Genomic DNA, 72,089 nt, shown 5'->3' with positions numbered 1-72,089 from the left:
CTGTACCATGCATAGTAACGTATTGTATTGTGAGTAGTACTTCAGGCTGTCGTGGCCTTCCTATTGCTCCTACAGGAACAGTAGGCCCTGTACCATGTATTGCAGTGTATTGTACGTAGTACTTTCCACTGTCGTGGTCTTCACTTTCTTCCAACATGAAACAGTAGGCCCTGTATCATGCATAGTGACACTGTTTTGTATCGCATGTAGTACTGTTGGCGGCCATGGCCTTACTACTGGAACAGTAGGAACAGCAGGCCCTGTAACATGTATAGTAATGCACTGCATTGCATTGCATTATATTACTTTGCATTGCATTGCATAGCATTGCATTGTGTTGTATTGCATTGTATTGCATTGTATTGCATTAGCTGTCCTGTCTTCTATACTATGTGTCTGTATTGCACTGCACTGCATGGGATTGCACTGTACTGTATTGCATTGTATTGTATGTAGCACTGGCAGCTGTCTTTTATACTCTGTGTGTGTGTGTGTGTGTGTGTGTGTACGTGTATGTTTCTCTGTGTGTGTGCGCGCATGTGCGTGCATGCATGTGTGTCTGTCTGTATGCTTGCCTGTCTGAGTCTTCATCTGTGTCTCCGCAACTGAGTGCGCCACAGTGTGTATACGCACATGCGTACACACAGAGCAGCTTCCGACCCAAACCAGCACAGTTCAGTTACTCAAGGAGGCGTCACTGCGCTCGGACAAATCCATATACGCTACACCACATCTGCTAAGCAGATGCCTGACCAGCAGCGTAACCCATCACGCTTGTCAGGCCTTGAGCGCATGCTTATATGTTTGTGTACCTATCAGAGTGGATTTTTTTTTTTTTTTTACATAATTTTGCCAGAGGACAACACTCTCGTTGCCATGGGTTCTTTTTCAGTGCACCAAGTGCGTGCTGCATACAGGATCTCGGTTTATTGTCTCATCCGAAAGACTAGACGCTCAGTTTGATATTCCAGTCAAAAATTGGGAGAAAGGGAGACAGAGCGGGAATTCGAACCCACACCCTCACGGACTCTCTGTATTGGCAGCTGAGCGTCTTAACCACTCTGCCAACTTCCTCCTCAACACACACAGAGCCGAGCCGAGCCAAACCGGCGCAGGTGCCCCACACCTCACCTGCAGCAGTCCCAGAACGCCCACCAGGTGGGCTGCAGGTCTCTGGGCCAGGGAGCGGAAGTGGGAATAGCGGCAGACGGAGTGAGCTGAGGCCAGCGTCCACCCCAGGGAGAGACTCAGCAACATCAGCAGCATGGTGAACTGGGACAACACGTTGAACACTGCAACATCGTCGTCAGCAACATCGTTATCAGCAACATTGTCATCAGCAACATCGCTATCAGCAACATCGTTATCAGCAACATTATCAGCAACATCGTTATCAGCAACATCGTTATCAGCAACATCGTTATCAGCAACATCGTCGTTATCAGCAACATCATCATAATCAGCAACATCATCATAATCAGCAACATCATTATCAGCAACATCGTCATAATCAGCAACATCATCAGCAACAGCATCTTCATCTGCAACAGCATCATCAACATCATCTTCATCAGCAACATCGTCATCATCATCAACTTCATCATCAGCAACATCATGAGGTCAGCAACATCGTCATAATCAGCAACATCAGCAGCAGCAGCATCTTCATCTGCAACACCGCCATCATCATCATCTTCATCAGCAACATCATCAGGTCAGCAACATCATCAGGTCAGCAACATCATCATCATCTTCATCAGCAACATCATGAGGTCAGCAACATCGTTATCAGCAACATCGTCATAATCAGCAACATCATCAGCAACATCATCAGGTCAGCAACATTGTCATAATCAGCAACATCAGCAGCAGCAGCAGCAGCAACATCATCATCACCATCATCATCATCATCACCAACATCATCAGCACTGTGAAATGGAACAACATCTTGAACACCTCCACTCGACCTTAAGTGCTGGTCTGTCCACAAGTCATTCGGATGTGATGATAAACGGAGGTCCATGCAGCATGCACTTAGCGCACGTAAAAGAACCCACAGCAGCAAAAGTGTTGTCCCTATTGAAAAATCCTCTTTGACAGGAAAACAAATAATATTACAGGCAGAAAAAAATACAAAAAAAAAGGGGGTAGCGCTCTAAGTGTAGCTACACACTCTCCCTGGGGAGAGCATCCTGAATTTCACACACAAAAAATCAGTTCTGACAAAACAGCAGCACAATACAATACAATGGTCACCAATGCATGTCTCCACATACACACACCAGATACTCACATTCTGATACAAGTTCCAGAGCTGGGGACCCAGTGCCGTCCTTGGAATACCTGACACAGACAACAATCCACTTTCAGAACACCCCCCGAAAACGGAGTATGGCTGCCTACAAGGCTGGGGTAAAAACGGTCATAAACTAACAGCCCACTGGTGTATGCAAGTGAACGTGGACGTCGCAGCCCACGAACAAAGAAGTAAAATGTAATGAAGATAACAGATGAAAAAAGACAGACAGAACAACACTTTGAACGGAATGAAAGGAGGAGTAGGAAGGAGAAAGACTGACTAACACTTTGAACGGAATGAAAGGAGGAATCAAGGAGAAATACACTCTGAACGGATTGAAAAGAGAAGAAAGGAGAAAGACTGACCAACACTTTGAACGGAATGAAAAGAGGAGAAGGAAGGAGAAAGACAAACATTTCGAACGGAATGAAAGGAGGAGAGAGAAGGAGAAAGACTAACACTTTGAACGGAATGAAAGGAGGAATAAGGAGAAATACACTCTGAACGGAATGAAATAAGAAGGAAGGAGAAAGACTAACACTTTGAATGGAATGAAAGGAGGAGAGGGAAGGAGAAAGACTAACACTTTGAACGGAATGAAAGGAGGAGAAGGAAGGAGAAAGACAAACATTTCGAACGGAATGAAAGGACGAATCAAGGAGAAATACACTCTGAACGGAATGAAATAAGAAGGAAGGAGAAAGACAACACTTTGAACAGAATGAAAGGAGGAGTAGGAAGGAGAAAGACTGACTAACACTCTGAACGGAATGAAAGAATGAAGTAAGCAGAAAGACTAACACTTTGAACGGAATGAAAGAATGAAGTATGAAGAAAGACTGACTAACACTTTAAACGGAATGAAAGAATGAAGTATGCAGAAAGACTGACTAACACTTTGAACAGAATTAAAGAATGGAGTATGCAGAAAGACTGACTAACACTTTAAACGGAATGAAAGAATGAAGTATGAAGAAAGACTGACTAACACTTTAAACGGAATGAAAGAATGAAGTATGAAGAAAGACTGACTAACACTTTAAACGGAATGAAAGAATGAAGTATGAAGAAAGACTGACTAACACTTTGAACGGAATGAAAGAATGGAGTATGCAGAAAGACTGACTAACACTTTGAACGGAATGAAAGAATGAAGTATGCAGAAAGACTGACTAACACTTTGAACGGAATGAAAGAAGGAATCAAGAAGAAATACACTCTGAACGAAATGAAAAGAGAAGAAAGGAGAAAGACTGACCAACACTTTTAATGGAATGAAAGGAGGAATCAAGGAGAAATACACTCTGAACGGAATGAAAAAAGAAGGAAGAAGAAAGACTAACACTCTGAACGGAATGAAAGGAGAAGAGAGAAGTAGAAACTGAACAGAATGAAAGAAGAATGTGCGTACCTGCTGAGGTGTATGACCATGAGGACAGGTGCGTACCTGCAGAAGTGTATAATCATGACAGGTACGTACCTGCTGAGGTGTATGACCATGAGGACAGGTGCGTACCTGCAGAAGTGTATAATCATGACAGGTACATACCTGCTGAGGTGTATGACCATGAGGACAGGTGCGTACCTGCAGAAGTGTATAATCATGACAGGTACGTACCTGCTGAGGTGTATGACCATGAGGAGAGGTGTGTACCTGCAGAAGTGTATAATCAGGACAGGTGCGTACCTGCTGAGGTGTATGACCATGAGGACAGGTGCGTACCTGCAGAAGTGTATAATCATGACAGGTGCGTACCTGCTGAGGTGTATGACCATGAGGACAGGTGCGTACCTGCAGAAGTGTATAATCATGACAGGTGCGTACCTGCTGAGGTGTATGACCATGAGCAGAGCGCCCAAGGCCTGCAGTCCCACGGACAGAGTCAGAAGCTGGATCACCAGCTGCATCGGACCCCCTTTGCTCAGCGTCTGGTGCAGCCGAGGGGCGAAGGCACACGCCACCACGAAGTACGCCACAGTCAACAGCTGGTAGAACTTCAGCAGACCTAGGCAGAAATCACACACACGGTGATTTTTTTTTTTTTTTTTTTTTTTTTTTTGCTGCCCCATCATCTTCACCGTTTCAGTGGCATTACTCCCACGCCGCTCATTTAGATTTCCCCATACACAGCCACACCCAGGTTCATCCGTCGCAGTTCCAGCGTCGGCAGTCCACAGGGAACCATTGATGTTAGGTCGCCAGGAGGCCACACACCAGAGGAGACCCTGCACTGCTGCTGAGTCACTTCGGTGGTGTTCAGTGGTGCCTGTTCTGATTTAACGTACTTAGGACACCACCTACTAAGCCCCCTACTAACGACAATAATGGCTTAGTCGCGGAGCCAGACTGAGTGAGCGTCCCTCCCAGAGTGGAGACCACCACCACATCCTACACAGGGTGAATTTAGCTTCTGTTTTTTAACTCACTCTGAATGATGAAACGCTATAGCGTTCCTGACGTAAAGTAGCGTTCCAGACGACGGAACGCTATAGCGGTTTCGACAATTAACATTTTTTCCACATTTTCCTCATGGGGCAGCATAAAAATTGCAGCTACACCGTGAATGTGTCAAGGGTCGAATGGTAAGTTTCTTCATGCAATTCCGTAACAACACACTCCACAGCGAGCCAGAGAGTTCACGACCCCACACGACAAACTAATCTGCATACGTATTGAAAATGGCATCGCAGGCGATACAAGTGGAAATTTTTGGTGCAAACTAGATCACGACAGTAGCTATTACCGCTGCTGAAGCGATTGAAATGCTTCAAACTGAAGGTTTCGACATCGACGAGGATGATGAAGACGTTGAATAAAGTATCTGCAGTGAAGAAAGCAACCATCAAGAAGGTACTGAAAGTGACTCAGCTTCTGAGAGCAGTGAAAAGGGAGGGTGGTGGGCGTTCACATGACATGAGGAGAGGGGTCAGTGGGTCAAATACAGTGAGTTTCATTCAGTTACTTTAAGTTTTGTATTTTTTGTGATTTTTTTTCCTAACCCTAACAAATGGGTCGTCTGTAGGGAAAAGCAAGGGAGAGAACTAATCGTCCAGAGTGAGTTAAGCCTTTCACTTCTGACTGCGGATATCTCCGCAGTTTAGGGGTAACTGTTTGATCAAACATCCAGCCAGTCGTTTAGTTACGCTTACTTCCTTGTAAATGGCAAATGCTCTGAAGTATGTAAAAGGAATTTTTTTTCTTGAAGGAAAATAAATGGAGAATATAATTATGATTAGTTCAATGTTGACAGGATGAGATAACTCCTAATCAGAGGAAGATAATTCTGAGTTTTAGGGAAAAAAAAAACAACAACAACAGAAAAACACAAAATATTTTGAAAAAAGAAAAGAAAGAAAGTTGTATGACAACAATAACAGTCTTACCTGCATTCTATGACAAACCAAACAGTGGTACCTGTCTCCTCATCCAAGGGGGCTGCCCTGTATTCTATAACAACAATAACAGTTCTACCCATGTTCTATGACAACTCTAACATTGCCACCTGTGTACTCTAACACTGGTACTTCACTGTGTTCTAGGACAGTGGTAACTGTGTTCGATGATAACAATAACAGCGCTACCTGTGTTCTATAACAACCCTAACAGCAGTACCTGTCTCATTCGTTCGTTCGTTCTTTAGATTAACGTCTTTTCACTATAAGTGATATTAGACAAGGGTAGGAAAAAAAAATCGAGGGAGGGAAAAGAAAGTACGGTGAACTTCTTCTTCTTCTTCTGCGTTCGTGGGCTGCAACTCCCACGTTCACTCGTATGTACACGAGTGGGCTTTTACGTGTATGACTGTTTTTACCCCGCCATGTAGGCAGCCATACTCCGTTTTCGGGGGTGTGCATGCTGGGTATGTTTTTGTTTCCATAACCCACCGAACGCTGACATGGATTACAGGATCTTTAACGTGCGTATTTGATCTTCTGCTTGCATTTTCACACGAAGGGGGTTCAGGCACTAAGCAGGTCTGCACATATGTTGAACTGGGAGATCATAAAAAAAATCTCCACCCTTTACCCACCAGGCACCGTCACCGTGATTCGAACCCGGGACCCTCAGATTGACAGAGTACTGTGAATGCATGCCAGTATGTGAATGTGTGTGCGCGCGTGCGTGCATGGGTGTGTGTACCTGTTTCCTCGTCCCCGAAGTGCTCGAGGGGGTTCCCCAGGGCGTCAGGGTTCAGCATCACCAGCCGGTACCGGAGACACTCCGGCGTCATCGCCATCAGCCCCGTCAGCACGTCCTGCTCCCCCTCCACGCAAGTGAACTCGTCCGCATAGATAATGTGCCAGATGCGGGGGTAGGACGAGTGCGGCACGCTCACCTGGCTCTCGTTGCTGTTCAGCAGGTCTGAAACACGCACACAGTAGCTGTGTTGTGAGTTGTGCTGTGTTGTGTTGTGCTGTGCTGTGCTGTGCTGTGCTGTGCTGTGCTGTGTTGTGCTGTGCTGTGGTGTGGTGTGTTGCAAGTTGTGTTGTGTTTTATTGTGTTGTGCTGTGCTGTACTGTGTTGTGTGCTGTGTTCTGTTGTGTTTTGTTGTGTTGTGTTATGTTATGTTGTGCTGTGTTGTGCTGTGTTTTACTGTGTTTTATTGTGTTGTGTTGTGCTGTGTTGTGTTGTGTTGTGTTGTGCTGTGTTGTGCTGTGCTGTGCTGTGCTGTGCTGTTTTATTGTGTTGTGCTGAGCTGTGTTGTGCTGTGCTGTGTTGTGTTGTATTGTGTTGTGTTGTGTTGTGTTGTGCTGTGCTAAGTTGTGATGTGTTGTGCTGTGCTGTGCTGTGTTGTGAGCTGAGCTGTCCTGAATATGACAGCACTTACAAATCAACCTTGCTTCTCCCAGATAACTAAAAAAAAAATCAAGTCTCTTCCATGAAAAACAAGAAGAAAATTACCGTCACCAGAAAGCGAAAACAAGACAGACAGGCAATCAAAATGTCCCTGAATATGAAGGCACTTACAAACCAGCCTTGCTTTCCCCAGTCGACGTGCACAGTCCCAATCCTCTGAGGCGTCTCTCCAGTCCTCCATGTGGTACAGCAACAGACGACCACGCGACAGTGACGTGGCGTTCAGCGTCACGTTCACCACCGCCTCACCTGATGCAGTCAAAATAGTCCTTTACATATGCAGCCGTGTACCCGAGTGGTTTATAATGATTTACTGTATTAAAGGATAGACAAGAATCCCCACGCACAGGCCAGGAACATTTTATAGAGGCTAGTCACAAAAGGGTTTTCCTATTGTTTTATTTACAATAGTTATTTAGAAGTTGAGAAGAAGAAAAGAAAAAGAAAAAGACCCCTGTGGACTGCCGATGCTGGAACTGCGACAGACGAACCCGGGTGTGGCTGTATATGGGGGGAATCTAAATGAGCGGCGTGGGAGTAATGCCACTGAAACGGTGCAGATGATGGGGCAGAAAAAAAAGAAAAAAAAAAAAAAGAAAAGAAAAAGAGATAAAACAGTGCAGCCATACGTAGCAAAATGTCAGCCTCTGGGACAACACACACACACACACACACACACACACACACTGCTTGTGACACAGCAAGAGAAGCAGTATCTGAAAGCTAAGAGCGCTATCTGAAGCTAAGCGCTTGGCTACACATAGTCAATACCTCACCTGTTGTGGTAAGTTAATGTACAGTCAATACCTTACCTGACAAAGTCAAATAGTCCATGATTCCATCCACAATCAATATACCACCTGAACAAGTCAAATACTCCATGCACAGTTCATACCTCATCTGATCATAGACGCTGATCTATCATCTGATAGTGTTTGGGGTGTAATTTGTGTCTATGATGAGATGTGGTCAAATAGTTTATGCACAGTCAATACTTCAACATGTCGCAGTCAAATAGTCCTTCCACTACCAATAACTCACCTGTTACAGTCCATGCATATTCAATACCTCACCTGTTACAGGTAAATAGTCCATGCATAGTCAATACTTCACCTGTTACAGTCCATACAGAGTCAATACCTCATGTGATCCAGTCAATTAGTCCATCCACAGTCAATACCTCACCTGTTCCAGGTAAATAGTCCATGCATAGTCAATACCTCACTTGAAGCAGTCAAATAGTCCATACACAATTTACACATCACCCGTTGCAGTCAAATAGTCCATACACAATCTATACCTCACATGTTGCAGTCACATAGTCCATACACAGTCTATAACTCAACTGACGCAGTCAAACTGTCCAGCCAGAGTCAATATATCACCTGTTGTAGTCAAATATTCCATCCACAGTCAACACCGCACCTAACGTAGTCAGTCAATGTACTGTCAATGCCACCTCACCTGATGTCGTCAAATACTCCATACACAGTCAATACTTCACCTGATGCAGTCAAATTGTCCATGCACAGTCAAAACCGCACTTGTTGCAGACAGTCAATGTGGAGCCAATATATCACCTGTTGCAGTCAAATACTCCATCCATAGTCAATACATCACCTGTTGTAGTCAAATATTCCATGCACAGTCAATACTTCACCTGAGGCAGTTAAATTGTCAATGCACAGTCAGTTGGTTTTCATATATTGCCCAGCCTGACGGGCGCAATAGCCAAGTGGTTTAAGCGTTGTTCTTTCAATCTGAGGGTCTCTGGTTCGAATCACGGTAACGGCGCCTGGTGGGTAAAGGGTGGAGATTTTTCCAATCTCCCAGGTCAAAATATGTACAGACCTGCTAGTGCCTGAACCCCCTTCGTGTGTATACGCACGCAGAAGATCAAATACGCACGTTAAAGATCCTGTAACCCATGTCAGCGTTCGATGGGTTATGGAGACCCGAAAATACCCAACATGCATGAACCACGACAGAGTCATCGGCAAGTCGATATTGGTTGTGTAACGGAAAGAAGAAGAAGAAGAAGAACATAAAAAAAGCAACCATAACATTAATAATAACAACACTAAGTCCACATGCACAATAATAATAAGGGCAACAGTGATTATACTGACAATCACCATGGATGTGATTATAATGATGGTGGTGGGGGTGGGGGTGAGGGGCGTTGTGATGGAAATTAATGGTGATGGGCATGTATGGTCATGGTGATGAAGGTGGCCATAATGAAGAACACACACACACATACTCTCTCTCTCTCTCTCTCTCTCTCTCTCTCTCTCTCACTCACTCACTCTCACACACACACACACTCTCTCTCTCTCTCTCTCTCTCTCACACACACACACACACACACACATTCTTCTATTTTCTTTAAACATCCACCATCATCATTAAAAATATTTTTGATGACTCTCTCTCTCTCTCTCTCTCTCACACACACACACACACACACACACACACACACACAAAACAACAACAACAAAAAACAACAAAACACCACTGTCCACGGTCCCAGAAGCTCACCATGAAAGGCGAAGGAGGACAGGTACTGGCCTTTCTCCGATCTGGCCACCACAGAACTCAGTACACCTTGCACGGTTCGGCACTCACACACACTGCACACACTGAACAGCCATAGCAGCAACACCCAAACACTCGCCGAAGCCTCCATACTTCTTTTCGGTTCTCTTTTTCAGCCTGAAAGGCGACAGCTGCTGTGATCAGCTACGCACAGGTTAACGCATTTCAACTGCTCGAAAACAGCAGTCAGCACACATCAAAAACTGACGACGTTCACCACCATCGTTAAAATTTTCCCTTCGCTGTTCTTCAATTTGTTGCTGATATTTTGTCTCGTAAATCAGCCTGGATACTTGAGCAACCCTAGTTTAATTTTTATGTGGTGTTAATAAACTGAGGATAGCAATGCTCGTCTGTTAAAAGCTGCTGAGTTCGTTGAGATCTATGAAACGAAACGAGACCATGCCGAGAGCTCTACGTGTACATGCCGTAAAAAAAGGAAATATCTTCATAACAAATTACAATATTTTTAATCATCAGAAAATAGTTTAAAGACGTACATCAAGTGATGCAGTTACGCTCATAACACTAAGTCAAACAATGTTGAAACTCAAAGAGCCTTACGTCAATCAGTTTACGTTCGTTTTACGCGACTGCTTTTTGGTTTCAGGTGAGTGGCGTCCCCTGACAACAATGGCGGTGGAGTGAAAGGAAAGACATGTCAACAAACGTCATCTTCATTCGTCTTCGCTGTCCTGCACAAATAACCCTCAGTTTAATCCATTAAAATGCCTATTTTCGCTAAATGTATAGACAGAACAAATTCCACAGAAAGTGTTCGAAAACTACCTTAACAAAAGAGTGTAAATATATGTGAACCTTTTCAAAACGAAAGTTAGTGCGTTTCTCTTTTCGTCATTGCAGAAGACTTGGTAAAAGACGCAATGTCACAAACTCTAAACCGCGGAGATCACATCACGATAGACTGCGAGATTGTCTTACCTCGTGACTTTGTGCGTGAGTGGTTAGTTCTGACAACCAAACAACAATGGACGGCTGAGGTGAAGAAATGTGACAAGCTGTTCAGCAGACTAGGATCAGACTGTTGTTGCTGTTCGCTACCAGCGCCATACAGTGAAGGCGTGTCAGCTCCTCTAGAAACAGACACGCGCGTCGTCGCAGACGGGGGAGGGGGACAAAAGACCTACGTCAGTGTGAAATTTATTGGTGTACCTTTACATGCTCATGGGGGGACAGTCCACCTGACTGTTCTGGACATTAAAGGGGGAAACACAAATCCTGAAAGCACACAACAGTCAGAAACAGTTCTGGACATTAAAGGGGGAGACACAAATCCTGAAAGCACACAACAGTCAACAGTTCTGGACATTACTAAAAGGGGAATCACCATTAATCCTGAACCCACAGAACAATCTGAAACCCCCAGCACACCTAAAAGGGCTGCTTCTGGATGCGTCATTTCCCCTGAACCCACCTGTCAAAATGTCAGTCAAAGAGCTGGGACCGCAGAGGAGTCTGCAGGAAACTGCGACAGCATTGCCACTGAAAATTCAGACTGCTCTGTGGCCAGTGAGGATCATCGCAGGGTCTCCTTCTCAGAGGGTCCTCAGGCAGTTGCTGGTGACTCGCTGCAAAGATTAACAACAGGTGCAAAAACTTTCTGATGGCTAGATTTATAGATTGTCTATAAAAGAAATACAAAAACTTTCTGATGGCTAGATTTATAAAGAAATACAAAAACTTTCTGATGGCTAGATTTATAGATTGTCTATAAAAGAAATACAAAAACTTTCTGAAGGCTAGATTTATAGATTGTCTATAAAAGAAATACAAAAACTTTCTGATGGCTAGATTTATAGATCATGTATATAGAAGGAAAACAACAATGTAATATAAATGTGTAGCACATTCTATATTATCTTTATAAGAATGTTTGTGTGTGGCACATTATTCTTTATCATCATGAGTGTGTTTGTGTGTGTCACTCTGTGTATGGTGATATATATGTGTGTCACTTTGTGACTGTGGATGTGTCTGAGTGTCTGTGTGTGTCTGTTGTGTAGATGGCATCATTGGAGAGACTGCCATCCAAGGAGGCCACCCAAGAGGAGATGCTTCAAAGCGGAAGAGAGGTAACACGCGTACAGATTTGCATGACGCTGTTGCAGGTTCAGGTAACTGCATTCGTAGCATGGGTCATTAGTTATTCAGCGCATTATACTGTACATTATTATACACCAATACACAACTGACACAGGTATTTTTTCACTCAATGAATTGTACTAGTCATTGTCATGCACTGATATACAATCGGCACAGGTAATTTGTCATTCAATACAATTGTACTCTATGATTATCATATGCACTGATACACAAATCATCACAGGTAATTTGTCACTCAGTAAATTGTATTGTACATTATCAAGTACCAATATTCAATTTGCATCATCCAGTGCATTCTACTGTATACCATCATATACCAATACACAATCAGCAAGGTGATTTGTCATTCAGTACATTATACTGTTCATTATTATGTACCAGTGCATGATTGGCACAGGTGATTTGCCACTCAGTAAATTGTACTGTGCATTATCATATACCAATATACAATCAGCACAAGTAATTTGTCACTCAATGCATTGTGTTGTACATTATCATATAACCAATAACAATTGGCACAAGTAAATTGACCTTCGCAATAGCCAAGTGGTTAAAGCATTGGACTTTCAATCTGAGGGTCCCAGGTTCGAATCACATTGACGGCACCTGGTGGGTAAAGGGTGGAGATTTTTACGATTTCCCAGGTCAACACATACGCAGACCTGCTAGTGCCTGAACCCCCTTCGTGTGTATATGCAAGCAGAAGATCAAATACGCACGTTAAAGATCCTGTAATCCATCTCAGCGTTTGGTGGGTTATGGAAACAAGAACACACCCAGCATGCACACCCCCGAAAGCGGAGTATGGCTGCCTACATGGCGGGGTAAAAACAGTCATACACATAAAAGCCCAATCGTGTGCATACGAGTGAACGTGGGAGTTGGAGCCCACAAACGCAGAAGAAGAAGAAGAAGGCACAAGTAATTTATCACTATGCATTTTACTGTACTATCATTATACTGATACACAATCAGTGCAAGTAATTTGTCACTCAGTACATTGTACTCTACATTATCATATACCAATACACAATGTGAACATGTAAGACGAGCATGAACACATGACACATTCTCTTCTTCTTCTTCTTCTGCGTTCATGGGCTGCAACTCCCACGTTCACTCATATATACGCGAGTGGGCTTTTACGTGTATGACCGTTTTTATCCCGCCATGTAGGCAGCCATACTCCGTTTTCGGGGCTGTGCATGCTGGGTATGTTCTTGTTTCCATAACCCACCGAACGCTGACGTGGATTACAGGATCTTTAACGTGCGTATTTGATCTTCTGCTTGCGTATACACACGAAGGGGGTTTGGGCACTGGCAGGTCTGCACATATGTTGACCTGGGAGATTGTAAAAATCTCCACCCTTTACCCACCAGGCGCCATCACCGTGATTCAAACCCAGGACCCTGAGATTGAAAGTCCAACGTTTTAACCATTCACTTTTGTTTTTCAGCCCAGCCTGCCAGCATCAATGCTGCAGAAGATCGACAAATAGTTAAGAGTGGTAACCCTCTCCATTCACAAAGTACAGAAGATCGACCTCAGAACTCACACCACCCTTACAGACTCAGGGGCAAGAAACTCTCCTTTGCTAAATTTGGATCAGACTTCGACGTGGGCGAAGCAGACGATGAAGATGGCCACTCTCCTGTCGCAGCGCCCTCTGTCAAGAAACCTCGCCCGGCAAGGCATCGCTGCAAGAAAAACAGTGGTCTGACATTGATAATGGAAAACAATAGTCGGCAAGGAACAGAAAACCAACGCAAAAACCATCTTGAAATAGACGCTGACGCAGGGAAAGGAACGGTGAAGAATTTGTCGGAATCTGCCACACCAGAGAGCCGTCCCTCGTCAGCAGAGAGAGAGCGGCAACCTGCTGAACAGTCACCCAGAGCACCTGCTGAACAGTCGCCCAGAGCACCTGCTGAACAGTCACCCAGAGCACCTGCTGAACAGTCACCCAGAGCACCTGCTGAACAGTCACCCAGAGCACCTGCTGAACAGTCACCCAGAGCACTTGCTGAACAGTCGCCCAGAGCACTTGCTGAACAGTCGCCCAGAGCACCTGCTGAACAGGAGCCCAGAGCACCTGCTGAACAGGAGCCCACAAAGAAGAAGAGACTGAAGATTGCTGTGGCCGGCCTACCCACCTTCGCCCGCCGTCCCCACAACAGATCAAAGAGAGCAGAGTGCCGGTACTGCCGGCGGCGCTTCTGCGACCACACAGGGGTGAGGGCGCACGTGCGGAAGTTCCACGCCGGCGAGGAGGGCGCGGGGGAGTACCTGCGCCACCTGGGGGCGCTTTGCCTCACCAGGTGCGACCTGTGCCAGCAGGTGTGTCGCGACCGGTTCCAGCTTCACCTGCACCAGGACAAGGCGCACTTCAAGGTCAGGAAGGGATATGGGGGGGGGGCGGGGGCTGGGGGTTGTGGGGGGAAGGGGAGTATCAGTATCAGTAGCTCAAGGAGGCGTCACTGCTTTCGGACAAATCCATATACGCTACACCACATCTGCCAAGCAGATGCCTGACCAGCAGCATAACCCAACGCGCTTAGTCAGGCCTTGAGAAAAAAAAAAGGGGGGTGGGGTGGGGGGTAAGGAGAGGGGAGGGGGATGGGGTAAGGGGAGGCTGTCTTCACTTTTTTGCTTCTCTTTTTTTTTTTTTTTTTTTTCCCCCAACGGCATGATTTTTTTTTTGATTTTTTAAATCTGATTACAGACTGGAAATTGTTGAATTTTAATTTATATGAACAGAATATATATATATATATATATATATATATATATATATATATGAGAGAGAGATCTATATCTATATCTACATCAAGATAGATGGATAGCTATAACATTATGTGATCATGTAAGAGATGAACAGATATTGTGCTGGAATTGAGGGTGGTTTTACATTTGTGGCTCTGAACCGTGAAACAAACAAACAAAAGATGGTCCTTGGAATGGTGTGTGTCAGTGTTTTGTGTGTGTGTTGTATGTGTGCATGTGTGTATGTGTGTGGTGTGAGTGTGTGTGTTTGTGTGTGTGTGGTGTGTGTGTGTTGTATATATATGTATGTGTCTGTGTGGTGCATGTGTGTATGTGTGTGGTGTGTGTGTGTGTGTGGTGTGTGTGTGGTGTGTGTGTTGTATATATATGTATGTGTGTGTGTGGTGCATGTGTGTATGTGTGTGGTGTGAGTGTGTGTGTGGTGTATGTGTGTTGTATATATGTATGTGTCTGTGTGGTGCATGTGTGTGTGGTGTGAGTGTGTGTGTGGTGTGTGTGTGGTGTATATATGTCTGTGTGTGTGTGTGGTGCATGTGTGTGGTGTGTGTGGTGTGTGTGTGTGTGTGTGTGTTTGAGTGAGCACATGTCTGTGTGTGTACGCTTGTGAATAGTGTGTGTCTGTGTGTGGTGTGAGTGTGTGTGTTGTATATATATGTATGTGTCTGTGTGGTGCATGTGTGTGTGTGTGAGTGTGTGTGTGTGTGTTGTATATATATGTATGTGTCTGTGTGGTGCATGTGTGTATGTGTGTGGTGAGAGTGTGTGTGTTTGTGTGTGTTGTGTATATATATGTATGTGTGTGGTGTATGTGTTGTATATATGTCTGTGTGTGTGTGTGGTGCATGTGTGTATGTGTGTGGTGTGAGTGTGTGTGTTTGTGTGTGTGTGGTGTGTGTGTGGTGTATATATGTCTGTGTGTGTGTGTGGTGCATGTGTGTATGTGTGTGGTGTGTGTGTGTATGTGTCAATGTGTGTGTTTGAGTGAGCACATGTCTGTGTGTGTACGCTTGTGAATAGTGTGTGTCTGTGTCTGTGTATATGTGTGTGTTATATCTGTACACAATTTGATACGAAAGCTGTCTTACAAGCACATTCACGCAGAGCATAGATAAGATTAAAGTAAGAAGCTTTTATTTGAGAATATATGTTTATTACTCTTGTTTAATCAAGTAAACCGCATGTGTGGGGTGGGTGGGGGGGGGGTGCGGGTGTGTGCTGATTATCTGGTTGTGGTTTTCCGCAATTTATCTCTATTCTTATCTTATCTGTCTGTTATAATCAATGTGCAATATAGTAGGCTATGCTTATAATTATATTCAAAATAATGTTTCTTAATTCTTTCTGTTTTTACGTTAAGAATACCAGTTATTAGCTGCAGTGTGTGGATGTATGTATGAAACAGTGTATGTGATATATTTTTTTTTTTTACATTTGTGTCTTCGTAATATTCGTAAAAGCTGTTGTTGACTTTTACATTTATGTTCCCCATGTTGTTTACTTGTCTATGTTGTGATAATGCACCTGACCAAATTTCTCCAGTTGGAGATAATAAAGTTATTCTTATTCTTATTCTTATTCTTAAGGTGATGAAAAGTGAATTGATTGTCTTGTGTTCAGACCGGAGACATGCGGTGTGACCGCTGTGACAAGACGTTTGTCAACACCATCCTGCTGAAGCAGCACGTCAGGTCCGTTCACCTTGTTCAGGGTCAAGGTCACCCCTGTTCCATCTGCAATGCCAGGTAATAACTGATACATTTAAGGTCACACTTGTTCCGTGTACTGTGCCAGGTAATTACTGATACATCAAGGTCACACCTGTGCTCCACCAGGTAATAACTGATACATCAAGGTCACAACTGTTCCGTGTGTTCTGCCTGGTAATAACTGATACATCAAGGTCACACCTGTTCCATGTGGGATGCTAGGTAATAACTGATACATCAAGGTCACACCTGTTCCGTGTACTGTGCCAGGTAATATCTAATACATCAAAGTCACACCTTTTCCGTGTGGGATGCTAGGTATTAACTGATACATCAAGGTCACACCTGTTCCTTTTGCTCTGCCAGGTAATAACTGATACATCAAGGTCACACCTGTTCCGTGTGCTGTGAAAGGTAATTACTGATTCTTTAAGATCACAACTGTTCCACGTGTTCGGCCAGGTAATATCTGATACATCAAAGTCACACCTGTTCCGTGTGGGATGCTAGGTAATAACTGATACATCAAGGTCACACCTGTTCCGTGGGCTCGTGCAGGTGATAACTGACACACTGATCATGATCATACTGAGGGAATCGTTTTTCTGAAGCTACTACTGGTGTACATTGAAGAGAGGACAGGGCTGACATTCGCTGAGACACAATCACTCACACATGATCGCCCAGAATGGAGAAGGCTGGTGCACGAGTCAACATCGCGGTGCCCCGACAGTTCCTTACGGAGAAAAGGGACCAAGGGCAAGGCTCTGTTCGTGTATTAACTGAAGGATAGACTCAGTTGTCGACGGGCGCAATAGCCGAATGGTTAAAGCGTTGGACTTTCAATCTGAGGGTCCCGGGTTCGAATCACGATGACGGCGCCTGGTGGGAAAAGGGTGGAGATTTTTACAATCTCCCAGGTCAACATATGTGCAGACCTGCCAGTGCCTGAACCCCCTTCGAGTGTATACGTAAGCAGAAGATCAAATACGCACGTTAAAGATCTTGTAATCCATGTCAGAGTTCGGTGGGTTATGGAAACAAGAACATACCCAGCATGCACACCCCCGAAAGCGGAGTATGGCTGCCTACATGGCGGGTTAAAAAACGGTCATACACGTAAAAGCCCACTCGCGTGTATACGAGTGAACGTGGGAGTTGTAGCCCACGAACGCAGAAGAAACAAGAGAGGCAAGGCCTTCAAGACTTACTTGTGATACACTTTTTAAAAAATCCAAGCTTTTTATGTATTGAGTATAATTTCAAAATGTAATGTTTAAGATGAGAAAGATCAGTTTAAAACAAATTAACTCCCCTAGCATTAATTACAGAGTAATTTCCCTTTTTTACTATGTGCACCAAAACGTTTGCAAAATAAATAAAACTTCCATGCTTAGCAAAAGAAGTTCCTGTTTGAACAAAAAATGATAATAATGACTGCTTTAGTTGTTGGGTCAGAATATCAGATCAAAGTGCCAAGTTTAGAGAATACAAAAAATATAAATATAACAGTAAATGCAGTTTGCATATAATTAGGCTTCATTCTTTATTTTTTTGTGCCCATCCCAGAGGTGCAATATTGTTTTAAACAAGATGACTGGAAAGAACTGAATTTTTCCTATTTTTATGCCAAATTTGGTGTCAACTGACAAAGTAGTTGCAGAGAAAATGTCAATGTTAAAGTTTACCACGGACACACACACACACACACACACACACACACACACACACACACACACACACACACTTTGTTTACACAAGTGAGTCAAAAAAAAGAAGAAACTTAGTTGTCGTACTCAAGTCTCCATCAGTTAATGCACTTCTTGAGCTTGATGTTGCTTCAATCCTGTATTCTCTGTCAGTTTTTTTATTCAGTTTTCAGTAGCTCAAGGAGGTGTCCCTGCGTTTGGACAAATCCATATACGCTGCAGCACATCTGCCAAGCAGATGGCTTACCAGCAGCGTAACCCAACGCGCTTAGTCAGGCCTTGAGGGAAAAAAAAAAGGGGGGGTGGTGTGAATAAATAATAGATAAATACATAAAAAAAATAAATACTACCACTACTAATATGTATTATTAATCGTAATATATATACACACGAAGGGTGTTAAGGCGCAAGCAGATCTGCACATTTGTATATTGTATTTGTATTTCTTTTTATCACAACAGATTTCTCTGTGTGAAATTCGGGCTGCTCTCCCCAGGGAGAGCGCATCGCTACACTACAGCGCCACCCATTTTTTGTATTTTTTCCTGTGTGCAGTATTATTTGTTTTTCCTATCCAAGTGGATTTTTCTACAGAATTTTTGCCAGGGACAACCCTTTTGTTGCCGTGGGTTCTTTTACGTGCGCTAAGTGCATGCTGCACGCGGGACCTCCGTTTATCATCGTCCCATCCGAACGACTAGCGTCCAGACCACCACTCAAGGTCTGGCAGAGGGGGAGAAAATACTGGTGAATGTGGGATTCGAACCAGCGCGCTCAGATGTTTTCGCTTGCTAGGCGGACGCTTTACCTCTAGGCCACCGCTCTGCTCATCATTTATTCATCATTCATTCATTCAGGAGGAAGGTGGCAGAATGGTTAAGACGCTCAGCTGCCAATACAGAGAGTCCGTGAGGGTGTGGGTTCGATTCCCGCTCTCGCCCTTTCTCCTAAGGTTGACTGGAAAATCAAACTGAGCGTCTAGTCTTTCGGATGAGACGATAAACCGAGGTCCCGTGTGCAGCACGCACTTGGCGCACTGAAAAAGAACCCATGGCAACGAGAGTGTTGTCCTCTGGCGAAATTACGTAAAATGAAATCCCCTTTCATAGGTACACAAATATGTAAGCATGCACTCAAGGCCTGACTAAGCGCGTTGGGTTATGCTGCTGGTCAGGCATCTGCTCAACAGATGTGGTGTAGCGTGTATGGGTTTGTCCGAACGCAGTGACGCCTCCTTGAGAAAGTGAAACTGAAACTGAAACTCATTCATTCAGGTCACTCAGTGCTGCTGCTCCACAGGTTCAAGTGGGCATCCACCCTGAAGACCCACATCACCGAAGTCCACAAGGGAACCAGAGACCTTGCCTGCAACGTGTGCGGAAAGACCTTCCACCGCCGGGCCCAGCTCAACCGACACGCCGTCATCCACGGGCCGGAAGACGCCAAGCTGGCCTGCCACACGTGCGGGCGGAAGTTCTGGTATCCTAGCAACCTGCAGCGCCACCTGTCGGCGGTGCACGGGCAGCGGCAGAAGGAGGAGGGGGCGTGGCACTGCGCGTACTGCGGGAAGGGGTTCCGTCGCCGAGAGGGCTGGACCAACCACGTGGAGAAGGTTCACTTCTCGTTGTATCCCCATCGCTGCGCGGTCTGCGGTGCCGGCTTCATCCGCCGCGCTCTGCTGGAGAAACACCTGTCCTCAAAGCACGGGCAGGAGCTGGGCTGCATCGGGGTAAAAATGATAGATTAATGATGGAAGTTCGTCCTTGTACAGCGCTGTAATGCAAGCAGAAGCAAGCTCTAAGCGGTTTACTTCTTCTTCTTCTGCGTTCACTCGTATGCACACGAGTGGGCTTTTTACGTGTATGACCGTTTTTACCCCGCCATGTAGGCAGCCATACTCCGTTTTCTGGGGTGTGCATGCTGGGTATGTTCTTGTTTCCATAACCCACCGAACGCTGACATGGATTACAGGATCTTTAACGTGCGTATTTGATCTTCTGCTTGCGTATACACACGAAGGGGGTTCAGGCACTAGCAGGTCTGCACATATGTTGACCTGGGAGATCGGAAAAATCACCACCCTTTACCCACCAGGCGCCGTCACCGTGATTCGAACCCGGGACCCTCAGATTGACAGTCCAACGCTTTAACCACACGGCTATTGCGCCTGTCTAGCGGTTTACAAATTCCTTACTTAAAGTTATGGAATAATCACCTTTCAGTAAAACAGAGATTAAAGTAAGTGTAAAGGTAAATATTAATGATAGTGACTCGTTCTTACATAGCGCTATAATGAATGCAAGCTGAAGCAAGCTTTAAGCGCTTTACAAATTCCTTACTTATAATTATGGAATAATCACCAGTCAGTAAAACAGAGATTAGAATAAATGTAAAGGTAATAAAAAACACATTCATTTGCTCTATAAATGGACAGTTGATAAGACGGACTGGTATATATCCAAAATGCAACATCTCATACATTCCATCATCACACGCACACAAAAACCTAAGTAAACAGCTGAAACAAGATCAATCACAGTAAAAAAAAAAAAAATTAAAAAAAAAAAATTGTCTATGCGTATGTTAAAGGATGCGGCAGCGGCAGTGCGGCGCCGCGGAGTGAGCCGGCAGTACAAGCGGAGCGGCGAGGAGGAGGGGGAGAAGCTGGTGTGTGGGCTGTGCGAGGAGGCGTTCCGCTACAAGGCGGAGCTGGTCCGTCACGTGTTCCACGCCCACCGCGACACCTTCCCCTTCCCCTGCCACCTGTGCTCCCAGGTGTTCGTGGACGCGACCTTCCTCGACCTTCACCTCCGTGCAGCCCATGACCTTCATCCCGACCTTGACCTTGTGGAGGGCGACCTTCCTCCTTCGCAGTCACACAGCGCAGGGCCTCCTCCGGACGGCGCCATGCCAGCAGTCACGAGGACTGACAGCAGCAGTGGTGTGGAGGCAGAAGCCGTGCTGGTGATCGGCGACCAGAGTGAGGTCCTGGGAGCAGAGAGCGGCGACGTCCACTACGTCATCCACATCCCCGGGGATGGACCGGGCGGCGCGCCCCCAACGCCGTCAGACCGTAACGCCATCCTCCAGTTCGTCGTGACCTCTGACCCGTCTGTGCGCGACCCTCACACCTGCGCGGACGGGCGTGTTGAACTTGACCTTGACCTTGACCCCTCCCCGACCGTCGGCATTCTCCAGGGACACGGTGCGTTCCCTGTCTCCGGGGGGCTGCAAGGAAGCGGTGTTCACCCTGACGCGGGTGGCTCGGACGCCGGCGAGGACAGGTGTAAAGAGGGTGGGTCAGCAACGACGCCGCCTCCTCTACTCCAGCTGCCTGCGTGTGGAGAGAGCGGCTGGGCAGAGTGACGCGGGGCCACATGGGACGTCGTTGGTGTCAGCAGAAGCATCGCCCTCCCCCAGACCCCCTGTAGTGACGTCACTGGTGGCAGCACCGCTCATGAACCAGGTGTGTGGAGGACTGTGTGACGTCACTGGTGGCAGCACCGCTCATGAACCAGGTGTGTGGAGGACTGTGTGACGTCAGTGGTGGCAGCACCGCTCATGAACCAGGTGTGTGGAGGACTGTGTGACGTCACTGGTGGCAGCACCGCTCATGAACCAGGCGTGTGGAGGATGTGACGTCACTGGTGGCAGCACCGCTCATGAACCAGGTGTGTGGAGGATGTGACGTCACTGGAGGCAGCATTGTGCATGGACAGTGTGTCCGCAAACGCATGCATGCGAGTTCGTACACACACACACACACACACACACACATACGCGCGTGCGTGCATTGACGCACACGCTCTCATGCATGCATGCATGTACGCACACACATTGATTGGGAAGTATGGTTCTATTTTTCCCTTTGTGTGGGGGTGTTGATTCTGTATAAAGTGCTGCTGTTTTCAACGAAAATTGATTTCTCCACATTGCTTTTTATTTTTTCATTATTAAAGGGATTACTTACACTATGTGGATTACTTCTTTTTGTGTGTGTGTGTGTCGCAGTCCCAGTGTCGGCATTCCACAGGGAACTATCGATGTTAGGTCGCCTGGAGCCCACACAAGAGAGGAGACCCTGCATTGCTTCCGAGTCACTTCGGTGACGTTCAGTGGTTCCTGTTCTGATTCAGCAATGTACTAAGGACGCTACCTACTAAGCCCCCAACCGACGACAATAATCGCATCGTCGCACAGCCAGACTGAGTGTGCATCTCCCCTAGAGTGAGACTGCCACTACACCCACCCCCTGGTGCTAACCCGCTAACCAGGTCCGAGAGATACAGACACTTGCAGTGCTGTTCAGGAAATATGTCAGCACACCCTAAGGCCCGTCGCCCACGGGGCGTCAGCGTCGGCCGCGCATCAATTTTTGATGCCTCGCCATGTAGGCAGCCATACTCCGTTTTGGGGGGTGTGCATGCTGGCAATGTTCTTGTTTCCATAACCCACCGAACGCCGACATGGGTTACACTGGGGATCTTTAACGTGCGTATTTGATCTTCTGCTTGCGTATACACACGAAGGGGGTTTAGGCACTAGCAGGTCTGCACATATGTTGACCTGGGAGATCGGAAAAATCTCCACTCTTTTACCCAACAGGTGTCATTATCGAGATTCGAACAACAACTCTCCTGGGAATCAAACCTGCATCCTATCAGCCATCAGTCAGTGACACTAACCACTTCGCCATGGTGTGTGGAGTACGTGTTTCTTGAGTGCTGGAGAAGTTCCAGCTTCCAACTAACTCCCATTGAGCAAAAAGAACGGAACTCTTCCTTTCTGTTTCTGCTGAAGACAAGTATGTGTGGCATCTAAAGATAAATAGATAAATACGTGGTGGTATCTTTCAGAGTGTTGAAGAGCATTGATATATATACGGACTTGCACATGCCTCCAATGGCTTCACATCTAGAGGTTTTCATCATTTTCTGGCGATGGGTGGAAAAAGACAGAGGCAACAAAGGAAGGAAAATTATCCTTCATCATCGACGGGAGCAATAGCCGAGTGGTTAAAGCGTTGGACTTTCAATCTGAAGGTCCCGGGTTCGAATCACGGTGACGGCGCCTGGTGGGTAAATGGTGGAGATTTTTACGAACTCCCAGGTCAACATATGTGCAGACCTGCTTAGCGCCTGAACCCCCTTCGTGTGTATACGCAAGCAGAAGATAAGTACGCACGTTAAAGATCCTGTAATCCATGTCAGCGTTCGGTGGGTTATGGAAACAAGAATATACCCAGCATGCACACCCCCGAAAGCGGAGTATGGCTGCCTACATGGCGGGTTAAAAACGGTCATACACGTAAAAGCCCACTCGCGTATATACGAGTGAACGTGAGTGGGAGTTGCAGCCCACGAACGCAGAAGAAGAAGAAGAAGATCCTCCATCATCATCAATATGAACAAAACAGTCTCAAAGACTGTGGCCTTTCATGCCCTGCTCCCATGGTGACCTCAGTTTCGATACCCCGCCACTTCCGTGCTTGGGGTGAGTCCTGTCAATGTCTTCAGTGTCAGCAGATTCATGGGGGGGGTGGGGGGGCTGTTGTTTGAGGGACGTGGTGGCAGTCTCTACTCTGGCAGGGACGCTCACTCAGTCTGGCTCCACGACAAAGCCATTATTTTCGTTAGTAGGGGGTTTAGTAGGTGGTGACCTAAGTACGTTGAATCAGAACAGGCACCACTGAACACCACCGAAGCGACTCAGCAGCAGTGCAGGGTCTCCTCTGGTGTGTGGCCTCCTGACGATCTAATATCGATGGTTCCCTGCGGACTGCCGACGCTGGAACTGTGACGGACGAACCCGGGTGTGGCCGTGTATGGGGGAATCTAAATGAGCGGCGTGGGAGTAATGCCACTGAAACGGTGCAGATGATGGAGCAGAAAAAAAAAAAAAAAAAAAAAAAAAACGGAAGGAAAATTAGGGAAGCTGGGTGAGGGATGGAAAGGGAAAGAAGAGAAGGCAAAAAAAAAAAAAAAAAAAAAAAAAAAAGGACGTTATTGGAGTTCAGTCTGAACCATTCAACGGGAGTTCACTCTCTACTGTAGGTGGCTCCATTGCAATGAGAAATCATTTACAGCTTCGTCTTTTGTGAAGGACTAAGACTCTCAAAGTAGGAGGCAAGATTTCACTGGCTCTTAGTGCTGCAGCCTGGGGGGGGCTAGTTGGCGTTAGGGAACCATCCCCAACGCCGACTGTCCTGAAACCCTCTAGGCCGAGAGAGTGGGGGATGTAAATTGGGCAAAACACTCTCCACTATGATCAAATTCTAGCCCAGATAGTCGGGGACAGCAGTTACCTCCTCTGCTGTTCTGGTGGTCATAGTCGGACGCGACTATCATACATACATACATACATACATTATGATGAGGTGGCAGTAATTTGAAATATAGCAGTGACTGCTGCAGGTCAGTGGTTACTGTCTCTGGTCACGTGACTGTCTTCTTCTTCTGCGTTCACTCGTATGCACACGAGTGGGCTTTTACTTGTATGACCGTTTTTACCCCGCCATGTAGGCAGCCATACTCCGTTTTCGGGGGTGTGCATGCTGGGTATGTTATTGTGTCCATAACCCACCGAACGCTGACATGGATTACAGGATCTTTAACGTGCGTATTTTTATCTTCTGCTTGCATATACACACGAAGGGGGTTCAGGCACTAGCAGGTCTGCACATATGTTGACCTGGGAGATCGCAAAAATCTCCACCCTTTACCCACCAGGCGCCGTCACCGTGATTCGAACCCGGGACCCTCAGATTGACAGTCCAACGCTTTAACCACTGGGCTATTGCGCCCGTCGACTGTCTGTCTATTGCTGATATGGTACCACAGCCACTGTCCCTTGATGCCAGTGATGCTGCTTCTGTGTTTACACACACACACACACACACACACTGACATACACGCACACTCACGCACGCGCGGACACACACACACTCACACACGCGCGCGCGCACACACACACACACACACACACGCGCGCGCGCACACACACACACGCAGACACACACACACCACACCTACGCGGGCAAACACACACACACACACACATATATCTATATATAGAGAGAGATAGATAGATAACACACACACACACACACACACACACACACACACAAAGCATAACTCACCACTGGAATAAACGGTCGTTTATTTCCATTTTGACGAAAGTCGTAAATGGGAATCTACAAGTTAAAGTTCACTCAATTTCACGTGACATATACCTATTTCACACGACACTATAAGTCACACCAGAGTAGGTACCATGTTCATATCACGTACATTGTTCATATGTCATGGTATGTGGACACAATCAACAGGCTATTCGTTCTACATGACAGGTGAGGAAAGACCTCCAGCCAATTCTACACCACACACCTCTATTCACAAGACAAAACGAATGTAACAAGTCTTGCTATTTCGCAACAACACAAAAAAGGTGCTTTCTTATCTTGCAACTACTTGAAAAGCCACACTGTTGATTTCAGATATATTTTTCACAAAATATAAAACTGTAACACTATTATTCAAACGACGGGGAGTTAACGTAAGTCTTACGACTGCCCAGAAGTAAAAACACTATTTATTTTTACAGAAAATGTAAAATGACATTTCTCATGAAAACACGAACTGAGGTGGGTTGTTTGTCCGAACTTAGCAGCATTAAGTTTGCTTATCGGTAAGAATGTTTCCAACTCCACAGAAAATTACATATACTTAGGAACATCCTTAGCTCTAAGCAAACACAGCGCTGCAGAGATCGACTCATGTATTCCGGCCCTGGTTCTCGATCTACCTTAACTTCGTATCCTATGAGAAACAAAGAAATAAATGGAGCGGAAACTTCAAAGCACTACTGAGGTGATGGAGTCTCCCGTCGGACCGACGGATGAGTAGGCAGGCAGGCTTATCTGTCGGTGTGTGTCCTCATATGGGAGAAGAGGCCGATTTTGGATGCGCAGCACTTCCCACAGGTGTTGCAAGGGAAAACGTCTCCAGAAGTTGAGCCCTGCTTCCTTCGCTCACGCTTCTCCTTAATGGCCACCGTTTTCTTGTTTTCATACGTCTTTATATTACTAGAGCACAGCATCCTCCAGCGAGAGCGGTCAAGGGCATCAGTTTCCCAGGAAGCAATGTCTGTGTCACAGGCTTTGAGGTTTGTCTTCAAGGTGTCCTTGAAGCACTTGCAGGGTCTTCCAAGTTCGCGGTAGCCTTCCTTCACCTGGCCATGCACTAGCATCTTCGGGATCCTGCTGTCTGTTATGCGGACAACGTGTCCTGTCCAGCGTAGCTGGCACTGGATCAGCGGGCTTTCGATGCTGGGCAGGCCACTCCTCTCTACTACTGTACTGAGGTAATACACCAGAAAACAGGCAAAGGAAGGAACGGAAATGATTCATTAAAATGAATAAAGATAAATTCGTATAAGACTAACCCGCATAGTTCGGGGGTGCTTTTTGCCCTTCTTCAACAGCTAAAAACGACTTTTAACCCTTTCACCCCCAAGCTCGCATTTATGCACACGCGTGGTAGAGGACCCATGTCACTGAAAGGTGATCATTCATTGGTCTGTTATCCATGAACCTACTGCTCTTAATGTTCGGTGGCAGGATAGGCCATAGTTTCTATACATCGCAGGGGAAATCCCCAGGTATTCTTAGCCACTGCCTTTTCTGTGTTTATGCCGCAAGGGCATTTTGTACTCTAAATTGACTGGCGGTGAAAGGGTTAATGAATATGGACAGTCTAATATCGTTTGGAATCAAAGGCATAAAACCTAAGATCATGAACGACTTGAATTCATCAGCATTCTTATGTGTTTGAAGATTCAGTTTCAGTTTCAGTAGCTCAAGGAGGCGTCACTGCGTTCGGACAAATCCATATACACTACACCACATCTGCCAAGCAGATGCCTGACCAGCAGCGTAACCCAACGCACTTAGTCAGGCCTTGAGAAGAAAATAAAAATAAAAAATAAAAATATAAAAAATAAAAAATAATTTTAAAAAATAATAATAGATAAATACATAAAAAAAGAACTACTACTACTAATAATAATATGTATAAGGCGCAAAAACTTGATGAAGTCAACTATAAGCGTACAAAAAAAATAAATAAATAAATTGAAGAGTGTTTGAAGAGAGAAAGAAAAACCGGACACAAGACGACTGAACATTAAAGCTGACAACGACTACGACGAAAAGTATTAAATATCAATCAATCACGAAGAGAATTATCAATATCAATCAATCACGAAGAGAATTATCAATATTAATGACAATCTTTTTCGTGCGCAGAAAATAAATGTTGGTCTTCCTGTGGAACCATTCTATAATGTAATACTGACCACCTCTTTGGGTGGTGTACACGCAGAATAAAATTATCTACAATCTGAAATACGTTCAGATTGATTACGATCAGATTCAAAAGAGTTAAAACAAGAACAAAACCCAAACCCAAAGGAAAGGAATGACTGGTAAAAAATGAATCAAAAGGGGTGAAAGAAACGAGGGGCGGGGGGTTGGGGGGGTGGGGGGGAGACAAACAGGAAGCGGAAGCGAGGAATGACGTGGGGGTAGAGGGAGTGTATGAGTGAGAAAGACAGACTGGTTGGTTGTTAGAGACAGGCACAGAGAGACAGACAGACAGAGATAGGAAGAGAGAATGAATGAAGGAATGAAGGAATATTTTTATTCAAAAAGGCATGGGGAATTTTGAACAGTAAACACAAACTGATGACAAAATTAATAGACAATGAAAACAAGACTACGAAACGACTACATCTCTAAATCTGAAAGCTTTGTACAAAAATAGAAAGAGATTACGTATAATATCAGATTCTGTGCATGACATCAACAAACTCAGTTTGAATGGACAAGGATCTCTGTAATATTTAGGATTAAATAATAGATTAAACCCTAATATCTTTAAGTTTTGGACAACAGAGGACAAAGTGTACATCATCTTGTTCTGATGTCCTGCACAGTGGACATAACAGTACACAGTCATTATATGATTTATATTTGATTCGGTGCACGTTCAAGTCGGAAAGAGATAAGGGGACAGAGACAGAAAGGGAGACAGAGAGAAACAGAGAGAGAGAGAGAGAGAGAAACAGAGAGAGACAGAGGAAGGGGGAGAGAGAAACAGGGAGAGGCGGAGAGAGTGAGACAGAGAAAGAGACAGGAAGAGAGAGAAACAGTGGCAGAGAGAGAGAGAGAGAGAGAAACAGTGGCAGAGAGAGAGAGAGAGAGAGAGAAACAGTGGCACAGAGAGAGAGAGAGAGAGAGAGAGAGACAGTGGCAGAGAGAGAGAGAGAGAGAAACAGTGGCAGAGAGAGAGAGAAACAGTGGCAGAGAGAGAGAGAGAGAAACAGTGGCACAGAGAGAGAGAGAGAAACAGTGGCACAGAGAGAGAGAGAGAAACAGTGGCAGAGAGAGAGAGAGAAAAAAAAAAAACAGTGGCAGAGAGAGGGAGACAGAGAAACAGTGGCAGAGGGAGACAGAGAAACAGTGGCAGAGAGAGGGAGACAGAGAAACAGTGGCAGAGGGAGACAGAGAAACAGTGGCAGAGAGAGAGACAGAGAGAGAGAAACAGTGGCAGAGAGAGAGAGAGAGAAACAGTGGCACAGAGAGAGAGAGAAACAGTGGCACAGAGAGAGAGAGAAACAGTGGCACAGAGAGAGAGAGAGAAACAGTGGCAGAGAGAGAGAGAGAGAGAGAGAGAGAGAAACAGTGGCAGAGAGAGAGAGAGAGAGAGAAACAGTGGCAGAGAGAGACAGAGAAACAGTGGCAGAGAGAGAGACAGAGAGAGAGAAACAGTGGCAAAGAGAGAGAGAGGGGGGGGTGTAAGGAGAGAGAGAAACAGACAGACAGACACAGGTAGAAGGGTGGATGTGGGTAGAAGGGGAATGGAAAAGACCCTGAATCCGTCAGACTGGCAGTGTGGACACACTCTGCTTGTGGAAGGTGAAGGCACTGAGAGGACCTGCAAACAGCCCTCAGAATATGGACAGTGGCTGCCTATATGGTGAGGTAAAAGCCCTCTAATACAGGATGGTGTTCCCGCTTATCAACGCGGAAAAAGATGATGTTGAGGACGAGGAGGAAGACGACAAAGAAGAAGATGACGGTGATGATGATGATGATTTTGATGACGATGATGATATTGATAAAGAAGAAGATGAGGAGGAGGATGACGATGATAATGTTGTTGATGATGAAGATGATGATGATGGTTATTTTGATGACGATGATGACATTGATAAACAAGATGATGATGGTGACGATGATAATGTTGATGATGATGAAGAAGAAGATTACGGTGATGATACTGATAAAGAAGAAGATAAAGGATGAGGATGACGATGATAATGTTGCTGATGATGAAGATGAGGAGGATGGTTATTTTGATGACGATGATGACACTGATAAACAAGATGATGATGATGACGATGATAATGTTGATGATGATGAAGAAGAAGCAGAAGAAAGAGAAGACGAGGGGAAGAGGAGGAGGAAGAAGAAAAAGATGAAGATGACGACGACGACGATGATGATAGTGCTCTTGATGAAGTAGAAGAAGGAGAAGGAGGAGGAAGAAGAAGATGATGATGGTGATGATGATGATATTGTTGATAACGTTGAAGAAAGAAGGAGAAGATGATGATGATAACGATGACGACGACGACGATGATGATGAAGAAGATAAAGAAGAAAGAGGAGGAGGAAGAAGAGGAAGATGATGATGGTGATGATGGTGATCATGAAGATAAAGAAGAAGGAGGAAGAAGAAGAAGAAGATGATGATGATAACGTTGAAGAAAGGAGAGAAAGCTGATGATGATGACGATAACGACAATGATAATGAAGCAGAAGAAGACAGGAAAACAGCAGAAGAAGAAGAAGAAGCAGAAGAAAAAGTAGAAGAAGAAGAAGCAGAAGAACCCAGTGCAGTCATTGCCCATGGCCCCTCACACCCTGGTGGCGAAAGTCACAGCCCTGTTCTCATTGGCCTGAAGCCTCGCATGCCGCGCCTGGGACAGCACGTCCTCGCGGATCTTCTCACGCATCCGGCTCCTGCGAAGGTCACGCGCCATGCTCAGCGTGTACAGGAAAGGGTTTAACGCCGAGTTGAGCGGAAGGACGAGGAGGGCGAGGACCACCTGCATCTCCCCGGTGGCAGTGACGCTCATGCAGCCCGTGACGCTGAGCAAGCCCAGCAGGCCGATGGGGAACCAGGACAGGAAGTCGGTCATGACGACGGTCACCAGTCGGCGCGCCACGATCAGGTCCATGGACTTCTTGGACTTGTCGGCGATGATAGCGTGTCTGTGGGGAAGGGGGAAGGGGAAGGGGGAAGGGGGAGGTGTGGAGGGGTGGGGGGTTGGGGGGGGGGACAGGAGGTAACGTCGGTTAATTAACATAATAATAATGGTGTCTGTGTGTGGGGAGCATGAAGTTACGTCAGTTGACATAACTATTTATGTGTCTGTGTTGAATATCCAGAGTAAAGGACCAAGATCACACCAAACAAATATTAGCTATAGACATTACATTGTTGAACCAAATAATTGTGTCCATTGATGGATTTACTTGAACAGGGGGGGAAATTGTATTGTGAACGACTTTTCAGGAGTAATCCTGAATTGTTTCGGCAAAGCTTTGGACTTTGTTCGAGGTTTCCTCTGAGTCCGAGTCAACCAAACTCCGGATATATTCCAATATTCCACTAGGGTTAGAAAAAAACATTGCTAACATCTTAATCGTGACGTAGATCTTTAAAATAAAATTAAAACCAAAACAAACAAAATGTATTGCTATCATCTTAATCGTGACGGTAAATTTGAAAATAAATAAATAAATGAATAAATAGATAAACCAAAATACGCTGGTTATTTCACATTCTACATCATGAACCCCAAACTAGAGTTAAAATCATTAGTGTCCATGCTATTGCAAAGGATGCATAAGCAATCGAAGAGATAAAAAAAAAAAAAAATAAAAATTGTTTAAAGCCTCACTTCGTGCTCTTGATGGACAGGTAGATCATGCCCTGGGCCACGCCCACCGCCACGAACAGCAACAGCTTGACAACGTTGAACAGGAAGAAGCTGTAGGCGTGGCCAGGGGCGTGGCGCCGGCTGACGGGCAGGGGCACACACAACGCCGTCTGGCTGTAGAAGTCCCAGTGGGATAGGGACGGGTACAGGGGCACCGAGGCCAGCACGAACCCTGTCAGCCACACCCCCAGGCTGGCGGCATGGGCACTCCACTTCTGGAAGGCCAGGGCGCTGAGCGGACAGCGGAGGACCAGGTAGCGGTCAGCGGTCATCAGGCACACCAGCAGCACGGACACCTCGTTGGACAGCACGAACAGGAAGCCCGCCAGCTGCCGCACGTGTTGTAGTAGTAGTAGTAGTAGTAGTTGTGATAGTAGCAGTAGCAGCAGCGGTATTTACTAGTAGCAGTAACAGCAGCAGTAGTAGTAGTAGTAGTAGCAGCAGCAGCAGTAGTAGTAGTAGTAGCAGCAGCAACAACAACAAAAACAGCAACAACAGCAACAGCAACAACAACAGCAGCAGCAAGAACAACAACAGCAACAACAACAACAACAACAGCAGTAGTAGTAGCAACAGCAGCAGCAGCAACAACAGCAGCAGCAGCAGCAACAACAACAACAGCAACAACAACAACAGCAGTAGCAGTAGTAGTAGCAACAGCAGCAGCAGCAACAACAACAACAACAGCAACAACAACAACAGCAGTAGCAACAACAACAACAGCAACAACAACAACAGCAACAACAACAACAACAACAGCAACAACAACAACAGCAGTAGCAGTAGTAGTAGCAACAGCAGCAGCAGCAATAATCTCGACAGCAGATGTTGCAGACATCATCATTGCTACAGACATGAGAGGAAGCGCGTGCGCGTGCACACACACACACACACACACACAACCACACTCACAGGTTCAAGCATTCACACTCATCAGCCCAAAACACAGCATCCCCCCTCCCACATCCCCTACACCCATCCACCTGACAGACAGAGGTCCACGTGGTCACCCATGCGCACTCATCTGCCCGAAAATACTCGCACGTGCATACCCCCACCCCCACCCCCCTCCCCCACCCATCCACCTGACAGACAAGAGATCCACATGGTCACACATGCGCATTATTCCACCCCCCCCCCAAAAAAAACACACGCACGTGCATCCTTCCTACCCCCACCCCCATCCCCAACCACCCAGAGATCCACAGGCTCACGCAATGCCCATTCATCAGTCCGAATTCACGTTCATGATCATCCTCCCATCTCCCCAAACCCCCTACCACCCATCCAGAGGGTTACGCACGCGCACTCATCAGCCCCAAATACACGCGCACGTGCATCCTCCCCTCTCCCCAACCCCCCCCACCACCCATCCACAGGCTCACGCACGCGCACTCATCAGCCCCAAATACACGCTCACGTGCATCCTCCCCTCTCCCCAACCCCCCCTCCCCCACCCATCCACAGGCTCACGCACGCGCACTCATCAACCCCAAAAACACGCGCACGTGATCCTCCCCTCTCCCCAACCCCACTTACCATCCATCCACAGGCACACGCACGCGCACTCATCAACCCCCAAAAACACGCGCACGTCATTTCCTCCCCCCCCCCCCCCCCAATCCCCAGCCCCTTCCCCCCCCCCTCCCCCACCCACCTGACAGACAGATCCATGTCGCCACTCCTCATCCCACCACACGAAGGAACCCTTGTAGCTCCAGTCCGCGGCGGCGATCATCACTAAGTACAGCCCCATGAGAAAGTTAGCCACGGACAAATTGGACACGAAGACACTAGCCGTCTGCGTGCTGTCCCGCCGGTTCACGCAGGTCCTATACCCCATGCACAGAACGTTTCCGGTCAGGGCCAAGGCAGCGAAGAGGTAGACGAAGAGTCTGTAGTAGGTGGACCTCAGCAGAGACTCGCATGACGACAGCTGGTTGTCAGGGGCGACGCAGCGTGACGCGTCAAAGCTGATGGGCAGCACCCCTCTACAGCACAGCTTGTAGTTCTCGGCGAACACTGTTCTCAGATGCTGCAGCTTGCGGAACACGCTAGACGGCGGGAAGTGGTTCAGGGGGCAGCCCCGGAGGTCAAGGACGCGCAGTCTGGGCAGCTGGCTGAACGCCTCTTTCACGCGCTGCAGCCCGCTGTCCGTCAGGTTCACCACCTCCAGGCCCACGCCCCCTAGTGACGTCAGTGTGTCGTCACGAAGCTCCGTGACGTAGACGCGGGACAGGTCCAGAGTACGGAGGCCGGGCAGCCGCACTGGGGAGGAGGAGGAGGAGGAGGAGCTGTCCACTGGAAGGACCAGGGGGTTCCCCGCCAAAGACAGGTGCTGGAGGTTCTCCATACGGGAAAAGCCGTCAGCCGGGATGACCCTCAGGACATTGTCGCTCAGGTCCAACTCGCGGAGGTTGGGGAGGCTGGGGGAGGCTGCTGAAAGATGGTGATGGTCGGGGTGGAGCTCCCTCAGCCCGCACCTGGCCAGACTCAGGTACACCAGAAACCAGGCGTCGGTCAGGTTGGACAGACTCATCCCGGACCCGGACCCGTCCAGGTAGCGCACGTCGCGCGCCCGCCACGTGTGGAAGACCGCCTCGCACCGCGCAGCCAGGCCCTGGCACGTGCAGCCCGGAGGGCAACTGAGGGAGCAGAAGGCCTCGTCGTCCTGCTGGGGGCACTGGAAGAGGCCGTCGCACAGGTGCTCGGGGTGCACGCACACGTTGGAGTCCCGGCATCGGAAAAACCCTGGGCACGTGTAGTGGCGGCATCCCTCTTCATCCTCACCGTCCGGGCAGTCCCGAACCTGCCCGCGGCACAACGTGGAATGATTATTATACTGCGGGAACAGAGTTCAGTTTCAGTTTCAGTAGCTCAAGGAGGCGTCACTGCGTTCGGACAAATCCATATTCGCTACACCACAGAGTTGAAAAAAAACCCCAAGGAAATACACAGTGGATGAGAAAGAGAGAAAAGGGGAGAGTGGGAGTTAGCAAGAATCGTGAGGGGTGGAGACAACCTCTATCGTGAAGTACAAGAAGAAGGAGAAGGAGACGGAGGAGAAGGAGGAGAAGAAGAAAAAGAAGGAGAAGGAAGAGGAGAAGAAGAAGGAGGAGGAGGAGGAGAAGAAAAAGAAGGAGAAGGAAGAGGAGAAGAAGAAGGAGGAGGAGGAGGAGAAGGAGGAGAAGGAAGAGGAGAAGGAGGAGGAGGAGGAGAAGAAGAAAAAGGAGGAGGAGAAGGGGAAAAGAAGGAGAAGGAGGAAGAGGAGAAGGAGGAGGAGGAGAAGAAGAAGGAGGAGGAGGAGAAGGAGGAGGAGAAAAAGAAGAAGGAGGAGAAGGAGAAAAAGAAGGAGAAGGAGGAGGAGGAGAAGAAGAGAGGGGAGGAGGAGGAGGAGAAGGAGGAGGCGGAGGAGGAGAAGGGGCAGAAGAAGAAGAAGGAAGAGGAGAAGGAGAAGGAGGAGGAGAAGAAGAAGAAGCTGATGATGATGATGGTGTTGATGATGATGATGATGATGAAGAAGAAAAAGGAGGAGAAGGAGAAGGAAGAGGAGAAGGAGGAGGAGGAAGAGAAGAAGAAGAAGCTAATGATGATGATTACGATGATGTTGACGCTGATGAAGAAGAAGGATGGGGAGGAGGTGGCGGAGGAGAAGGAAGAGGAGAAGGAGGAGGAGGAAGAGAAGAAGAAGCTGATGATGATGATGGTGATGATGATGATGAAGAAGAAGAAAAAGACAGAATACAAGAAGGATCAGAAGGAAGAAGAGAAAGAAAAAGATGAAGAGGACGAAAAAAACAACAAAAAAACTGAATCCGTGTCACACACACACACACACACACACACACAGAGAGAGAGAGAGAGAGAGAGAGAGAGAGAGAGAGAGAGAGAGAGAGAGAGAGAGAGAGAGAGAGAGAGAGAGAGAGAGAGCAGAAGAAGCACTTCGAAGAATTCATCAAAAAGAAGGTTCCAGAAAAACAAAGGGACCAAGGAGAGAGTTTCAGTTTCAGTTTCAGTTCTTCAAGGAGGCGTCACTGTGTTCGGACACATCCATATACGTTTCACCACATCTGCTAAGCAGATGCCTGACCAGCAGCATAACCCAACGCACTTTGTCAGGCCTTGAGTGCATGGTTTTATATTTGTGTACCTATCAGAGAGGATTTCTTTTTACATATTTTTCCCAGAGGACAACACTCTCGTTGCCATGGGTTCTTTTCCAGTGCACCAAGTGCGTGCTGCACACGGGACCCCGGTTTATCGTCTCATCCGAAAGACTAGACTCTCAGTTTAATTTCCCAGTCAATTTCACGAGAAAGGGCGACAACGGGATTCGAACCCACACCCTCACGGACTCTCTGTATATTGGCAGCTGAGAGTCTTAACCATTCTACCACCTTTACTCCAAAGTGAGAGAGAGAGAGAAAAGAGAGAGAGAGAGAGAGAGAGAGAGAGAGAGAACTGCTGACTGACCTGGTTACAACGCAAGAAGACAGGGACACAATCCTGACTGCTGGCGGAGCACGTGAAATGCGTGGGCGTGCAGGACAGGGAGCCATTGGCCAGCCCTCCCGAAGCCTGACGATCCACCACCAGGCTGCCTGAGCCGTCCAGGCGGAGGAAGAGTGGAGGGGGAGGGGTATGAGCTGGAAGGAGGAGGGGAGTCTCACACTGGCTGCCCTCATCAGACCCATCCCTGCAGTGTCTTTGCCCGTCGCACAGTTTGTCGCGTGGTACACATTGCTGAAACAGGTAATGTATAACACGTGGTAGGTATACACCTTGCTGAAACAACATCAATGACGGCATCACAGGTAACATAGAACACGTGGTAGGTATACACCTTGCTGAAACAACATCAATGACGGCATTACAGGTAACATAGAACACGTGGTAGGTATACACCTGGCTGAAACAACATCAATGACGGCATTACAGGTAACATAGAACACGTGGTAGGCATACACCTTGCTGAAACAACATCAATGACGGCATCACAGGTAACATAGAACACGTGGTAGGTATACACCTGGCTGAAACAACATCAATGACGGCATCACAGGTAACATAGAACACGTGGTAGGTATACACCTTGCTGAAACAACATCAGTGACAGCATCACAGCTAACATAGAACACGTGGTAGGTATACACATTGCTGAAACAACATCAATGACGGCATTACAGGTAACATAGAACACGTGGTAGGTATACACCTTGCTGAAACAACATCAATGACGGCATCACAGGTAACATAGAACACGTGGTAGGTATAAACCTTGCTGAAACAACATGGCGGCACAACAGGTAAAATAGAACAACGTGGTACGCATTGCTGAAAACAGATGGCTGCATTACAAGTAAAATAGAGCACATAGTAAGTATACAAATTGCTGAAACAACATGGCAGTTAAAATAAAACACGTGGTACAAGTTGCTGAAAGGAAATGGCGACATAGCGCGAACCACAGATAAAATAAAGCACCTGGTACACCTACACATTGTTGTAAAATAAAACATGTACATGATACACGTTGCTGAAAAACAACAACAACAACAAAAATCGGTACATATTGCTGTCTTGCTGAACTGCAAGAAAGGGAAATACGTGTGAAAGAATGCATCCAGTTTGTAAGTATTTTTTGTTACTCTGATATGTCTGTATGTCTGTGTGTGTGTCTGTCTCAGTGTGTGTGTACATATTGCTGCCGTGCTGCACTACAAGAAAGGGAAATACGTGTGAAAGAATGCATCCAGTTTGTAACTATTCTTGTTACTCTGATATGTCTGCGTGTCCGTGTGTGTATCTGTCTCAGCGTGTGTGTGTGTGTGTGTGTGTGTGTGTGTGTGTGTGTGTGTGTGTGTGTGTGTGTGTGTGTGTGTGTGTGTGTGTGTGTGTGTGTGTATCTCTGTGTGTGTGTGTGTGTGTATCTGTGTGTGTGTGTGTGTGTGTGTGTGTGTGTGTGTGTGTGTGTGTGTGTGTGTGCTGGATATGGGAAATATAATCTGAGTGAATATGTGTGTGTGTGTGTGTGTGTGTGTGTGTGTGTGTGTGTGTGTGTGTGTGTGTGTGTGTGTGAGCGTGTGTGTGTGTGTGTGTGCCCGACATGGGAAGTATGGCCTGAGTGAATATGTTGAGCGTGTGTGTGTGTGTACATGTGTGTGTGTGTATGCGTGCGCGCGCGAGCGTCCAACAGCCCACGCATCGTCCACCACCACCCCCACATCCCCACCACCCCACCTGATAGGAGCTACAGGGGAACCAGGCTGCCCCTGTGCATGCCGGGAAGACACAGAACTCCTCGTCGCTATTATCCTGACAGTCCTTCCGGTGGTCACACACTGAGGTATAGGAGACACGCTCGTCCGCGCAGGCGCAGCGATACATGGGCGGAAGTGGCGTCAGGGGTGCGGAGCACGTGACGTGGTCCTCCGCGAAGCACGCGCTGGCTACGTCACAGGCCAGGAAGGCGTGGGTCATATGGCCGTTGGGGCAAGCGATCAGGCGGTTCACCAGTTTGCCTGTACACATCGTGGTAGAAAAAAAACAAAATCCCCACCAATCTCCTTAAAATCAACATGCATGGTTTAGAACATGGGCTAACTTGTGTACTCAGTTTCGGCAAGCACGTGCTTGCATAAACCTAAATGAATTAGCGCAAATGCGCGCGCGCTGGCACACACAGACACAGAAAACAGACACAGACAGGCACACACACACACACACACACACACACACACACACACACACACACACACACAGTGATGAGAGACTAGATGACCTAAACTCTAACCTAAAAACAAAAAAACATCATCGTCATCATCAACTGAAACATAAACCCCAACGTTGCTGACTCAGTCTCTAACCTAACAACAAAAACAATATCATCAACTAAAACCTAAACCTAACATATCAGCTGACCCTACCAACATCATCAACTAAATCCTTGCCCCAATATATCAGCCGAACCACACTTTAACTTAATAACAATTACATCATCACCGTCATCATCAACTAAAACGTCACGCCAACACACCAGATGACCCAAACTCTAAACCATCAGCACTAGAGACCTCCTCGTCATCATCAACTGAAATCTAACCCCAACATTTCAGCTGACCCAAACTCTAAGCTAACATCAAAACCATCGTTATCTTTAACTAAAATATTGCCCCAACGCATTCGCTGACCAAACCTCTAACCTAAAAACAAAAGCATCATCATCGTCAGAAACCTAATCTTAAAATATCAGCTTAAACAAACTCTAACCTGACAACAAAATCACCGTCATCGACTAATCTAACCAAAAAAAAACACCCCAAACAAACAAACAAAAAACAACCCCCCCCCCCCCACACACACACACACACACACAAAACACACCATAATCGACTAATCTAACAACAAAAACCAACCACACACGTACACAAAAAAAACACACCATCATTGACTAAAAACCCAAATCCCAACAAATCAGCAGACCAAGACTCTAACCCAAAAAACAAAAATACTGTCACCGACTAAAAACCTAGCCCCCAACATTATCAGCAGACGTAAGCTCTGACCTTTGACCCGGCGCCATTCCAGGTGAGACGCAGGTGACAAGGCAGGCACACCGACGGACGACAGGGGCCAATCTGAACGCTTCCCTTTTTCCCCCTCACACAGCACCTGGGCACGGTACGCCCTGGTGCAGTGCACTGACGTCAGAGGGGCCGCGCGGTCGGCGGATGTGCTCCGCCCATAATGCATGGCGGCACACGTCATATCCGGTTCCGGCACCAGGTGGAGGTAATTGGCCACAGTCCCGTCCGACCAGACCCACGAGTGTCTGTACCTGGTGGGGTGGAAAGACGGGAGGGGTGAGGTGAGTGGGGGGGTGGGGGGGGGGAGAGAGCGGTTGGATCTCTATTCAGAGTGTTTCTGGTGAATAATTTTTTTTAATCATTATTATACAGGAGCAGCAGCAACAGAAGCAGCAAACAACGTATTGTAGAAGCAGCAACATATAATATTATACAGAAATAAGTCTGTTCATTCAAGTCGGCATGTGACCTAATTTGAACGGCACGAACATACATCAGGTCTCCCATTCAAGAAGTTTAAAACAGAAATCAGTTAGGCGAACTAAACCTCGCATCGATACAGTGACCCGAACTGTGATATAAGCGACCGACGCCTACTTGAAGAGAAGCTAACTCTATACTTAAAGAGAAGATATCTGCCTAGTTAAAGATAATATAATCATCTACTTAAAAAGTGGATAACTGTCAACTTAAAGAGAAAATAAGTGGCAACTTAAAGAGTAGATAACTGGCTACTTATAGAGTAAAAGGCAACTATCTTCTTAGACTACAAGGTAATTGTCAATTTGAAAATAATATAATGTCTACTTAAAGAGAAGATAACTGTCGACTCAAAGAGAAGATAACTTGTCCACTCACATGGAGGGAAGACTGGAGCTGGCAAGCTGGAGCCCCACAAACGCCAGATCCTTCCAAGGGCGAAGCCTCAGCAAGGATCTGACGTCATCCGCCTCTTCAGGGGTGTTAAGGCTGACCGGATATCCGCCTCGTGCCGCGCATGCCTCGTTGGCCTTGAGCCACGTGAGGTGGTGAGGGGAGTTGACCGTGAAGTAGCACGAGCCACGTTCTGCGGTCTGTCTGGAATCGCACAGCTGGGAAGAGTAGTAACACTGGGATTCATCTTCCCCCTTCCGGCACTGCGGTTCAAGGTCGCAGGGAAAATGCTGCCGGAAGTGACGCCAGTTGGGCACTGCGCAGTCCCAAGTCCCCTCCGCAGTCTTCACTGGAGCTTCTGTTTCCTTATGAACGGAGAAAACGATACTCACCACGTTAGACTCCCGGCCAGACTGTTTCCGGACGGCCATGTAACGGACGAACACAACATCAGCGCTGACCACCACAGGGAAAACGACGTCACTTCCGCAATCGAGTTGTCGAAACGTGTCCGCTGTTACGTTGTCACGCGCGGACCTGTTTTGGTCGGAGAGCGTCCGGTTGGTGTCGGCCGTGTCTCCGTCCTGCGGACTGCCCCGTGGGAGAGAGGAGGATGACAGGTTCCCGTAGTACACGACAAAGGAGAGGGTCGTGTTGACGTCACAGTGAAAGGGGTGGGCGTGGTGGCGCAGGGAGGAGGAGGAGGAGGAGGAGGTTTGCTGTAGACTCAGCATGACTCTGTGACGTGGGGGAACGTTCAGCATTGCCCATGGAGGGGAGAGGGGGCCAGGTGGGGTTGTTGGGGGGTCTGCAGGTCTGACGAAGCCTTTGGGGGAGGGTGTGGGGGGGGGTGGGGGAGGAAGACATGGTAAGCACATCATGTGAGTCAGTGCACTTCTTTTTGTTGTATTGTATTGTATTGAATGGTGTTGCATTTGTATTGTATTGCATTGCATTACGTTGTGTTGTGTTGTGTTGTATTGTATTGTATTGTATTGGCGGCTGTCCTGACCTTCATACTGTTCCCATAGGAAGAGTAGGCCCTGTACCATGTATCATATTGTATTGTATTGTATTGTATTGTATTGTATTGAAGTGCAGTTCAGTACAGTGAAGTGCAGTGCAGTGCAGTGCAGTGTATTGTATTTGTCACTCTTTCGTCACAACAGATTTCTCTGTGTTGAAATTCGGGCTGTTCTCCCCAGGGAGAGCGCGTCGCTACACTGAGAGCGCCACCCATTTTTTGGGTTGTTGTTTTTTTCTGCCTGCAATTTTGTTTTTCCTATCCATGTGGAGTTTTCTACAAAATTTTGCCAGGAACAACCCTAAAATGCGAAACATAACATTGTATTATGCGGTTTCGTGTTGATTTTGACAGATTGTATGGCATTGTCTTGTCCTGTCCTGTCCTGTCCTGTCCTGTCTTGTCCTGACCTGTCCTGTCCTGTCCTGTCTTGTCCTGACCTGTCCTGTCCTGTCCTGTCTTGTCCTGACCTGTCCTGTCCTGTCCTGTCCTGTCCTGTCCTGACCTGTCTTGTCCTGTCCTGTTCTGTCCTGTTCTGTCCTGTCCTGTCCTGTCCTGTCTTGTCCTGTCCTGTCCTGTCCTGTCTTGTCCTGACCTGTCCTGTCCTGTCCTGTCCTGTCCTGTCCTGACCTGTCCTGTCCTGTCCTGTCTTGTCTTGTCCTGTCCTGACCTGTCCTGTCCTGTCCTGTCCTGTCCTGTCCTGTCCTGTCCTGTCTTGTCCTGACCTGTCTTGTCCTGACCTGTCTTGTCCTGACCTGTCCTGACCTGACCTGTCCTGACCTGTCCTGACCTGTCCTGTCCTGTCCTGTCTTGTCCTGACCTGTCTTGTCCTGTCCTGTCCTGTCCTGTCTTGTCCTGTCTTGACCTGTCCTGTCCTGACCTGTCTTGTCCTGACCTGTCCTGACCTGTCCTGTCCTGTCCTGTCCTGTCTTGTCCTGACCTGTCTTGTCCTGTCCTGTCCTGTCCTGTCTTGTCCTGTCCTGTCTTGTCCTGACCTGTCCTGACCTGTTCTGTCGTGTACTGAACTGAACCGTTCTGCACTTAACTCCTGTGAACTGTACTGCGCTGCACTGCACTGTACTGTACTGTACTGTGCTGTACATCACAGTACTGAACTGTATTTACTATAATGTACTATATTGTATTGTACTATTTTCTACAATACTGCACTGTACTACACTGTACTGGAAGTCTATATACTATTCTGTGCTGTATTACACTGCACTGCACTGTACTGTACTGTACTGCATTGTACTGTACGTCTATATACAATACTGTGCTGTATTACACTGTGATGCATTGTATCATTGGCTACTGTGTTGTACATTGTACATTTATGGCAAATATTTGCATAGGGGGAAAAAAAACAAGGAAATTCAAGCTTAAAACGACAACATTATTTTTATTTTATTATGCACGTACATAGTTGACATGGCATACATGTGCAGACACACACTTTGTTATAACACCACGTCATTCTTCTTCTTCTTCTTCTTCTTCTTCTTTTTCATGACACGTAATATAATATACAGACGTACCAACGAAGGCAGAAAGCAGAAAAAACAACAATAAAAACTGAAAATTATTTTAAGCTAGAGATGAAAACATAATTACGTAGATAATTAAAGTGATATACACGTGCATGTACAGATATTTTTATGACACAATATCTTCTTTTTTCTTTTCTTTTTTTTTTCCTTTTTTTTTTCGTGACATACGTAACACACACACACACAGACGTACCTGCAAGGGGAGAGAACAACGCCATCACCACGCTGCCGGAAGCTGTGACGCTGAGCCAATCACCGTCCTGGGAATCCTTCACCTCCAGAACCAAGATCACCTCCCCCTCTTCCCCTGCACTGACGAAGAAGGCGGCATCGGCGCCACAATACATAACCAGCTCTTCCGCCCCCTCACTCTCCATCACTCCCCCTGACCCCAGACAGAAGGAATACTCCGTCTCTGGCACCGTCACCTTGGAAACCATTGTGTCGGGGACGGTCAGGGCCAGGGTGCACGTGCACCCCACACCTAAAGCCAGAGTCTCACTGTCCGTGGCAATGCCCTCGTTGTTGTTGTCTGTTGTGATTGTTGTTGTTGTTGTTGTGTCTGTGTCATTGCTGAGTGGTTTGGTTGTGTTCAAGCCTTCGCTTAGCTCGTTTTTGTGTCCGGTTTCGTTAACGGTAGATACCAGATCATCAGAAGTATATGTATAAGTATAATCTTGATGTTTGAAGGTATTTGTTGTAGTAGTGGGGTCTGTATCCTCTGTATGGGCACTGGATGATCCTGTTTTAACGCTGTTCTCGTTTCCCTTCCTGACAACACGAACACGTGGTAAGTGAACCATGGTATCCACAGCCACAAACGACAACGTACTATTCCGCAAAAAACAATCCGACACACGCCCCGCAGACAATGTGACGCTGCCCATCACCGACTCAACGAAAGTGACGTTGGAGGACGGGAGTGTCTTCCTGTCAACAGTTGATGCTGGCTGGGTATGGAGGTCCTCTGTATGTCCGTTTTCACCTGGCCGGTTTCCACTTCCGGCCAGCGTGAGAGCTGTGGTGTGGTGGTGGACGGTCAGTACGCTGACCAGGAGCAAGGTGGTGCGCTGGACACCGCGAGGAGATGGGGTCGTTCTGTCCCCCGCGGCTTTGCTCTTCCTCGTCATCGTGGTCAGTGTGGGTCAAATCTGAGAGGGGCATGGGGGTGAAGTGGGGTTGGGGGGGTGAGGGGAGGTGGTTAGAGAGGGGGGGGGGGTGAGCATAGTTATTCGGGAGTTTTTTTTACACACACACACACACACACACACACACACACATATATATATATATATATATATATATATATATATATATATATATATATTCGTACATGCGACACTTGCACACGTCACCCCACCCCCACCCCCATCCCCTCGCTCCTATTTCTCTTTGTCTGTCTGTCTGTCTCTGCTTGTCTGTCTGTCTCTGTGTCTCTCTGTCTGTCTCTGTCTCTCTGTCTGTCTGTTTGCCTGTCTGTCCCTCTTTGTGTCTCTGTCTTTCTGTCTCTGTCTCTCTCTTACTCTGTCTGTCTGTTTCTGTGTCTGTCTGTCTGTCTCTGTGTCTGTCTCTGTGTCTCTGTCTGTCTGTCTGTCTGTCTCTGTCTCTGTCTGTCTGTCTCTGTCTGTCTGTCTGTCTGTCTTGTCTGTCTGTCTCTCTGTCTCTGTCTCTCTGCCTGTCTCTATGTCTGTCTCTCTTTCTCTGTCTGTATCAGAATCAGAATACCTTTATTATCTCGTAGAGAAATTAAGTGTGGTGAAGTCTGTGATATGAAAACGGTAAAATTGGGTAAACAACATATACATAACAAAATAACAATCAATTCTGTCTGTCTGTCTCTCTGTCTTTCTGTCTGTCTGTCTTTCTGTCTGTCTGTCTCTCTGTTTCCACAAGGTTCGTATCTCACCTTTTCACCACAACATGCAGATTGTGCGTCCTGTGAGCCCCATCACAGTGACACCACAGAATGTGTCAGCACTTATTATAACTCCACAGACTGTGTCAGCACTTAATAAAAACTCCACAGAATGTGTCACCACTTATTATAGCTCCACAGACTGTGTCACCACTTATTATAGCTCCACAGACTGTGTCAGCACTTGTTATAACTCCACAGAATGTGTCACCACTTATTATAACTCCACAGACTGTGTCACCACTTATTATAACTCCACAGACTGTGTCACCACTTAATAAAAACTCCACAGACTGTGTCACCACTTATTATAACTCCACAGACTGTGTCACCACTTATTATAACTCCACAGACTGTGTCACCACTTATTATAACTCCACAGAATGTGTCACCACTTATTATAACTCCACAGACTGTGTCACCACTTATTATAACTCCACAGATTGTGTCACCACTTATTATAGCTCCACAGACTGTGTCACCACTTAATAAAAACTCCACAGAATGTGTCAGCACTTATTATAACTCCACAGACTGTGTCACCACTTATTATAGCTCCACAGATTGTGTCACCACTTATTATAGCTCCACAGATTGTGTCACCACTTATTATAACTCCACAGACTGTGTCAGCACTTATTATAACTCCACAGACTGTGTCACCACTTAATAAAAACTCCACAGAATGTGTCAGCACTTATTATAACTCCACAGACTGTGTCACCACTTATTATAACTCCACAGATTGTGTCACCACTTATTATAACTCCACAGACTGTGTCACCACTTATTATAACTGCACATAATGTGTCAACACTTACAAAAAACTCCACAGAATGTGTCACCACTTATTATAACTCCACAGACCGTGTCACCACTTATTATAGCTCCACAGATTGTGTCACCACTTATTATAACTCCACAGACTGTGTCACCACTTATTATAACTGCACATAATGTGTCAACACTTACAAAAAACTCCACAGAATGTGTCACCACTTAATGTGCCACACAGATAGTGTCACCACAGATTATAACGCCACAGACGGTGTCACCAAAGACTGTGTCACTCGTCAATGTGTCACACAGATTGTGCCACTACGAATCGCATCACCATACCACAGAACTGGGTCACCACACCACAGATTGTGTCACCAGAGTGTATCACCATAGACTGTATCCTCACAGAATGTGTCACCACAGATTGTGTCACCACAGATCGTGTCACCACAGCACAGATTGTTTCACCGTACCACAGGCTGTGTCACCATGTAATCAATGTCACCACAGATTGTGTCATTACGGATTGTGTCTCCACAGCACAGATTGTGTCACCACAGCACAGAATGTGTCACAACACCACATATGTGTCACCATACGCATATTGAGTCACCAACCAATACAATGTGTCACCACACCACAGAATGTGTCATCACAACACACAGAATGTGTCACCACACCACAGAATGTGTCATCACAACACAGAACGTGTCACCACGTATCAGATTGTGTCACCACACCACAAAATGTGTCACGATACCACAAAATGTGTCACGATACCACAAAATGTGTCACCATACCACAAAATGTGTCACGATACCACAAAATGTGTCACCAACCAAATAATGTGTCACCGCACTACAGACTGTGTCACCAACCAGATAATGTGTCACCGCATCACAGAATGTGTCGCCACACCACAGATTACGTCACCACAAATTGTGTCGCTGCTGCACAAGTCTTGTTGCTGCTCAGCTAACTGCTGTCATGTGACTGTTTTTTTTACTAGACCTGTGAAGAAATGAAATGCGCAAATACCTGAACGAAACAATGGAAAAAAAAAAACCACAACACTGTGGATAGTTCACAGTAACGCTCTGTCACTTATCCATTACTGCTGTAGGCTACTTCGTAATTTCTTCTTCTTCTTCTTCTTCTTCTTCTTCTGCGTTCACTCGGATGCACACGAGTGGGCTTTAACGTGTATGACCGTTTTTACCCCGCCATGTAGGCAGCCACACTCCGTTTTCGGGAGTGTGCATGCTGGGTATGTTCTTGTTTCCATAACCCACCGAACGCTGACATGGATTACAGGATCTTTAACGTGCGTATTTCATCTTCTGCTTGCATATACACACGAAGGGGGTTCAGGCACTAGCAGGTCTGCACATATGTTGACCTGGGAGATCGTCAAAAATCTCCACCCTTTACCCACCAGGCGCCGTCACCGTGATTCGAACCCGGGACCCTCAGACTGAAAGTCCACCGCTTTAACCATTCGGCTATTGCACCCGTCACTTCGTAATTTCAAAAGGGCTAGGCTCGAACATTTGAACTAAAACTAAAAACCATGTTGACTTTGCTGAAAAAACAACAACAAAAAAACAACAACAACAAAAAAAGACCCATCAAAAAACAACTTATGTATGAGTTAAAATCAGATTGGCATTTTCCTGTATAAAGCAATCACAATTTTTTTCTCTCTCAAACATTATCTGAGCAATTGTTGACAAAATCGAAAAGATGGAATCGTTTCATTTCTCTGTTTAAAACTTTCAATATTTCTGTTCAATGATGTACGTAGTAGGTGTGGCATTGAAGCTTCTTTTAGAAACGCGCAGCCATTGATTGCTTCATAGCATGGGTATTTCTCTGCAGAAAAGAAACCGTGCTTGTCTAATATCTTGATCACAACTGAAAACACACTCTCTCCAGGTAATGAATGTATTTTCTGTTGGGTTTTTTTTTTTTTTTAAAGAAAGAAAGAAAAAGAAAAGGAAAGAAGAACAACAACGACAACATCAACGACAACATCAACGACAACAACTACATTCAATCACAGTGTAAGACCATTTACAATCTCCTTATCACAATGCAATTATGTTTGTTTTTGGAACAGTTTCGGTGCAGTCGAAAATCTCATCACCACTGACTTTTCATTCTGTCAGAGATAAAATTGAAATAAACTTACATAAAATAAAACAATATTCTTCACAGTCGCAAACTGGCTGTTTCATGTCGTGAACAATTTGACCCAGACAGAAACATCGTTAAGCTGATTATGATATAGATACTTATATTGCGCCTATCCTCGGTCGGAGACCAAGCTCTAAGCGCTTTACAAACACAGAGTCATTTTTCACAAAAGGGTGCCTACCTGGTTAGAGACGACTGACTTTGACAGCTGCTCATCATTCGTTTCCTGTGTCATTCCGTCAGGCTTCTGTCACAAACACGCATACACACTCAGACAGAGGTCAACAAGAAACAAAAGCAGATAAAGAAGTTCTCACAGTGTGCACAGTCCTGACATCACACCTGGTGGAACAGAGCGCAGCCAGTGACGTGTACAGAAGAAACGAGAGGTGGGGGGGTGGGGGTGGGGGTAGGGGGGTGGTGGTGGTGGTTCAGTATTGATTAGGAAGCCAGGGAAAGCTGACGGCAAGGCGCTTCTCCAATGCCGCCACGGTATTCACAGGAAAACACTGGTACACGTCACATTATAAACACATCAATATCACACTATACACAGGTATACACTGGTACACGTCCCATTATAAACAGGCCTCCAATGTTATATTGTACACATATATACATTGGTACACGTCACATTATACACATATCTCCAATGTCACACTATACACAGGTATACACTGGTACACATCACATTATAAACATATCAATATCACACAATACACAGGTATACACTGGTACACGTCCCATTATAAACATATCAATATCACACAATACACAGGTATACACTGGTACACGTCCCATTATAAACAGGTCTCCAATGTTATATTGTACACATATATACATTGGTACACGTCACATTATACACATACCTCCAATGTCACACTATACACAGGTATACGCTAGTACACGTCCCATTATACACAGGTATACACTGGTACACGTCACATTATAAACAGGTCTCCAAAGTCACATTGTACACAGATATACACTGGTACACGTCACATTGTACACAGGCATACACTGGTACACGTCAAATTATAAACAGGTCTCCAATGCCACAGTATACACAGGTATACACTGGTGCACGTCAAGTAATACACATGTGTACACTGGTACACGTCACGTAATACACAGGTATACACTGGTACACGTTACATTATACACAGGTATACACTGGTACACGTCACGTAATACACAGGTATACACTGGTACACGCGACATTATACACAGGTATACACTGGTACACGTCACGTAATACACAGGTATACACTGGTACACGTCACGTAATACACAGTTATACACTGGTACACGTCACGTAATACACAGGTATACACTGATACACGTCACATAATACACAGTTATAAACTGGTACACGTCACGTAATACACAGGTATAAACTGGTACACGTCACATTATACACAGGTATACACTGGTACACGTCACGTAACACACAGGTATACACTGGTACACGTCACATAATACACAGGTATACACTGGTACATGTCACGTAATACACAGGTATACACTGGTACACGTCACATAATACACAGGTATACACTGGTACACGTCACGTAATACACAGGTATAAACTGGTACACGTCACGTAATACACAGGTATACACTGGTACACGTGACATAATACACAGGTATACACTGGTACACGTCACGTAATACACAGGTATACACTGGTACACGTCACATTGTACACAGATATACACTAGTACACGTCACATTATAAACAGGTCTCCAATGCCACAGTATACACAGGTATACACTGGTGCACGTCAAGTAATACACATGTGTACACTGGTACACGTCACGTAATACACAGGTATACACTGGTACACGCGACATTATACACAGGTATACACTGGTACACGTTACATTATACACAGGTATACACTGGTACACGCGACATTATACACAGGTATACTCTGGTACACGTTACATTATACACAGGTATACACTGGTACAGGTCACGTAATACACAGGTATACACTGGTACACGTCACGTAATACACAGGTATACACTGGTACACGTCACGTAACACACAGGTATACACTGGTACACGTCACATAATACACAGGTATACACTGGTACACGTCACGTAATACACAGGTATACAGTGACATACCTCACACTACACACATATTAACATAGATCTGCGCTGAGAACGTAAAGTCCATGGCGACAGGGAATAACTGCATACAAGGTTTCTTCCTCCCTCTGTCTCTCCCTCTCTCCCCTTCTGTCTGTCTGTCTGTCTGTTTTTGTCTTTGTCTGTCTGTCTGTCTCTTTGTCTCTGTCTGTCTGTCTATCTGTCTGTCTATCTGTCTCTCTCTGTTTTTGTCTGTCTGTCTGTCTATCTGTCTCTGCTTGCCTGTCTGTCTGCCTGTCTGTCTGTCTGTCTGTCTCTGTCTTTGTCTTTCTGTCTGTCTATCTGTCTCTGCTTGCCTGTCTGTCTGCCTGTCTGTCTGTCTGTCTCTGTCTTTGTCTTTCTGCCTGTCTGTCTGTCTGTATCTGTCTCTCTTTGTTTGTCTGTCTGTCTGTCTGTCCCTGGCTTTGTCTGTCTATCTGTCTCTGACTCTGTCATTGTCTATCTCTGTGTTCAGTTTGTCCCAGCCTCTCTCTCTCTCTGTCTGTCTATCTCTGTCTATCTGTTTCTGTTTTTATCTCTGTCTGTCTGTCTGTCTGTCTGTCTGTCTGTCTGTGTCTTTGTCTGTCTGTCTCTGACTCTGTCAATGTCTCTCTCTGTCTATCTGTCTCTGTCTGTCTGTCTGTCTCTGTTTTTATCTCTGTGTCTCTCTGTCTATCTGTCTCTGACTCTGTCAATGTCTGTCTGTCTCTGTCTCTGTCTCTCTGTCTGTCTCTGTCTCTCGTCTACCATATCTGCTGTTCGTAGTGCGTGTTGCCTTCTGCATTTCTACTTACTTAACTACCAAACTGGGTATTTATTACTTCTTTTTTTTTTCTTTTTTTCTTTCTTTTTTTTTTTTTTTTTTTTTTTTTTTGTTTTGTTAATGAAGTTAAATTAAAATCGTGACAGCTGAAACGACACGACAACAACCCTGGCTTGTCTCCCTTCAGTTATCCGGGTCCTCACTCAAAGATGGCAGCCGCCAGCAGCACGAAGACGCGTGGTGTCATATTTCACCAGAAACCTTTTCTCCAACTTCTCAGTGGCCTTTGCACACAGACTGGCTGCGCTCTAAAGCTCGCGTCACACGAATCGTCTCGTCGAGCGGAGGGTTTCAAGCGGAAGTATAAAGCGTCTGTGGTGTGTGTGTGTGTGTGGGTGGGTGGGTGGGTGTGGGTGGGTATGGGTGTGTGTGTGTGTGTGTGTGAGTGTTAAGAACATATTTCTTTTTTTGATATATATATATTCCTTTTCGTATGTGTTTGTGTGTGGTTAGGTTTTGTTTTTGTTTTTTGTTGTTGTTGTTTTTTTGTTTTTTTGGGGGGTATTAAATTATGAAATAATCATTCCTTCGTCGCCTTCTCTTTATTAAATAGAGTGTCAGCGTGTCTAGTACGTAGACCATCTTTGTGGTTGGGTGTTAACGGTTTGCCATCTTGTAACAGAGACAGACAGACAGAAAGAGACAGAGATAGAGACAAACAGAGAGACTGACATGACACAGAGAGAGACACACAGAGATAGAGAGACAGACAGAGACAGAGACACAGAGAGAGACAGACAGAAAGGGAGACAGACAGACAGAGACGTAGACATACAGACAGATAGACAGAGGGAGAGAGAGAGTGTGTGTGTGTGTAGGGGGGGGGGGGGGCGTGCACGACTCTGTGTGTGTGTGTGCGCGCGCGCGTCAGTGTGTGTGTGTGCACGCACGCGCGCGCCCGTGACACTGTACACACACGTACGCTGGTGAGAACACAAGCGCACGCGGTACGTCAGTCAAAAAGAAGCTTTAGCAGCCAGTGGCATTTGACGATCAGCGGCGTGGTTTACCGATCCCTAGTGAAATCGATGACATCTCGTGTCATGTGCACCAGCCCCCTATCAGGTTAACCGACCTCACATTGTCAGCGTCAGTAGATCGTGACGTCCGTCCAGGACTGGAGAGAGGAGGCTGAGGGTGGGATGAGGGGGAGGGCGGGGGGGAGGGGAGGGGGGGTGGTAGCGAGGAAATGGTTGTGTTACAGAAGGAATCGGAAAAAACAAAAAACAAAACAAAACAACAACACCCGAACATGAAAATGCCAAGTTGCAGAAATCCAAAAACATTAGAATGCCGTGGATGACGGGTGGAATGATGTCTGAGTTGGTAATAAATGAATGAGGAATAAACAGACATGTACACGATTTTTTTTTTTTTTTTTTTTTTTTTTTTTTTAAGAGAGAATAATATTGATTATGAATAACGAAGAATAGTCAGACAAACATGCACACAAACCATCAAGTGAATAATCTTGATAATGAAGAATGTGCAGACGTGCATACGAAGAAATGAGTGATCTTGATAATGAATAAATGATGACTAATCAGAAGGAAAAAAATATGTACATGTGTGAGTGTGTGTGTGTGTGTGTGTGTGTGTACAGAAAGAGACAGAGAGAGACAAACACACCAATCTATCATGTAATCCGAATTTTTTGGAACGCTCTCGTTTCTTCCTCAAAGGATCGATTTTTTTTTTTTTTTTTTTTACATGTTACCATGGTCACAGAAAACCAGTCTGACACAGTGTCTTCTTCTTCTTCTTCTTCCACTTAACGACCAACATCAGTATGTTGATGAAACTGTCGTGTTGTTGGAGGTTGCTGTTGGGGGCAATTCAGCTGGGCTACCGAGGGATGTATGTTCTGTGAACTGATAGGGGAAATGGGGCGCAGTCCACTGGTGTGTTCGCATCTCCAGCAAGGCCAATCCGGCTACCGTAGCGGTCCCCGGGAATACACCCCGACTGGCACAGCCCTAGCCTTCTACGACACTACTTACCAGTGGGGGGGTGGGGGGGGGGAGGGGGGGAGTGGACTTGCTGGCAGATGTGTGTGTGTGTTGAGGGGGAGTCTACTCTGTTGTGTCACAGGCAGGAGGCGAGTCTGGACTTGAAGCAGTCCAGCGACCCTGCTGTGAGAGAGAGAGAGAGAGAGAGAACACACACAGAAAGACGAAGATAGGTAGGGGAAGGGAGAAAAAAACAACAACAAAAACTTCCTGTTCAAATCAGTACCTGTGGCAAGCTTTCTTAAAAGGGGATAGACAAATTTTTGTCTCTTAATCAGGGGTTTCATTCCATAACTACCGGAATAGATAAGTGATGACATATTCCGATCACTTGTGAGAGAGAGAGAGAGAGAGAGCAATGTATACACGATGAAACACGTATGACATTTGATTTGACGTCATAGAAATGGCGTAATAAAAGTCGCGTGACGTCATTCTGCATACTGTTACATTGTCTACACCAGCAGCGAACAACGCAGTGTCCAAGTGACAGGCGGTTTGTGCTGTGGCTGCCCTCACTCCCCACACTATGAATCACTTCCACAGATCTGTTCATCTGCGCGACAGATTGTTACCATCTGTCATCTTTGCCGTTCTGCAGATTTGATTTTACTCCGACAACTGTCTGCGTTGAGTCCACCCCAGCAACAACTGCCCACGTCTCCACAGGAATGGCCGCCAAGGCAGGGTCAGAAGCATGAGGATCTCTGCACTGTTTTGATACATGTGTTGGTCATGCTTCACATTCTAACGCGGCTCTGGAACGCCAAATGAAGCAGATCAGCAACAGATGTGCTATTGAATTGTTCAACAAAGCCACAGTACCGTGTTAACTGAGGCCAGGAACGCTTCAGATCGATCAGTCCGTCCAAGGCAACGTTTTTCTTCTGGACAAGGTAGACATCTTTGTCATCCTTCAGTCAAAACAGGAGACGCCTTGATCTGTTGACAGCTGTCCTATCACAGCACCACCTAACTTGTTCTTGGAGAGTGTAAAAGCTCCCTCCTTCCTGCATTCGTTCACAGGAAACAAGCGACGGCTTTGAGTCACCCAGCCGAATACAGTGTGTGAACATTTACAAATTAATAACCCATTGATAATCCTTGAATACCAAAACGTGGTTGTGGAATCAAGTTATTAATTGACTGTCCTCACATGCACGGGATACCTAATAGGGAAGGTGACCGTTGTTATCAAATAAGACTTTTGTGCAGTCCACAACATTCAGTTCAGAATTGACGTCAGCTGCAAGTCTGGTCCACAGAAACGTCACACCACTCTCTGCGTGGTAGGGGGACACAGATTCATCGGGAGAGGGTTTGAACTGTGGGCCCAGAGTCTGCTGTCACTCAGCCAAGTGCGGAATCTGGGTCAAGCATCTCTCCAGTCTGTCAGATCGTCCAGCGACCGCGGGTCAGAACACAGAGGTTGAACCGGGTGTTGTTTACTTTTCAACCTTCAACAGGGTGTCATTTACCACCAGTGTTGTTATACAGCCTCGTGGGCTTAGGTCTGAAGCAGCAATTGTCTTGAATTCAGGATTATCAAGTCGAGAGTCGTGGAAGGTTTGTGCTTCAACGTGAAGGAAATCATTGATCCTCCATCCCCACACAAATGCACACACACAAATTACCCCCTGTGGTCTACATTAACGAGACTTTTGGATGCCAGAAAACCATTTGAACACAGCACTGACACACCCACTTTGTGGAAACGTGCGCACTTTGTGGTGATACACGGTATCTAGTGTATCTCTCACTGTCCAGTCCTGTCCGTTCTTCAGTTGACAGTTTCTAGGTAGTTGTGAAATTCTTCCATTGCCCAACGTTCACAATACGTTACGTATTCGCAGTTCCTCGATATACTGACGCACTGTCTTCAACGCGTGTTCTTTGGAATCAACACAGAAGAGTATCAGCATTTAATGCTGGACTCTTGCACAGCCAGCAGTTCACGACCAGTTCCACTGTAAGCAGTGTCCATCAGGTCAGTCTTTGTGGTCTGCGGATCCCTTGTCATCATACGGTCAACCATTGTGCTGATCCAGCAAGCTCTATTTGACTTCTCACACCGTGTGAAAAACACAATCTGTGGAGTGTTTGTCATCCACTGAATAATTCTAAATCACATTCATCAAAAATATCTCTGTCTTCCAACGAATCAGCTGACAGTCACTCCCTACGGTTATCAGTGAAAGTAGGCGTTCGTTCTGATCCCGTGAATCAAATTTTCACCTCACTGCTGTGTCAGCTGTACATACCTTGACCTCATTGCTGTGTCAGCTCAACAAACCTTGACATCATTGCTGGGGTAAGCTGTACAAACCTTGACCGCACTGCTGTGTCAGCTCAACAAACCTTGACATCATTGCTGGGGTCAGCTGTACAAACCTTGACATCACTGCTGTGTCAGCTGAACGGACCCTTACCTCATTGCTGGGTCAGCTGAACTAACCTTGACCTCATTGCTGTGTCAGCTGAACTAACCTTGACCTCACTGCTGTGTCAGCTGAACGGACCCTTACCTCAATGCTGGGTCAGCTGAACTAACCTTGACCTCATTGCTGCGTCAGCTGAACAAACTCCATCATCACGGTTTTTGAAACAAAGTCTTTTGTGTGTGTGTGTGCTATCGGAGAGTATCAGCTTTTGAAGTCCCCACGTTCTGAATGTGACCATTCCATGAAGGCATAGCAGCAGATTGGTCAGATCAGATCAGTGCCTCACTATATCATTTCTCCATGTTCTGTTGTTCGTGGTGTGTTGAGAAAGACACTGACAACCTTGGAGAGTGACCTGTTCTTTGTGTACTGATAGTTCTGTGCATTGTGCGCTGAGCAAGTCCATCATGCACTAAGTCCATGTGTTTCAAAATATCAGTTTGCCTCAACACCACTGGGAATCAGCTGTGAAGGTCTCTTTCTGGGAATATACAGTGAGCCGATCAGCTGAAGAATTTATGCAAACTCCACAATAAAGTCCTATCTTGAAGAGCGGCTCGCCATTTCCATGCTCACTTTGTTCACGCTAGAATTCTAAACCAGTGTGTGCTTTCACAGATTAGCAAATAGCATTCCTGAAAGCATGTGACAATTGCAAAAGGTAATGCTGTGAACATATCAGCAATACAAACATTTTGCAGCAACAAAACGAAGTCTCAGACACCACGCCTCCACGTGTGTTACCGTCAGGGCGGGGCCGGTCAAGTGAAGTATTGTGAACAGCACATCACGCCTTGACCTTCAGTGGTGTGGGGTTCTGTTGGTGGTGTAAGAAGAGCGTCACCAAGGGCGGTGACAACACATCACATCTCCGGTAGGTTTGTTGGTGTATGGCCTGTCCCCAACCGTTCTTTCTGACCGGATCCCCCATTGTGTTGAGACTCCTCCTAGCCATGCTGCGGAAGCTGAGCACCCAGGGAAGCGTGATGATGAGCAGAATGCGCACGGTGATGGGCACGGCCACGGGCCTGGCGCTGACCTACGCTGCCTACAGGACCTACCAGCAGGGAGACTCCTTGGTCAAGCAAGCAGAGTGTAGACGAAAAAAGACCAAGAAGATGATGATTGATGCAGACGGGCATCTGGTGGAGTTTCAGCCCCGGGATGGACTGAAGCCTCGCCCTGACGACGCCTATTACCTGAACCTTGCTGGCGCCACTGTCAGACCGCAGCCCTCCGTGGCGGCCAATGACCGGGCTCACGCGCTCTTTCTGTGGATCAAAGTCAAGGACGGGGCCAATGCCCGGGACGTGGCCAGCAGCGTGGCCTGCCTCCAGGCCTATTGTCAGGAGGTGGCGGCTCCTGCAGAGTCCGTGTGCGGGGACATTAATATCATTGCAGGGGTGGGTTTTGGGCCGGAGTTCTACAAGCAGATCAACGGTGCCCCTCCTCAGCCTTTCAGCAACGACAAGCACAACCTGATCACCAGCAGCACTGTGGGGGGCGACATCCTCCTCCACGCCAAGTGCAACAGCGAAGAGATGCTGCAGAAGCTGAGCAAGAAAATACTGTCCAACCTTCCCCCCAACAGCGTGCAGAACTATGAGGAGACCTACACCCAAACCCGCTACCAAGAGGAGCTCCAAAACATAGCAACACAAGTGAACAGCGAGAATGACCCCACCATCATCAACTTCCAGTACACTCAGGGAGACTTGGAGCTGTTCCCGCCCAACAAGCCCTTGCCACAAAACAAGCCCCGCGTCATGATTGTCTCCGACGCCGGCACTGACAACGCGCCGCCCAGAAGGCAGGAGGTCGCTGTCGACAGCGGGACTGGCGGCAGTTACGTCATGACACAGCGCTGGGTGCATGACGCCAAGCTGGTGGAAACCAAGGGCGAACTCATCATGAACCAGTGGGTGGACAAGGCCTGGGAGGAGTGTGCGGGGCCACCCGGGGAGAAGAAGTTCAAAACCGAGTCCATGCTGGAAGCGGAAATGGCCAACGTGTCGATGGACCAGTGGATGGCCGACGCCTACGAGCAATGTGTGGCCATGCAGCAGAAATACCCCGACAGCCGGATCGTCTGCACTTCGGGGATACTGCCGTCGAAGTTCCACATACTCCGCCAGTCGCTGCCCTATAAGAACAAGGCGGGAGATAACGGACTCTTTTTCGTCAGCTATGCCAGCACACCCAAGTACAATGAGATGCTGTTGGACCAGCTCATCAGCTCGGCCCTTGGCGGCAGCAAAGTGAGCAGCACCATGACTCAGAACGTCTTTCTTCTGTCCAGCAACGTCCGCAGTGCCTCCTGGTACTTCCCGGGACAGCAAGAGCTGGAGGATCTGGAATAAACATAACTGCTGGGACTTACTGCCACTGCAGGATCTAGAGTAAAAAAAAAAATTAAAATTAAAATAAAAAATTAAAACACACACACACACACACACACACACACACACACACACACACACATGGCTGCTACTTCCCAGGGCTGCAAGAACTGCAGGATCTGAAGTAAACACCATGGCTGGTACTTTCAAGGGCTGCAGGATCTGGAATAAACACCATGGTTGGTACTTTCTGGGGTGGCAAGAATTGCAGGATCTGAAGTAAATACCACAGCTGGTACTTACAAGAGTTGCAGGATCTGGAATAAACACCATGGCTAGTACTTCCAAGAGCTGCAGGATCTGAAGTAAACACCGTGGCTAGTACTTCCAAGAGCTGCAGGATCTGAAGTAAACACCGTGGCTGGTGCTTCCAAGGGCTGCAAGAACTGCAGGATCTGAAGTAAACAGCCAAGGACTGGTGCTTTCCAGTGTGGACAGAATCTCACAAGCCGTTACAAACATGAAACTTTCTGGGGTTTTCTCTGATGACAAGAACTACGCAGGAACTGAAACAATGGCGTGACCCAGGACAGGAAGAGGTGGTTCTTTGTAGATTGCAAAAGCAGCACGAACTTGTAGAAGCTTTTCTTTTTTTTCCCAAGATTGTAGGACTTATTGGAGTGTGGAAATACGTACCTGCAAAATGTGAATTTTGCTGCTGAAACAGAGATGGACAAAACTGTTAACACGTCTCCAGAAATTAAAAGGGTTGTGGATTGAACAGTGCATCGGCTATAACGACAAAATGTTTAAAAAGCAAACAAAACAAAAACGAAATTGTGTTCTTTTTTTTGTTCTTTTTTTTTTCTTTCTTTTTTTCTCAAAGCAAGTGTCCAGTAACTGAGGATGAATCTTGCTGTGACTTTTGATAAACATTGTGAGAATATCGAACGGGGGTATAAGAAGAAAACAAAAACGCTGTATTGGCTTGTTGAAAAAAAAATTAATAAAAGTCAGCAAACATTTTTTATTCCTTTTCGCAGAAAGGCTGAGAGTGGAGTATAAAGAATGCTTGCTGTAAGTATAACACTGAAGACATAGTAATGCCAGTTTGGATAAATTGAAAATGCTTTAACTTATATAAAATAAACAAATAACAAAATTATAAATGAAGTGGATTGAAATGAGTGACGAGTTGAACATAAACATCAAATGTCTTGTGTCTTACATGAACACCCATATGAATTCTTCTGACATAAACACTTGCTTATTTCCAAAACACATACACACACGCGCGCGTGCGCGCACGCTCGAGAAAAAATGTCTCAAGTCTGGAAATGTCTGAAGCCTGGCGTTTCAAACCATTGTCAATCTTCGGGGCCTGTGTTATTGCATGGTGTGTCTTCAGGGACTAAGCGTATTTTCTGAGACGTTGGACACCTTGTCAAAAATAAGTACCAACCGCCGTGGCGAAGTGGTTAACGTCGCGGACTGATGGCTGGGAGGACGCGGGTTCGAATCTCAGCGGAGGTGGGTTTTTCGGTCCGTGGCCGGCTCCAACCCAGAGTTGAGTGTGCTGTGGGCTTAACTGGGGAGACTGGGACCACACAGTCGAGTGTCATCTACTTCAAGGATGCGTCTTTGGGTGTGTTGCTCTAATTACCTGACCAACACTGCAAGTGTCTGTATCTCTCGGGCCTGGTTAACACCGGGATATCATTATGACAGGAAGCGTAGAGTACAGCCTTGTCACGCAGTCCCAAACCAAAATGGACCTCCATAGCAACATCGTCATCGTCATCCTCCTCCTACTCCTCCATCATCATTAATATAAACAAAACAGTCTCAAAGACTGTGGCCTTTTATGCCCTGCTCTCATGGTGACCTCAGTTTCGATACCCCTCCACTTCTGTGCTTGGGGTGAGTCCTGTCAGTGTCTTCAGTGTTGGCAGATTCATTGGGGGCTGTTGTTTGAAGGATGTGGTGATGGTCTCCACTCTGGGAGGGACGCTCACTCAGTCTGGCTCCGCGACTAAGCCATTATTGTCGTTAGTAGGGGGTTTAGTAGGTGGTGTCCTAAGTACGTTGAACCAGAACAGACACCACCGAACACCACCGATGTGACTCAGCAGCAGTGCAGGGTCTCCTCTGGTGTGTGGCCTCCTGGCGACCTAACATCGATGGTTCCCTGCAGACTGCCGACGCTGGAACTGTGACAGACGAACCCGGGTGTGGCCGTGTACGAGGAAATCTAAATGAGCGGCGTGGGAGTAATGCCACTGAAATGGCGCAGATGATGGGGCAACACAAAAAAAAGAAAAAAGGCTTGCTTTACAAGGTAGTTTTAATGATACACTTTCTCCATTTCTTACTTTGGATGTTTTTCATTGGTGGACTAATACAGCGGACGTTTTTCACTGGTGGACTGGGCTGACAAACTGGACTTTTTCATTGGTAGGCTGATACTATATGGACAGATAAAAAGTGATATTGTATACGTTTTTTATTAGTGGATTGACACTGTGGACTTTTTCATTGTTGGACTGATATTGTAGACGTTTTTCATTGGTGGACCTGCTGATATTGTGGACGTTTTTCCTTGGTGGACTGACATTGTGGACGTTTTCACTGGTTGACTGATATTGTGGACGTTTTTCATTAGTGGACTGATACTGTGGACGTTTTTCATTGGGGGACTGATACTATGGATGTTTTTCATTGGTGGCCCGATATTTGTGGACGTTTCGTCATTGGTAAACTGATACTGTAGACGGTTGACTGATATTGTGGACGTTTTTCCTTGGTGGACTGATATTGTGGGCGTTTTTCATTGGTGGACACACATTGTGGACGGTTTTACTGGTGGATTAATATTGTGCACGGTTTTCATTGGTTGACTGCTGATATTGTGGACATTTTTATTGGTTGACTGATGTTGTGGACGTTTTTCATTGGTTAACTGATATTGTGGGTGTATTTCATTGGTGGACTGATATTGTGGACGTTTTTCATAGGTGGACTGATATTGTGGACTTTTTTCATTGCTGACCCGATTTTGTGGACGGATTTCATTGGTGGACTGGTACTGTGGACGGTTTTTATTGGTGGACTGATAGCCTGCCGTGGACGTTTTTCATTGGTGAACTGATACTCTAGACAGTTGACTGATATTGTGGACGTTATTCATTGGTGGGCCGATACTGTGGACTTTTTTCATTGGTGACCTGATTTTGTGGTCAGTTTTCATTGGTGGGCTAATACTGTGGACGTTTTTCCTTGGTGGGCTGATATTGTGGACGGTTTTTTTTTTTATTATTATTTTTTTTTTTTATTGGTGGACTGATTCTGTGGACGGTTTTCATTGGTGGACAGATTGTGTGAACGTTTTTCATTGGTGAACTGTTGTTGTGATATTCCAGAGCCACAGAGCAAGCTTCTTGTTTTCCTTGAACCATTAACACAGGGTAACATTCACCTTGCGGTGTTGCCACAGCATGTTAAAACAGTGTGGTAAGTCACTATGCGGTGCTTCTGATGGTAAGGTGAACCTTACCATGGCAAGGTAAAACTGTGTGGTAAGTTACTGCGCTGTGCTGGTGATGGCAAGGTTAATCTTACCACGGCATGGTAAAACTATGCTGTTTACAATGTTTAAAAAAAATAAAAAAAAAAAAAAAATTTTTTAAGAAGACAAAGAAAAAAGGCAAAAGAGAGAAAAATGAAAAATTCTTTAATTTTTTTTTTAATTAAAAGGAGAGTGGTGGTGAAGAAAGAATGAAATAAAAAGAACACGGAAAGGGGGGGGGAAAGAAAAGAAAAGATCAGTATCAGTAGCTCAAGGAGGCGTCACTGCGTTCAGACAAATCCATATATGCTACACCACATCTGCTAAGCAGATGCCTGACCAGCATCGTAACCCAACGTGCTTAGTCAGGTCTTGAGAAGAAAAAAAAAGGAAAAAAAAAGTAAATGAATAAAAAAAAATATATATTTATACATATAATTTTTTTTTAAACCCTAAAAAGAAGATTGAAAAATAAATAAGTAAAAGAAAAAAGAAAAAAAAAAAGAGAAAGGATAGACATGCTTCTCTCACTCTTTCTGACCAAGTACTCTGACAGCCGAGCTTTTTACAAACTTGTACAAAGAGCTTTACTTCAGATCAAGGAATAGTGAGATACTTAACAAATGAACGCAACTGCTATGAGGTAATCTTGTCAACATAACTGCAAACCAAAATGCATTCCCTACAGCTCCGTAAAGAAACCAGTCAAAACTGCACAGCATCAGATTACGTTACTTGTCGTTAAACGATTAATAATAATACTAGTACAGTTTCCCAATATAAAAAGCAATAAAGCAGACAGGTCGATAAATACACCGATAAAAGATTAGATGGTCAAGCCATACTAAAACAGTCTCCTTTCAAACACTGACACATTCTCAGCAAACAAGAATCATTTACTATCACTTGCATTATGGCCCTCAACTTTCTGCTCCGATTTCAGTATTCTATTAACAGTGCTTATGCTCATTCTCAATGTTTTTGTTTTGTGTTTTTAACTCGCAGATTTCTTCAAAGTTCTTGAAGCAAAGGCATTCTTGCCCATCGTATTTCCTCTATAAATTTTGCTTTGAAGGACAAATTATAAACTGATAAATTAATCAATTTTGCAAAAACACCAACAACAAAAAAAACAGGTGATGATTTCTTTGATGCTTTAAACAAATCTTTATTTGACCATCCATTTATCATAACACTCCTTTAAATTAAAGTAGTTATTTACCCTTTTCATAAGTTGTTTCTTTTTGATTCATAGTTTTCTGTGCATAATGAGGATCCGTCTTTGCACTCACACACACATATATAAATCTTTTTAAAAAGTGAACATTGTCTCCTTTAAAAAGATGCATATCATCCAACCTCTTTCCAGCGCGCGCACACACACACACACACACTCCCCACCATCACCACAGCCTGATCTGATCATGTTTACCCACCTAAAAAAAAACCCAACCCAGTAAACAATAAAAATGATCAGAGATTTCTATTTAATGGTTATGTCTGCTGCCTATAATCTATAGCCTAACAATAACGTGTAAAATTAATACAAACTGTCGACAAAGAGAGGTAAACGTGCAAAATATAATAATAATAATAATGATAATAATAAAAATACCAGTTTGAAATTTGTGCACAAACCCAAGACAAGGAGGAAGCTTTGACCCGTACAAAAAAAAGAATCTGTGCAACAGATAATATGTGGTCTACACTCATGCACGATGCCTTCAATAGCAATCTTTACACATTCCCTACACGTGAACGTCATCGACTGCATTCAGGACACCTGTATTCCCTACACATATAAGTCATCGATTTGCAGAAATGACACATCCCCCACACAACAGCTGCAGTTAGAACTCATTCCCTACACATGTAAGTACCTTGGGCAGCACTGTGTTAAGGAGAAAATCAGCACCATTCTGTACAAGAATAAAAAAAACAAAAAAAAAACACACACAAAAAAAACAACAACAACATCATTTGAATTAAAAAAAAAAAAGTAACAAACAAGAATAAATACATTACTTAAACAAATAAAACACCAAGGGGAAAAACTGCAAAAACATACGAATAATATTACAATTACGCTGATGCATAGAAAATGGACATACAAGCACAACCTCATCAAGTAAACATACACAAAAAAAAATAACCATAAAATCAGATCATTTAACATTTAACAAAACAAAACAGTCAACTAACTGGACAGAAAACAAGAAAAACTAGTGTTTTTTTGTGTGTTTTTTCACACACGCACATCCAGGTTGTTCACAATCCATCCAAGTTCAAAAACTTTCAGCCCTGAAAGTGTAATGGGGATAAAAGTCCTATCAGATTAGATATGAAGTACACATCACACACACACACACACACACACACACACAGAGCAGCACAGGTCAAAAAGGTCAATGTTATGGCAGAAACAAGAGGTCACCACGTCCACACAAACATCACTGATTCAATTCTCCAACAGCACACAACACACACACAACTGTACTATCTGTGATCTATCCATCTCCAGCCCGTTTTAGCTTTAATCGATATCATACAATTTCTAAGGGTCTCGCAACACTGCCGGAACTTGTGCCAATACGCTACATCGATATCATACAATTTCTAAGGGTCTCGCAACACTGCCGGAACTTGTGCCAATACGCTACATCGATATCATACAATTTCTAAGGCTCTCGCAACACTGCCGGAACTTGTGCCAATACGCTACAGTACTAAGGCAATGGCATACCAGTGAAGAAGCACAAAGTCTCAACAAATGTTACAATTAATACTAACAAAGAGGTACAACCTGTCCCAAAATGTTACAACTATCTTTTCAAAATAGGTTCCCAGTGAAGAAGTGTAGGAAGTGTCCAAAAATGTTACAACTGTCTTTCAAACCCTAGCACAATAAAATACCAGTGCACTGGTACAGAGTGTCCACAAATGCTACAAATATCTTTTAAGCTGGTACAATAATTATCAAATACCGGTGCAGTGGTACAAAGTGTCCACAAATGCTACAAATATCTTTTAAGCTGGTACAATAAAATACCAGTGCGGTGGTACAAAGTGTCCACAAATGTTACAATTATCCAATGATGTGGTACAAAGTGTCCACAAATGTTACAATTATCCAATGATGTGGTACAAAGTGTCCACAAATGTTACAATTATCCAATGATGTGGTACAAAGTGTCCACAAATGTTACAATTATCCAATGATGTGGTACAAAGTGTCCACAAATGCTACAATTATCCAATGATGTGGTACAAAGTGTCCACAAATGCAACAATTATCCAGTGAAGTGGTACAAAGTGTCCACAAATGTTACAATTATCCAATGATGTGGTACAAAGTGTCCACAAATGCAACAATTATCCAGTGAAGTGGTACAAAGCGTCCACAAATGTTACAATTATCTTTTAAACCTGGTACAATAAAATAACAGTAAAGTGGTATAAAGTGTCAACAGCCACTATAATCATCTCTGAACCCTCACCACGCTTCTCACTTTACGAGATTTGAAAACAAAGTAAGCCAATCTCTCGATGAAATAACACACAATGATAAAAAAAAAACCCAAAAAACCCCCAACAAACAATAACTATGATATAAGAATGTAAATTTAACTTTAAAAAATGTTAAACTTGTTTGTCAAAGAGATTTGTCACACAAGGCCTGTTCCAACCAGTGTTCAATTTGACTGCCTTATTAAAAAAATTTTAAAAAAAGAAAGAAAAGAAAAGAAAAAAAAGCAGCAACTGTTGTAGCAATAACACAACATATTGATAAAAAAAATTCATGGTTTTTATCTGCCTGTTCAACAGAAGTGTATCTGATCAATTTCATATGGCTTTGATATATACCAGCACCTTCCTACTGGTATGCTGAAAAAAAAAAAGGACAAAAGTATGATCTCAGCTAAAAGAAAAAAAAAAGTGACATCTGCTTTCAAATCTTAAAATATCTGCTGAAAAAACAACAAAAAAAAAACTGTTTTAAGACAGTGCCATAGCCGAATGGTTAAAGCGTTGGACTTTCGATCTGAGGGTCCCGGGTTCGAATCACGGTGACGGCGCCTGGTGGGTAAAGGGTGGAGATTTTTACGATCTCCCAGGTCAACATATGTGCAGACCTGCCAATGCCTGAACACCCTGCGTGTGTATACGCAAGCATAAGATCAAATACGCACGTTAAAGATCCTGTAATCCATGTCAGCGTTCGGTGGGTTATGGAAACAAGAACATACCTAGCATGCACACCCCCGAAAGCGGAGTATGGCTGCCTACATGGCGGGGTAAAAACGGTCATACACGTAAAAAGCCCACTCGCGTATATACAAGTGAACGTGGGAGTTGAAGCCCACGAACGCAGAAGAAGAAAGAAGAAACTGTTTCCCAAAAAAATGCAACAATGACCGCTCCCACCCCACCCCTATAAAGGTCAAACTGCATGTGTGACACAGGAGATATGTAATTTACATGATCATGCATGAACAATAAACGCAGAAGAAAGGCGTGGCAATGCAATGAACATGGTACGACGCCATGAACACCGTGCAACCATCGTGGTGTCGTTGCATCACCATACATGTACGCAAACAGAAATACCATCCTCTCCAACCATGTTTTTTTTTTGTCAAATCCTCTTTCCATTATTGCTTTGATTATAAGAAGACCATTTGATATGTGTCAGAAAATAACATATTCACATGTGGGGTTCCTTACAATACCTAAACCTGTTCACGATAACCGACAGTCACAAAAGTGAGATTCACTGGACATAAACTTCTAGATCCATGTATTTCCAAATAAAGATTCACCACACATCACCTTTTTGATCCATATTTCCAATTGAAGGTTTTTTTTGTTTTTTGGTGTTTTTTTTGTACATTAAGTTCTAGATCCATACTTCCAATTAAAGATTCACTATAAATTTTCAGATCCATATTTTCAATTAAAACCATCACAAAAAATAACAAGTCAAAGTTACACAATATAAAATGCCCCGTATGTTGACTGTATAAAAAAAAAGAAGAAAAAAAAAGTGGACCTCCGCTCACGCATCACAACTGCTGATGTTCAATGATATCAAAACTGATATAAACTGAATAAAAACTGATATATATATATATATGTATATATATATCTAAAACTGTATCAAAACTGTACAAAATTCCATGAACTGGAAGTCACGAGATCTGCAGAGGGCAAACGTGTACCCTCTTAACACTGGGGCCTGATTCACACAAACGTCCTGTGCACTAGGACTTTCACAACTTCATTCTGTGTACCTCGCTCTTGTTCTTGTTCTTGCTGCTTAAGAGTCCAGCTGACCGCACAGGCCCATTATCAGGACTGTCAGTTTCAGTTTCAGTAGCTCAAGGAGGCGTCACTGCGTTCGGACCAATGCATATACGCTACACCACATCTGCCAAGCAGATGCCTGACCAGCAGCGTAACCCAACGCACTTAGTCAGGCCTTGAGGAAAAGAAAAAAAAAAAAATAAAAAGGACTCTCAAAAGGACTGTCAAACCACACAAATGCTCAACCGCGTCAACACTAAACTGTCACATCGACAAAAAGACAAACCCACAAAACACAGTTCATGACCCAGTATCCCAACCATTTAGCTCCTTAAGGCAAATAAGACTAGGCCATGCTGAGGACGCCAGCCCTTCTGCTTAATTTATCATCCCCAGATTACAAAAAAAAAAAAAAAGAAAAAAAAAAAGTAAAGGAAAAAGCACTTCAAAGCCAAACAAAAAATGCATTAAAAAAAGGCCATGTAGGCAAATAACACTGCAGAATGGGAAGCTAGTGCCCATCCCAGTGTTTACATCTCACTACCTAATTGCCAGAGCAAAACAGCACAGATACTACACCACAGACTGCGGAAAAGATTAAAAAAAAAAAAAAAGTGTTAAGGCTTGCTTGAAAAAAAGAAAGGGGAATGGACTGGGAAGGCAGAAAAAGAAGACAACAGTGAAGAAGGAAAAAAAAAAAAAAAAGGCAGAAACAAAGAGAGTGACAGAAAAGAGGAAATTTCTAGCACAGAATTTCCAGAAGGCGGGGATGCTATTTATACTGAGACCCCCAGCAGGGATGCTATTTATACTGAGAGACCCCCGGCAGGGATGCTATTTATACTGAGAGACCCCCGGCAGGGATGCTATTTATACTGACCCCCAGCAGGGATGCTATTTATACTGAGAGACCCCCGGCAGGGATGCTATTTATACTGACCCCCAGCAGGGATGCTATTTATACTGAGAGACCCCCCCGGCATCCCCACAGGGAATCTCTGTGCCTTACCTCCCCTGACATAAGCAGCTGAAAACATCTTCAGATGAAAACATCTGAAGACACAGCTGAAATCACAATTCAAGTTACAAATGAAAACATACTGAAAATAAGCTGAAAACATCTGAAGATAACAGTGTTGCTGAAATCATACTCAAGTGACAACTGAACACATACTGACGATACAGCTGAAAACATCTGAAGGTCTACAGCGAAAAAAAAATACTGACTGAAAATACCTTCATTTCTGGCCACCTTGTTAAAATTGTGTGTCTAATTCACGCACACAGAGACTGAAATATTGACACATACAAAATGATACGTGCATACACACACACACACACATTGGTACCCACCCTCAATCACACACACACACACACACTTCTTTGGAGTGCAATATTTCAGTGAATAAACTACTGTCCTATTCATGCGATCAATAATCAGATTACATGAAATATACAGAATTAAAAAAGGAAAGAAAAAAAAAAAAAAAACAACCACCCAACATTGCCTGCATATCTTGATGCAGAGTGTGGTGTGTGACTGTGACTGCCTTCCAATATCCGTACTCTGACTGATTCCTGAAAAAAGGAAAGGGGAATGGACTGGGAAGGCAGAAAAAGAAGACAACAGTGAAGAAAGGAAAAAAAAAAAAAAAGGCAGAAACAGACACTGTTCTAAGGGTGGAGACTTATCCCTTCTTCTTCTTCTTCTGCGTTCACTCGTATGCACACGAGTGGGCTTCCACGTGTATGACCGTTTTTTACGCCGCCATGTAGGCAGCCATACTCCGTTTTCGGGGCTGTGCATGCTGGGTATGTTCTTGTTTCCACAACCCACCCGAACGCTGACATGGATTACAGGATCTTTAACGTGCGTATTTGATCTTCTGCTTGCATATACACACGAAGGGGGTTCAGGCACTAGCAGGTCTGCACATATGTTGACCTGGGAGATCGTAAAAATCTCCACCCTTTACCCACCAGGCGCCGTCACCGTGATTCGAAACCGGGACCCTCAGATTGACAGTCCAACGCTTTAACCACTCGGCTATTGCGCCCGTCTGGAGACTTATCCCATCTCCCAGGTCAACACGTGCAGACTTGCTACTAGTGCCTGAACATCCTTTGTGTGTATATGCACATGCAAAAGATCAAATACGCATGTTAAAAATCCTGTAATCCATATCAGCGTTCGGTGGGTTATGGAAACAAGAACATACCCAGCATGCACACCTCCGAAAACGGAGTATGGCTGCCAACATGATGATGGGGTAAATAAGCAAAATGGTCATACATGTAAAATGTTACAGTCATTGTCTGTCTGAGTTATGTATGTGACTGAAACCTGATTGTATGACACTGGAAACGAATGATGAGCGCCCAACTGCAACTGCCAGTCGGCTCTACCCAGATAGGCAACAAGTTGTGCAAATGACTCCATGTTTATCATGTACTTAAAGCTTGGTCTCTGACTGAGAATAGGTGCAATGTAATGATCCATATCATCATCATCATCATCATCATCATCACTTAGACAAAGAGAGACAACTGTGACAGCGAGAACCTCTGGGCATACTGGGACTGACGGACTGAAAAAAAAAGAAGACATCCTTTGGGAGAAATGTCACAACATATACCTATAATCAAATCTATTTTCCAACAAGACAACGAGTTATGGCCAATATAGAGAGTCACAACATATTTGATCATATATTCACACCTATTTTCCAACCAGACAATGAATTATTGCCTACACAACATATTCAATTATATCTAAATCTAATTTCCAATCAGACAATGGTATGGCCTATGTAGAGGGAGACATAACATATGTTAAAAAATATATCAAATTCAAAATCTATTTTCCAACAAGACAATGAGTTTGGCCTACGTAGAAACTAAGAAAGAGTCACAACATGATGATGGAGTCTCCTGTCGGTCCGATGGATGAGTAGGCAGGCAGGCTTATCTGTCGGTGTGTGTCCTCAAGTGGGAGAAGAGGCCGTTTCTGGATGCGCAGCACTTCCCACAGGTGTTGCAAGGGAAAACGTCTCCAGAGGCTGAGCCCTGCTTCCTTTGCTCACGCTTCTCCTTAATGGCCAGCGTTCTCTTGTTTTCAAACGTCTTTATGCCACTAGAGCACAGCATCCTCCAGCGACAGCGGTCAAGGGCATCATTACAAATATCTAAATTTTCCACTAAGACAATGAGCCTACGCAGAAAGAGGGAAACAACAGACTGATATACAACGCGAGTCACAAGATGAGTTCACAACAGCAGCATCAAAAATTCAAAGGATCGAACCATCAGCAATGTGGCCACACAGTGACCGCTACAAGCAGCCGCCGTTCACCTGACTGGTTACACAGAGTTCTACAAGGCACAGAGCACGCATGGTACTGTTCTTAGATCATCACAAACCACAGTTCACATCTTAAATCAAAGAAAAGAAAAGAAAAAAAGAACACCACCGCATCCACACAAGCAAAAAAAACAACAACAAAAAAAACAAAAAACAAAAAACAAACCCTGTTATCGATCATTCACCCTGTAAAGTTATTCAAAACTACATGGTCACATCTTATATGAAGATAAGAAAAGAAACGTCACATGCACACAAGTGAAAAAAACCCTGTTATTCAACCATTCACCCTGTAAAAGTTATTCAAAACTACATGGTCACATCTTATATGAAGATAAGAAAAGAAATATCACACGCATACAAGTGAAAAAAAAAAACCCTGTTATTCAACCATTCACCCTGTAAAAGTTATTCAAAACTACATGGTCACATCTTATATGAAGATAAGAAAAGAAACATCACATGCACACAAGCGAAAAAAAACCAACAACCTGTTATTCAGTCATTCATCCTGTAAAAGTTAAATTGAAAACAATGGCCATGCTGAACCAAAACCATCCAAATTTCAGGCTGTTATTAATTCACCCTGTAAAGTTATTTAAAGCTAATGTTATCATGAACTAAAACCATTTTAAATTTCAGGCTTTTATATTTATATATATATATATATATATATATATATATAATTCACCTTGTAAAGTTTTTCAAAGTTAATATCATTCCAAATCAAAACCATCTAAATTTCAGCCTTCACAAGAAAGACTAAATGATATGAGGCAAAAACCATTCTATACCACCACAAAAAAAAACCATTCTATACCACCACAAAAAAATCTATACCACCACAAAACTACAAACAAAAGACATCTATCTACACAGGTCTGTAAAAGCTTCATCACCTGTGGCTAGTCAAAAGCATTACAGGTCTAACAAATCTGTCAATGACAGGACGGTTTAATCAGGTCTGTAAAAAGCTTCATCACCTGTGGCCAGTCAACGCTTTACAGGTGTAACAATTCTCTGTCGATGGCAGGATGGTTTACACAGGTCTGTAAAAGCTTCATCACCTGTGGCTAGTCAAACGCTTTACAGGTGTAACAAAGCTCTGTCAATGGCAGGATGGTTTACACAGGTCTGTAAAAGCTTCATCACCTGTGGCTAGTCAAACGCTTTACAGGTGTAACAATTCTCTGTCAATGGCAGGATGGTTTACACAGGTCTGTAAAAGCTGTCTTCACCTGTGGCCAGTCAAACGCTTTACAGGTGTAACAATTCTCTGTCGATGGCAGGATGGTTTACACAGGTCTGTAAAAGCTTCATCACCTGTGGCTAGTCAACGCTTTACAGGTGTAACAATTCTCTGTCGATGGCAGGATGGTTTACACAGGTCTGTAAAAGCTTCATCACCTGTGGCTAGTCAAACGCTTTACAGGTGTAACAATTCTCTGTCAATGGCAGGGTGGTTTACACAGGGTCTGTAAAAAGCTGTCTTCACCTGCGGCCAGTCAACGCTTTACAGGTGTAACAATTCTCTGTCGATGGCAGGATGGTTTACACAGGTCTGTAAAAGCTTCATCACCTGTGGCTAGTCAAACGCTTTACAGGTGTAACAAAGCTCTGTCAATGGCAGGATGGTTTACACAGGTCTGTAAAAATCTGTTTCACCTGTGGCCAGTCAACGGTTTACAGGTGTAACAATTCTGTGCCGATGGCAGGATGGTTTACACAGGTCTGTAAAAAGCTGTTTCACCTGCGGCCAGTCAACGCTTTACAGGTGTAACAATTCTCTGTCGATGGCAGGATGGTTTACACAGGTCTGTAAAAATCTGGTTCACCTGTGGCCAGTCAACGCTTTACAGGTGTAACAATTCTCTGTCGATGGCAGGATGGTTTACACAGGTCTGTAAAAAGCTGTTTCACCTGCGGCCAGTCAACGCTTTACAGGTGTAACAATTCTCTGTCGATGGCAGGATGGTTTACACAGGTCTGTAAAAGCTTCATCACCTGTGGCTAGTCAAACGCTTTACAGGTGTAACAAAGCTCTGTCAATGGCAGGGTGGTTTAACACGGGTCTGTAAAAGCTTCATCACCTGTGGCTAGTCAAACGCTTTACAGGTGTAACAAATCTCTGTCAATGGCAGGATGGTTTACACAGGTCTGTAAAAGCTTCATCACCTGTGGCTAGTCAAACGCTTTACAGGTGTAACAAAGCTCTGTCAATGGCAGGGTGGTTTAACACGGGTCTGTAACTAAAAGCTTGTCTGTGTCCAGCTACCGGTGTGCAGTTGTCACAATACTCCGGAAACAGCTTGTAATCAAATCATCAACTGATTGAAGTTCAACGCTGCGTCGCCAACAACGGAACAGTCACTGTCCAGACAGAGAACACCTGGAGTGAATGACCGCCCCCCCCCCCCCCCCCCGCCCCACACACCCCCCCCCTTCAACCCCTGGTGTCACGACAACCATAAACTGATCACAACGGCTTCATCAGGCTAAAAGCTACCACAAAGTGACAATGTGATTTACATCTATCATGGTCATACAACTCTTCAACTTTGGCAGTTTGATATATATATATTCGTCTCGTCTAACCACAAAATACAAATGGTCTTACAGCTCATCAGCTTTGGCAGTTTGATCAATTCGTCTCAGCTAACCACACGATATAGCCTAAAAATCAAAACCACAACAACATTTTCAAGTCAAAGGAAGTTTTTGTTTTGCAAGCAAGAACATTATCACTTTAAAAAAAAAGAAAAAAAAAAAGGGGGAAAGTAAAAGAGCAGGTTATCTAAGTGGATATGTGATGGTCCCCCCCCCCCCTCCTCCCCCCGAAATGGCTGTCCATTAAATTCATTTTATAATGTACTGACACTGTCAACATCCCTAAATTCTCCGTTAAAATTCACAATGTAGTGATACTGTCAAAATTCCTAACACAGGTCTCCCGTCAAAACTCATTTCATAATCCTCTAATCCACGTCAGAATGTAAAATGTACTGTGCATTATACCTGAGTGTCTAAAAAAAAAAA

General features: G+C 45.2%; 3 protein-coding genes across 4 annotated transcripts in view; 1 reads left to right on the top strand and 2 right to left on the bottom strand.

Moving 5' to 3' along the window:
* Positions 1-10,162, bottom strand: part of LOC143275464 (integral membrane protein GPR180-like) — a 17,080-nt gene extending 6,918 nt beyond the window's left edge. Inside the window, exons 1-6 of the mRNA XM_076579605.1 lie at positions 9,699-10,162; positions 7,269-7,406; positions 6,441-6,662; positions 4,125-4,305; positions 2,294-2,343; positions 1,132-1,292 (exon numbers count right to left, since the gene is read on the bottom strand). Of these exons, the coding sequence (XP_076435720.1) occupies positions 1,132-1,292; positions 2,294-2,343; positions 4,125-4,305; positions 6,441-6,662; positions 7,269-7,406; positions 9,699-9,846 (900 nt within the window). The 5' untranslated portion in view covers positions 9,847-10,162. The remainder of the gene's footprint in view (positions 1-1,131; positions 1,293-2,293; positions 2,344-4,124; positions 4,306-6,440; positions 6,663-7,268; positions 7,407-9,698) is intronic.
* Positions 10,163-10,395: 233 nt separating this feature from the next.
* On the top strand, positions 10,396-22,037 carry LOC143275321 (uncharacterized). 2 transcript variants are annotated; one of them, XR_013053421.1, is made up of 7 exons: positions 10,396-11,363; positions 11,780-11,890; positions 13,339-14,273; positions 16,284-16,408; positions 19,381-19,810; positions 20,671-21,599; positions 21,753-22,037. XR_013053421.1 is itself a non-coding variant. In XM_076579329.1 (6 exons), exons 1-6 carry the CDS (start codon positions 10,640-10,642, stop codon positions 21,445-21,447), a joined length of 3,102 nt encoding a protein of 1,033 aa, XP_076435444.1. In that variant the 5' UTR covers positions 10,396-10,639; the 3' UTR covers positions 21,448-22,037. The 2 variants fall into 2 exon arrangements, 1 of the variants encoding a protein (XP_076435444.1); XM_076579329.1 differs by having other exon boundaries at positions 20,671-22,037.
* Positions 22,038-29,745: 7,708 nt separating this feature from the next.
* LOC143275521 (uncharacterized) lies at positions 29,746-47,367 on the bottom strand. The gene is made up of 9 exons (XM_076579694.1): positions 47,255-47,367; positions 42,376-43,333; positions 39,594-40,434; positions 38,715-38,986; positions 37,390-37,670; positions 35,623-35,892; positions 32,807-33,958; positions 31,111-31,478; positions 29,746-30,418 (listed from the first exon to the last, which is right to left on the bottom strand). Exons 2-9 carry the CDS (start codon positions 43,310-43,312, stop codon positions 30,061-30,063), a joined length of 4,479 nt encoding a protein of 1,492 aa, XP_076435809.1. The 5' UTR covers positions 43,313-43,333; positions 47,255-47,367; the 3' UTR covers positions 29,746-30,060.
* Between the last annotated feature and the right edge of the window lie 24,722 nt (positions 47,368-72,089).

Source organism: Babylonia areolata, chromosome 30, assembly GCF_041734735.1.
Source record: "Babylonia areolata isolate BAREFJ2019XMU chromosome 30, ASM4173473v1, whole genome shotgun sequence".
In the NCBI taxonomy this organism is placed as follows: domain Eukaryota; kingdom Metazoa; phylum Mollusca; class Gastropoda; order Neogastropoda; family Buccinidae; genus Babylonia; species Babylonia areolata.
Note: the sequence above shows the minus strand (reverse complement) of the source record. Positions and strands in the feature narration are given on the sequence as shown.

Excerpts from the sequence above, each read along its gene's own strand:
- LOC143275321 (XM_076579329.1), top strand. The coding sequence starts at position 10,640 with ATGTCACAAACTCTAAACCGCGGAGATCACATCACGATAGACTGCGAG. Across the intron at positions 11,891-13,338 it reads TGACGCTGTTGCAGGTTCAG|CCCAGCCTGCCAGCATCAAT; the intron begins GTAACTGCATTC and ends TTTGTTTTTCAG. Across the intron at positions 19,811-20,670 it reads AGGAGCTGGGCTGCATCGGG|GATGCGGCAGCGGCAGTGCG; the intron begins GTAAAAATGATA and ends CGTATGTTAAAG.
- LOC143275521 (XM_076579694.1), bottom strand. The coding sequence starts at position 43,312 with ATGACGAGGAAGAGCAAAGCCGCGGGGGACAGAACGACCCCATCTCCT. Across the intron at positions 37,671-38,714 it reads GGAATGGCGCCGGGTCAAAG|GCAAACTGGTGAACCGCCTG; the intron begins GTCAGAGCTTAC and ends CGATGTGTACAG. Across the intron at positions 35,893-37,389 it reads TCCCCTGTAGCTCCTATCAG|CAATGTGTACCACGCGACAA; the intron begins GTGGGGTGGTGG and ends TACCTGTTTCAG.